The sequence below is a fragment of the Corvus moneduloides genome, chromosome 10, assembly GCF_009650955.1.
Source record: "Corvus moneduloides isolate bCorMon1 chromosome 10, bCorMon1.pri, whole genome shotgun sequence".
NCBI classification, from domain to species: Eukaryota; Metazoa; Chordata; class Aves; order Passeriformes; family Corvidae; genus Corvus; species Corvus moneduloides.
In genome coordinates, this window is record NC_045485.1 from 6,402,007 (window position 1) to 6,473,354 (window position 71,348).

General features: G+C 39.8%; 3 protein-coding genes and 1 long non-coding RNA gene across 5 annotated transcripts in view; 1 reads left to right on the forward strand and 3 right to left on the reverse strand.

Moving 5' to 3' along the window:
- Positions 1 to 10,510: 10,510 nt before the first annotated feature.
- On the reverse strand, positions 10,511 to 13,237 carry LOC116448488. Its single transcript, XR_004241972.1, has 3 exons — positions 13,119 to 13,237; positions 12,105 to 12,230; positions 10,511 to 10,660 (listed from the first exon to the last, which is right to left on the reverse strand). It is a non-coding gene; the product is annotated as an uncharacterized LOC116448488 (long non-coding RNA).
- An 11,607-nt stretch (positions 13,238 to 24,844) lies between these two features.
- Positions 24,845 to 30,964, forward strand: MRPS22 (mitochondrial ribosomal protein S22). The gene is made up of 8 exons (XM_032119666.1): positions 24,845 to 24,960; positions 25,215 to 25,375; positions 26,124 to 26,288; positions 27,440 to 27,583; positions 28,059 to 28,142; positions 29,086 to 29,231; positions 30,397 to 30,505; positions 30,783 to 30,964. The coding sequence occupies exons 1-8, from the start codon at positions 24,861 to 24,863 to the stop codon at positions 30,873 to 30,875; spliced, it is 1,002 nt and encodes a 333-aa protein (XP_031975557.1). The 5' UTR covers positions 24,845 to 24,860; the 3' UTR covers positions 30,876 to 30,964.
- A 502-nt stretch (positions 30,965 to 31,466) lies between these two features.
- COPB2 (COPI coat complex subunit beta 2) lies at positions 31,467 to 46,213 on the reverse strand. Of its 2 annotated transcripts, none has more exons than XM_032119665.1 (22): positions 46,107 to 46,213; positions 44,784 to 44,921; positions 44,445 to 44,531; positions 43,445 to 43,571; positions 42,291 to 42,439; positions 41,032 to 41,178; positions 39,879 to 39,978; positions 39,602 to 39,744; positions 39,181 to 39,380; positions 38,781 to 38,891; positions 38,427 to 38,515; positions 38,244 to 38,350; positions 37,820 to 37,963; positions 37,026 to 37,156; positions 36,518 to 36,725; positions 36,172 to 36,282; positions 35,144 to 35,358; positions 34,771 to 34,863; positions 34,511 to 34,691; positions 34,336 to 34,404; positions 32,610 to 32,702; positions 31,467 to 31,826 (listed from the first exon to the last, which is right to left on the reverse strand). In XM_032119665.1, the coding sequence occupies exons 1-22, from the start codon at positions 46,107 to 46,109 to the stop codon at positions 31,731 to 31,733; spliced, it is 2,742 nt and encodes a 913-aa protein (XP_031975556.1). In that variant the 5' UTR covers positions 46,110 to 46,213; the 3' UTR covers positions 31,467 to 31,730. The 2 variants fall into 2 exon arrangements, with proteins under 2 accessions (XP_031975556.1, XP_031975555.1); XM_032119664.1 differs by having other exon boundaries at positions 32,610 to 32,699; positions 46,107 to 46,189.
- Positions 46,214 to 62,712: 16,499 nt separating this feature from the next.
- The window catches only part of RBP2 (retinol binding protein 2), a 15,597-nt gene continuing 6,961 nt past the window's right edge, over positions 62,713 to 71,348 (reverse strand). The window contains exons 2-4 of the mRNA XM_032119801.1: positions 68,865 to 69,043; positions 65,851 to 65,952; positions 62,713 to 64,103 (exon numbers count right to left, since the gene is read on the reverse strand). Coding sequence (XP_031975692.1) covers positions 64,050 to 64,103; positions 65,851 to 65,952; positions 68,865 to 69,043 — 335 coding nt within the window. The 3' untranslated portion in view covers positions 62,713 to 64,049. The remainder of the gene's footprint in view (positions 64,104 to 65,850; positions 65,953 to 68,864; positions 69,044 to 71,348) is intronic.

Sequence of the window (71,348 nt, forward strand, 5' to 3'; positions counted from 1 at the left end):
CTGTATCCAGACTAGAAGTGTGGAAGTCAGTTATTTAACTTAATTGCTTTGTAAGGTCTTCCTTGTTTAATCCCTCTTACCAGTTGCTAAACTAAGTAAAACTACACATAATGAAAATAGAAATCTGGATCAAGTAGTACTAACAAATCCAGTTACTAAATACTTAAGTACTTAAGGAACTTAAGGGAATGTTATAGGGAGTAAATATTAGGCAGGATTTCACTCTTCTCAGTTATCTGCTAAGGACTGTTCTCAGTACATTTGGTTCTCCAGTTGGCTCCTCTGCAGCCACAGAGATAGCAGTTAATTGCTTCACTTGATTAGAATTCACAGCTGCATCTGCAGCAAGAAGGCTCCTTCTGAAATTAACTGAGCTATCAATCAACGGAATAATTTGCTGGAGTGAAAAGCAACTAGTCAGCTGTGCACTTATCAACAAAAACAGCAAAGTTTCTCTGGGAAAACTCCTAATGTTTGATAAAACAATCATATGCTTCTCTCCAGCCTTAAACATCAATATAAATCATTGCCTTCTGCACTTTTAACGGTTCTCAACACTTTTGCCAGCTTTCTTTTCTGTGTGCTACTGTGTTTACACAAGAAATCTTTACAGGTTTCTCTAATACATTTTAACATGCAGCATCAATCACATGAAAGGCATACAGGGGCTCATGAAACTTTCTGATTCCATTTCTAAATGACCTGTTCAATAGAACTTCACCCATGCTGATGTCCTCTTCGGAAATTCGGCAAACATGAAGTTAACAAGGACCTTGCTACATGTCTTACAGTAACTACTAATAAAGGGCAGGTTCCAAAGAAAGCAAGCATAAAAAATTACCTGCTCTGAATATTTTGGAAGAAAAAGTTACATGAAACAACTTACTACACTAATTGCTTTAGCCATTACAGCCCATGGTGTATTTTGAGATTTTGGTATCTCCTGCCAGACAGCACACGTAGTCATTGAGGCCAAAGTCATTTTTTAAGAGGAAACTCAAGCTTTTTCCTGCTATAGGAAGCCTTGGATCTAGCTATATAGGCTGTGGTAACTCCTTCAGTTCAAATCACAACCTTCAAATATATATTCATCAATTTTGCCTGATTTCTTCATTCTGAACTAAGCTTGTTGATGCTTAATTATGATCACTGACAGGCTCTTCTCCCCCCTTAACTTGTGCATAGAAAAAATGAGTAAAACTCTTTCCTATAGAAAACTAGGCACTCGTTGCCTCCTATGTAACTTTCTGACCCTGGGGCCATAAGAGCAATTGCAATAACATTTGTCATGCTTGTGTTTCTGCTCATTTCCTAAAACCCATGCTTGCAGTGGCTGCTATTCTCTGGACTATGCCCAGCAAGTAATACTTGTATAGGCTCTATTTCTGTGGTACTTGCATATAGAGGATCAGCTGACCTGTGCACTAAGAGCTTTGGAAAGTGATGTCTGAAGCCAGTTTAGTGGAATGGTTTATCAAGCTCACAAACCTGACAGAACACTTGCAACACAGAATCCACGCTGAAAGCTCTTCCCTCACATCCCACAGTCTCACATTTAGAGCTTTACTATGAATTTAAACGTTAAACTGGTACTATTCAAACACTGGTAAGTATTAAACTATTAGATTTATCAGTAAAAGAGCAAATACTTACATATTTGCAAATGCTTTTGTCTAGTTTTATTTGATGACTTAGTGAGATTACTAATGTTTTCTGTTTATGCACTGTGAAGGTATCCAGGACTTTGCACAAGAAAAAATACTGATACTCAAGCATCTTAAAAGGACTGAATTGTGCCATTCAATAATATGTCAATAATTTCTCCATGTCTAACTGCATAAATATTAGGCATGAGTTCAAGCTTTTGCAGCAGAGCAGGAGTTTGTCCAACATGATGTAGTGATTTTCTGGTGTCTAGTATGTTGGCAAGTGGACAGATGAAATCCCTGCAATAGAGACAGAATTTTCCCTATACCCCCTAAGTCTCAGGAGCTGCAGGTTCAGCCACAACTTACTCAGCAGGAACATTATTGCCCTTCAAATTCTGGGAAGGGGACACATTTTATTAACTGCAATTAGAAGAGATGAGCACATTATAAACCTCCCAAGTGTCTTTATGTAAATAACTTAGACATTTTTATGTACCAGTCATATTTTATACACTATTTCTTGAAGTTACAAAGCACTTCTTGCCACACAAATGAATGCTTACAATGCCATGGTGAGTATTCTTTTTACAAGTCATGACTGTTAATTAAGATTGAAAAATCAGTCATCAGATTAGTTTGTTTAGCAATTACAACTTTAAGTGTGTTAGAAGTCATTGTCTACAGCAGTGACCTCCTTCAGGGACTTCATGATGGAATTTAGAGTTCACAAAATAGACACTGCTAGAACACTGAAATGCTGAACTGCTTGTGCTTCGAGGAAATAGGAAAGTGGAAACGTAATTTTGTTTTTTAGTGAAAGATTAACACCAAATTTTCAGTAGCTGAGAAGTGGGGCATCCTATAGGCAAATTTCAGTATTATCAGCTCATTCCAAGACACAGCAATAAAACTGGATTACATTAAGTGGGTTTAAGGTGGAGAGCAAGGTCAGCCTCATAGTTAAGATTATCAAGAAGCAGAACCAATCCAAGGAAAAATGTCAGCTCAGTCTATTTTTTTACTAATATTTTTATGTTTCAAACAAGTTAATTCTTTCGAACAAAGTCATTGGGTGATGTTATGAAATACAAAGGTATTGTAAATTTTAGTTTTCTAATTTGCCTTCTGATCTGTCTTTCCTGCCATAGTGCAAAAGGCATTGGTGTTACTATTCTCAGAAATACTTCTGTATTCCAGTTAAAGCACACTTGGAATAACTGGATTCAAGGCAGATATTATAATTAGAAAGCTGCATGTGCATAAGCCTGCATGTTTTAGGACTGGAAATATATATCTCAACCCACTCAAATATATTTTCAGAGGTAACAGAACTGAAAGAAATAAATGTGCTCTTTACAGGGCAACTGTAGCAACAGTAAACTGATTTTATTGTTACTCCAAACTGTGTGTGCTGTACGTTTTAACATTCCCTCTAAAGCTGAAAGTATTTCCAAGAAGCTACCTGAATAGAGGGAAACACTGCAGCAGCTTTGAGCTGACAGGACAGGAATGACTTCAGAAAACATGCTGTGCTATGAATTCACTATGACCAGACAGCCCACCAGGCTCTTTATGTGCTTTGCTGCACTACCAATATAAATTTTATTCCATGGTATTTTTTAGAATCAGGAATTTTAACTAAAACCAATTAAAAAATACAGCATTGGATAAAACACTATGATTGTTGCCTACAGCTCTGTCTAGATATTCTTCAGGTTAAAAGCAGTTGTTTGGGGTTTTAACTCTCATGGATTTGATTTGCATTCATTTTATCCTCTGTTCCTTCACTAATTAAGGTTTTAGGAATGCTTTTTGGGAGCTCTGACCCAGCATCTCCGAGTGCAGTACAAGTAAGCTTCCTGTATGGGTACTGACCCATAACTGTGAACAGATGTGCTGCTTTGAGACAGACAGAGGTTACAGATGTTCTGCTGCCAGAAAAGAAATGCTGTTATTTCAGCGAAGCAAGAGGAACTCAGAGCACCTTGACCCATCCAAGGAACACCTTACCCTTTGCTTTACTGTTCTGCCAGGTTTTTCTTCTTTTCATATAATGTCGCTGATGAAGCTTTAATGTGTGGGAGACAAGGCTATTGCTGTTTATCAAGCCCTTTGAAATGTCCAAATGCATTGCCAGAACTGGGAAGCACAAGTTTTATTGAACTGACTCTGCAGTGAACTCTCTACACCAGGGTATTTTTACTTCCCCCTCTCCAGCCCCCCCCAGTTGGTTTTCTAATAAAGCAGCAGCTGACTCAGCAGATATGCCCTGCTCTTTTCATTATCATTTTGAGAAGCTTAGAGGACAGTGATGCTGTATAAAGCAGCTTTTTCAGTGAAGGAGAGTGATGATTTCAGGGGGAAGAACATCTTAAAAAATTACTTTTTTTTTTTGCATTGCTTCTTATCTAGTTCCTCCTTCACACTGAGGAGACAGCAATGACAACACAGAGGGGCAGAAGGAGGATTAAGGGGCAACCCTTTCTGTTACTCACAGCTACCATTCCCCTGGATATTCCTTGTGAATACTGATTTTTAAGCCCACATAAATTCTGAACTCAGTTCTAGACCAAGAAGGTTTCAGGAAGATTTTAAAGATGGGGTCAGTCTGCTAGAAACAACAAACCTTGCCAAGAGAAAACATCCACTGGAATGAAACTAAAAATGCTTTTTGTGATTCCAAAGCATCAAGTCAAGCACCACAGCATTGCTTTTAAAGCTGCAAATTAGAAATTAAAAAAAAAAAGCCACAACTTCTTTTCTTATCTATTTCAAATATGTGTAAGGGCTTCTATGTCTGTGAAGATTAGAAAGAGCTTAAGCTAAAAAGTTCTGCAAGAAAATTCATCTTCTGTTGTCTGTCTTAAGTATTTTGGGATACATCTGGTAACCTAAGCAGTTCTACTCCATTTTTTACAGTCAAGTTCTACATTTGTCTTTGCTAACTTTCTGAGAAAATAATTAAACTATGTTTACAAAGTGGCACAATAACAGATTATTCTAGAAGGAGAGTGATTCCCTTTCCAGAGAATACTGCACAATTGATTATCAGCCCACATTAAAGCACTGAATACAGGTGGTTTAATGATAAATCCTTATAAAGTCATTTAAGTGCTATGGTTAAAAATTCAACTTTAAAAATAATTATTAGACAAAATAAATAAAAATGATCAGCAACTAAGGGACATTAGTACATGTTAGCACTTAATTGAGTGAAACACTCATTTGAGGAAAAGCAATCGTGCTCACCAGCTTTGGATGGTTGCTTTACAGGGGTTGCAAAACAGCACGGATTATTTGGAGGGAAAAATATCTCTGCAAGTCCATGCCATTAAGAACATAAGGAATCTTAAACTGCAAGTGCTGACATATGAGCAACTTCACAAACTAGTAAGCCCAAGCAAGAGGTAGACTATCAAGCTTTCTGATAAAGCACTGCAGCTGCCTCCCCTGCTGCCACCACTATACCTTATCCATCAGCTCAGAGACTGCATCCACCTGCAGCCAACAGGAGCCTCACCTCGGGAACTGGTGTTCTTCCCTAAGAGCTCTGCACACAGGGACAGCGTGCTCTGACAAAGTGGAATGCACTTACTGGAGGTGGCTCTACAGCCCCCTGCTTCATTGTACAGCTCTGTAAGTTTGGTTACACAGCTCCTCGGGTGAGCACTTCATTCAACTTATGAATGGGTTTGTGTTTACTGGGGAAACTTGTTATAAACCAGCTCCATCTTGCCTGGCAGAATTAGATTTGTAAATCAGGAGGTCTGTCCTTAAAATAAGGGTCTGTCCTCAGCCCTGAAATAGGCACTGAATGCACACAAAGGACAAACAGGAATTAGGAGGAAAGAAAGAGCCATTTTAGCCAGTTAATTGAGACTGGCTGTTGTTGTTCATGGTGACCAGGTGGTGTGGTACTTCTACAGACAACTGTAATAAGAATTGAAGGTGTGTGTTCTTCACCACTCGCATAAAATTGAAATCCTGTACCTGTACCAAACATCACTGATTAAATTTTTATTGTTTTAATTGATACTATTTTATTATATGCATTATTAATGATTTATGCATATGCCTCAATATTTCCATATAAAGCAAATAAGATTTGAGTTTTTCTCAAATTTGCAAAGTGCATATAGCTACATGATGGTTGTATTTTTATCTTTAATCCTGGAAAGCATCACAATTAAGTTTCATTTGGGAAATTTAATTGAATTTTTAAAATTTATTTGCATCTCAGATCAATGTAGAAAGCAACAATAGAAACCAATGACTGTAATGAGGTGAAGAAAGAAACTATGGCTGCAGAACTCTCCAGATGCACCCAGCTGTTATTAGGGATATTCTAATCCTGCAATCAGTCCTTAGTCTCATAGAACAAAACAGCTTTCTGACTGCAGAACTATGAGGTTTGTTGATTATGTCTTTGAACTCAAGATAGTCCAAGTACATAACAGCTGTTTTTCACAGAGAAATCAGACTTACTAAAAACAGCAGCATAAAGAGACCTGATGGTTTCTGGTAACACCACTATTGAATGTAGCCTCATTAACCAGGCAGAACCATTGTAAGCAACTAGATTAAATAAAGAGTACGTTATGGGAAAGATAGATTATTCTAACTGCAGCTGGTTCAGATTCTCTTTAACTTGTCTTAATTGCAATCAAAATAATGACATAAATTGCTAATCACATCACTTTGGATTTATAAAGCATTACAGAAGTAAGAACAACTTTGCAGCTACAGAGACATGTAAGTATTTCTAAACTACAAAAATAAAAAGGAGTCTAAAAACAACTGTTAAATGAACATGGAGTAGTTCAACTCTGTGCTGTCAATGAAAGTCCTCTGTGTCTCTGAAATTTATTTATCCCTTTAAGGTGACCTGTGACCAATGTGTTACCCCCTGTTATTCCTGAGTACATGACAGGGTCCAATCAGAAGCTGGCACTAATATGTGAAGGAATGTACCAGTACAGTGTGAGGAAGAGTACTGCTTTGCTGATTATGAGTAAGGAGTGAAGCCATGAGATCTGAATTGACTATTATGGGTGAGAAAAATTTGTTGGTGTCATCTAACTCTCCAACCTTGAAAAAGCCATTTACTCAATCATATATAGAGTCAGCTTGTAAATACATTTCCATATTCAATGTCTAAGCTAAACACAAAGTGCTATGAGACCAAAAGTGTTTGTCATGTACATTCATGTATAATTAATTATTATTATGCTCCTTTTAATCTTGCTTGTTAATACATGATGATATCCTACAAATACAGTAATTTAGCGACTGTTCCATTCCTTGAATATAATTACTTGATTTAGAAAAATGAATGAAAATTTGGGTGTAGGTAAAGTTCAGGAGCTCAGTGCAAGCACAGAGCTCTGCTATCTTGGCTGCCCAGGCTCTCTGGGGCACTGGGCATCAGCAGCTAGGAGACAAACATCTGCTGTCATTCCAAGAGCTGTTACTGGCAAGACTGGCCTTGCAGTCCAAGGACTCATTTGTGCCATGTACAGAGGGCATCCTTCGGTGTCTGAACTAGATCAACTCCTCCCATGTACACAGAGCTTGTTTTGGGGACTGTTCTATACTCTCCTGGGGCTATTATTTTATACATAGTATATATAGACTATTTTATACATAATATAGTAAAAATGGTTATAAATCAAGGTGAGAGATGAAGGAAAGTAATTAGAAGTGGTAAGGGAAGCATCTTTCCCTCCAAGTACACAGTTTCTGAGTCAGCTAGCAGATATCATATTATCATATCCCTCACCCAGCTACACCCAGGACTGAAGCTGAAAGCTCCTCAGCAGAACCACACACACAGAATTGTAAACTCTGCCTCCTTTCAGGACTGACTTCCTAGATACCCTGGTAAGGGGAACTGAAAGACTAAGGTGGTTATTTCCACGCCCATTAGGATTTGGACTGGTAGCTCATATAGGCTGTCATCCCCAGCTCAGAAAATGGGGAAAAATGTTTCAGAGACTGGGTGCCAGTTCACACAAACATTATTTTAATTCCACTATGAGCTATTAGCCTCCTTTATACAACACGAGTATCAAATACTGAGATCAGTCTAAAGCTCTGTTTAGATGACAGGTAGGGTATCTACAGATTTCTCTTTTTTAAAAGACAAATTAATTAAGAACTACAGCATACTCTTTCTCAAAAGCATATTCAGACTGAAGTTTTACCTTTTGAGTGATAACTCTCTTAATGCTTTGTTACGGTCTAATAATTTGATAACCACCTGGGTTAAGACCCTTCTACTTCACACTGATTTAAGCTGGAGTTCAGTATCTGGATCTGTACCACGTTGCTCTCATGGTCATAAAAGGTCTGTGAGGGAGACATCATCCCCCTCACCATCATCCTCCAAATCTTCATCTTCATTATCCTTCTGCCTTGTAGTGGGGTCAAGTGAGCAGTGTCATTCCTTAATTTGATGTTTTCTGTTTTATTTTGCAGGGCAGTATGTTCAGAATCAGTACAGATGTTACCACCAGTGGTAGCGCCCACCCCAAAGAGGAACTCTTCTCACAACAAAAAGTAACCAGTCTTACATTAGACTAAGTGTAATACAGCTGACTCTCCATTATCCACTGAAATGGGAACTAGGACAAGTACAGGGAAAAACATGGCTGAAAGGGTTACCAGACTGCATGGTGCACAGAGAGCTGTGTGGAGCCAGGCAAGACCCACCGGGATAACGCTGAGTTGGAGGTAACTAATCCCTGCAGAGGAAAGGCTTTGTGCACCTCAGTGCTTACTGCTCTTGGTTGTAGAAGGAACCAGGGGCTGTGGCAAAGCACCAGCCCTCTTGTGGACCCGTGTCTGCCTCATGGAAAAAGCTTCCTGGACCCCAGAACGTTGCAGGGAGTGCACAGATGGCCAGGCAGCTCTCTTGGGGTGTCCCTCAGGCTCAGCACTGGTTGGGTTACACTCAGAGCAGCTCCCTGCAGAGTTGTGCATCAGTTTCTGTGCTGGGCTGGAAGTTATGCTTTATTTTTAAACATCTGTAAAGCACAAGCCTTCGGCTTCCTGCTTATGAAATTGCCCACTGAAGTCTACAAAGGTTTTGCATTCAAAACAATTACACCTTTAATAAGTGATCTAAATGTCATCCTATAAATTAAGAAGAGGGTGTTCAGCAAAGCTCATTTGTTCCCATGTTTCTGTTATTTAGCTACAGTTTTGCAACAAGAAGATAGAATGAAATTCCATAGCTGCACTGCATTAGAAATGCTGTCAAGACTGGCTGAAGATTACTGATTCTGCTTCAGTTGGAATTTGTACAAGTAATGTTATCTAAAGAAGAACCATATGAGGGCAAATTGAGAAGCACAGAATGAAAACTATTAAAGTTTAACCTAGCGGCAAAGTATCTTAAAAAAAAAAAAAGAGACATTCAGCAAACCATGTGAATACGTGAACATCTAAGATAGCCAATGAGCAAACCAAATTCCTCCACCATCTCTTTATCAAGCCCTAGTAAAATCATAGTATCTTCAGATCATCTCATTCAATTATAGATCCACAATGAGTTACTTTTCCTTGATAATGCTGCATCTATTAATTTATAATTCATTAAAGAGGACTGATGCTTGAGAACAACAGGATGCACCAATTTTCCAAAGTACAAAGTGGCATATGCAAAAAGGAAAATTACTCATTCAAATATTTAACTACCAAAATGTATTATTTTAGCACAGGCAGTTATTATTTGATATGTAGCAAACCTGCTTCTGTGAATGCTATTTAGATTAGAAGTATGAGCAGTTTAGTTTGAAGAGGGTCTCAGGCAATAAATTATCTTTACCTGCAAAGACTCACTTTTATTGAGTTTTGCTTGCTTGAATGCTGGATGGTAGTGGTACTCAGCATTAACACTGCTCACTGTACAACACTCATGCATGTTTCATAAAATACAAAAAAAAAAAAAAGAGACATAGGGATGAACGATCACAGTCTAACACATGGCAGCAACTCAAGCAATGAACTGAAGCAACAGTAAACCAGAAAAAGAAAGATAATATTGGACAGCACTTTCCTCAGCTAAGAAATTATGGGCCTTGTAGTTACAGCACAAATGAAGGAGACAGGAAATCTGGGATTTATTCTGGGATCTGTCACAGATTTCCTGCATGGCTTTAAGAAAGTCCTGTGGGGTTAACTTCAGCCATGGGGCTTTCATTCCTTTGAGAGCAGTCTGCACCCATACCTCAACCCTCCTGTACAGTGTGAGCTAATTAACACAAAGGGAAGATGTTACTGGTGCAACTTTTGTACATAAGAAACAGTCAGACCTAATGCAGGTAAAACTGTATGATCTAAAGCAGCCTGGGCAATAATAGTCCAAACACCAAGGCAGGCAACATCCCCCTCCCCAGGAGCTGGCAAGGAGGGAGTAAAAAGTATGGGCACTCCGGCCATTGAGTAGCGTGGTTGTTACACTGGTGGAAGCAGGAAACAGAAATTTATCTCCACTGGAAGCCAAGACTTCATTTCTCTATTTTCTTCCAAGCATAAAAACTAAAAAGAGGACATATAGGGCTTGTAATTTCTTGAACTACATTTCCTTTTCGGTTTTCACACACAGTACATTCTCATGAAATGCAGCTTCCAGTGGTAGGAAACCAAGACACTCATGCCTCTAAAAGACACCTTCACATACTCAACTAACTTACCACAGAGTTTTCACTTACAGAAAGTAGTATCATAATTTCAACAGGTCAGTTTTATTTCTCAGGCCTGCGTGGCTTAATGTCTCAAATTTGAGCAAAACAGAATAAGTCCCACATGTTCTTGTTGGGAGCACACACCCTTTGGGTTCTTCTGGCTGGAGAGATGGTTCCACTCATTCTCTGAGAACTACTCCAAAATTAAGATAATTAATCCACAATAAACTATTTCATATTTTAGGTCACTTACCTGGTGCTCTCAGATGATCCATTTTTATCCCCTGTGTTCTGAGCTATTTTGTTTCTACTCAGTGTTGCTACCTGCAAGGGAAATAAAACCTCCAGAAGATGGCTCAATGCTGCTTAATTTCAGTTAACAAGGATCTGGAACAAGGCATTACCCAATTGAATTTCCTACCCTCTAGCCAATAGGGCTATTAAGTCACAGCAGGTGTTTCTACTTGTTTCATGATGTTAATAGATGCTTGGATGCTAGCAGAGTTTGTAATGCATTTGCAGCTTTTGGTTATTTATGGAAAATGCAATCTAGAAAAGCCTTATTTTGAATTTAATCTGTGTGAAGAATTTATCAAACTTCTGTAGTGATTTATGTTCATCAAATCTTAAACAGAAGAATGACTTGTTCGAACTTTTGTTTTCAGAGAAAGGTAAGACTAGAATTGGACACTTGGGTCATAAAATAATATTGCATCCCAATACCTTAAATTATCCTCAAAAATGAAAGATGTGGCAACATAGAGATGCATCCATGTAGTCCTAAATCACAACTTCTGTTAACAAACTGTCTTTATAGACAGTTGTGTGATTAAATTTCTAGGAGACCTGAAACCACACTTAACCACTGAAAACGAGGCACCTGGTTTCTCAAAGATATCCAGCATTGCTCTCAATTGGATCAGCTGGGCAATTGTGAGAAACCAATCACTTCACTGAAATCCTAACTGGAAAAAAGTGACTAGTGATCCTATTCAGTCCCATAAGCAGCACAACTCTAGAAATAAAACAGGAAGCAGAATAACAGCTTGTGTCCTGAGCTTCAGGCTCAGCTTTGAAATCAGATTTGATTACAGATGTAAATGCAAACCTTAAAATCAATGCTTTATAATAACAAAACAAAAAGTTCAGAGCCACAGGTTGCTTTTGTCCACTATCAGTGTTCTCCTGGTATGGAGGCAAATCGCATCCCTACAAATTCTTGCACTCCACTGAAATGGTTGTATCTGTCTGCTCACACTCATCCTCTCTTCCTCCTCAGCCCCATATGCAAGCTCACCTTCCAACCAGCTTGCAGGAAGCAGAGTCACTGAGCAGACTCCAACATCATGTCAAACAAATGAACCTTCTCCCTATTTAGGGCCAGTTATCAGCCCTTTTCCTCTTTACTAGCTCCTACATTGACCTACAGGAATATTCCCAGTAACAGACAGGTCTAATTAGCCATCAGAAGACATTAAGCATTCCCCAGATCCTAAAGAGGTACAGCATTAAACCACACGAAAATAATTGACAATGAGCTTTTCCCTTGCTAAGAGCTCTAAGGACACTAGAACAAAAATATTGTGGACATAATTTTTCTGTTTAAGTCCACAGTGACTCTAAAGAGGTTGACAGTGAAAAGATTTCTGACCCAAGGTATAAAACCAACATCTTCCTAATGTCTACAGATTTAAGTTCTATCACTCTTGGACATAGCACAGACCATGCAAATATCTGTCCTAGTAAAATGCATCTGATTGCCACTTACTGTTCCAATTATTTTTTCCTCTGATGCTGTATCAGAATATTTGAGAATCTTCTCAGAAAGTTGAAAATTTAAGTTTATGGTAAAAATCTCTTCTATGGCGGAGTTTAAGATGGAAGACAGTCAAATCTGTAGAAAAAATTAAAGATTATGAAATATTTCTTCTGTATAAGATGCATTTTGTGTAAGTTTTTATTTTCTCTTTTCCAGAATTCATCTACCTACACAAACCTTGCTCACCTATATCCACATTTTCTAGCACGAGCTTTGCTACTTGTCCCTGTTCTTGAGTGTGTGTTAAATGAAGTTGTAAATTACCTGGGGCTGCTCTTAGTGGCCTGCAACAAGTGGAGTTCACACAGTCACACACCTTCGGGGCTTAGCTATGCCAGCTGATATGGGACACCACAGTGCTTCTCCTTCAGAGCAAACACTTCCTGCCCACATTCCACTGTTTCCCAGGAACATCAAAACCAGGTTCCAATTTGGAAACACAAAATGAGAGAGACTTTTCACATCTTCATCTGAGATTAGAAAAACAAAAAGTCTTTATGTTATTGTAGTTCTAGTAATGACTCAAAAATTTGAAACCAAACATTCAGTGCTGTTCTTTTATAGCCTTGGTCTGTCTAAAGCATCCTGGGAAGGCTTCTCTACACTGTGCTAATAGGAACAATAGAAAAGCCTCCCAGTTATGATTGTATCAAATTTGGGGCATGTCTTTTTTACTGTGTTTGTGTAACATACAGCACAATGGGGCTCTGATTCTGACACATTTCTGAGAATAGAGAACAACAAAAACACAAAAGAGAGAGGCCGAAGGTGACGCTGCAATTACAACTGGGTCATTCTAAGCATGGGTATGAAGTTCAGCTTTTCCAGAAGGGATTAGCAGACCAGATTGTTTACCATATAAGAGAAAAACGCAGAGAGTTTTTAATAAATACTTTTTCATGCTGTTAGTGCATTTTGACAACAATGTAATTTTGTTAAAATATCATAAGAATAGTTTATTACCTCAGAGCATTCCTTCAAAATCTAAACTGAGTTCCACAGAACTGTTCCAGATAATTGACATCAGAACAATATCCATCTGTTGTTCTTCCTAGAAAACTGGTACCTCAGAAATTAATCAAATTAAAATCACAAGCATTAAAAATAAAATTCTCCTCCAAAAGAGGAAAATGTGTGAGCTAAAGACAACACGAGCAATAATTGGGTAATATGCTTTACCACCAGTCCTGTCTAAATTACAGTATTGTAACTGTTTTCTTATATGTTACATTTCCAGATATTTTTATGTTATAGCAGACGGAACCTTTAAAATAGTTTTTAGGTTTTTTTCATTTACTATGTCTTTATTGCCATGAAACAGGCCCTCAGCCAGAGTAGATTCTTATATATCATAAACTTCAACAGGGGTTTGTCATTTTCACCAGCATCTTACACTATGCATTTAGGAAACTACCGAAAATCCTACATATCTCTTCTCGGAAGCAGAGGAAGCATAATTATCCCTTTCTAATTACGCACTTTGGCTTCCTTGAATTATTTGTTTAGCTTGAAGATTTGTTTATGTTCACTGATACTTTGGTTAAGTTTATTCTTCATTTATTTTAATTTTATGTTCCAAGGATATTTTACTGAACACTCCCTGTAAGTCCTTCAACTGTGGCCACCCACATCCTGAAATTTTCTCTCTACCTAATCCTACCTTATGTCATAACACAGTAAATATATATATATTTACAAAACAAATTTCTTTCAGCAAAATAGACCGAGTATTTTGTATGTTATTTTAAAAAGCTTGTGTAGCATTGCACAGTGTGTGTGTGTGTACATAAACATGTACACTTGCTAACACCCCCATGAACATGCACAGAGCCGTTGTTGAAAATTTTCATTAAAACTTTGTAAAGGAAGTCCATCTGCCACAGCTCAGGATGTCCTGTTTCTATGAGGGGCTTCAGCTATTGCTTGGCCATTTTCTCATTGAAAACATAAGTTGGAAACTTGAGGGCATTTAATCTACTATTAAAACAAACTGATTTGGAAAGGGTGTTTTGAAGAGCTTTTCCCCACCAGCTGGGAACTGTGAGGCATGGACACCACCTCAGACACAGCACACTTAGTTTTCTGTGTCCTCTGTACTGGTGTCATCAGTGGGAAGGGTGGGAGGAAAAATTCTTTCTATAAGGAGGGACTGTAATCTGGTCATTGAGATAATCCCAAAATACAGCTGTTGTTCCCAAGCAATATCTGTGCCCTGCTTGTCTTTCAAGGCAAACCATAGCAGGGCCCAGCCAGCCTTTGTGGGCTCCTGGCAGCGGGGTGGGCTGGAGTTCTGCCCTGCCCTGTCTGGCTTCTGAGTGCCCCGGTCCCTCAGCACAGGTGGCCTCCCTGGCAGAGGGAAGGAACAGACACCCTTGTCTTTTAAAGTACTGGGAACATAATTTGGGGTTAGTACGTGCTCATAGTATATAGCTGCTTGCTTTAAGAGACTGATTGCTTTGCAAGAGGATGGAGTCAACTCTGTGGCTAGTCTGGATTCCAATTTTATTTTGAAATATTGAAAGAAAACCCCAAAAGTTCAAACCTCAGGAAAATTCTTTCATGATTCATTTGGTGTATTTGTTTTACTTTAGCACTGCTCTCCAAAACGTTCGGCTTTAATTTTACAGTTGATCAGTCTGCAGGAAGTCCCAAATCTCATTCACTAAACAAGGGCCTTCCTTGTTTGTGTTCCTCATTGAGAAATAAAGGATTGTAGCCGTGAGAGGTTTACACTTACACACAGTAGTTATGAGTACCAAACCAAAATGTTTTCGGTGGGGACTGGTATCAGTCCCAACAAAAAACTAAATGTCACAGGGATACACACCAGGAAAAGAAGAGGAGGACAGAAAGAGACAATGGGTGGAAAAAAAGGAAGTACATGAGGAGTCAAAAATGTCAAAATAAAGCACCAGCGGGGAACATGGAGCAGAGAGGTCAACAGCAAAAAAGAAACTGGGGGCAGAGAAGGGTCATTAATAAAAGCTCTAAATATCTTAGTTTTCCCATACAAGCTTCCTTTCCCAATGGAATGACTGCTGGTGTTTGTCACAAGACTGTATTGGGTGCTGCACTAGGATGGAGAAGACAAGAGGGAGAAACTGGAAATAAAATGTCTGCTCTGGGCTCTGCCTCTCCTTTTGGGCATGGAAAGCAGCATTGCCTCTGAGAAGAGAAAGAATGAGACAGTGGTCCCTTCATCCTACAATCCAACAGGAACCACAAGCCATGGATGTCCCTTCAATTTCATCAGAGCACAGCATGAAACAGCCTTTTCATCCTCTTATCCCAAGAGGCAGACACAGCCTTCCTGCCCTACTGAGAGCACACCAGTGGCAGGAGTAACATAACATTCTGTGGTGTCTCAGGCATAATGCCCACCTCTAACAGTCTTGGCGGGCCCTCACCATTCCATATTTCCCTCTTATCTGAACAGCAATAATACACTACATACAAAATTTCTCTAAAAATTATTTCTGCCTACCTGTCTGCAAAGTGAGGCCATTAAGACTGACAAACATAGCGCAGCAGTTTATCTTGATAAAAAGTGACCCACACAGACTGGTTAAGAGAGAGACCTAAAGCAGTGGGACAGAGGTAGGCTATGACATGGAAAAGTGACAACACACCACAAGTGGTTTAGCTTCATTACCAAAACACACACAATTTTTTCTAAAGAGCCTGTGCAGGATCAGGCCCTTCAATAATATGGCAGTTGTGTAAGGTCAGTGGTTTTGAAGCCACTTCTTTTGAAGTCATCCAAAAGCATTCAAACACTGACAATGTAACAGCTGTTGCACTGGTTGTCTTTAGGATAACTCTTAAGCTCAAGATATGGGTATAAGGTTGCTATTGCTACCTAACACCTTTTGCTTTTACCTGAGTTCTAAAATGTCCATTCTCTTAATTGCCATGACAGCAAGTAAAAGGTTATTTGAGGAGAGAGAAGAGGGGAAAATCCTGTCATTCCTCCTTCCTTTTTCATGGTAAGGAACATGCTGATGATGCCAGGAACTGAAAATTCTCCCTTTTGATAGATTAATCGATTGAAGAGCTTTACAGTAGACCAGAAGAGTGGGTAAATGTACTCACCAGTCTAACTCATTAAGAAATGTTCCCCATGTAGTCATAATGCAGGAGAAAAAAAGTTTGTAAAGCTTTTAGACTTCAAAAATCGAGCATTTACACGTTATAATTGTTTTCATAATAAAAAGGCAATATTACAAATATTTTTGAAACATGAGGATTCTCTCATGTGTTGAGAGACTTTTGCTACTGACATTCCCGTGGATGTCACGCAGCCACGCATTGCCATCTAGCGTCCAAAACCACAACTGCACTGATGCCGAGAACTTGGGAAGGATATTCCAAATTAGTTCACAATAACAAGCACGGATTAGTTTTGTTTTTCATAAGTACAGTACTATATGATAAAACAATCACATCTAACAGATGACAAGGAAGATTTTTTTGGCGGTTTTTTTGAGTTGGACTGAGGAAATTATTAGGAGAGAGCAAAAGAATATCTGACTATAAAGTAAGCAATGTTGAACTATCATTAGTAGGAAATATAATAATATTTAGAGAATACAGCAAATAGCACGCACTGTACCAGCATTTAGAAGAAGTTTTATTGGGTCTACAATGAAAAAAAGAGAGAGGAAAGGAGCAGGAAAAGAGTGAACAACTAATTCAAATGATGCTCTGCTTTAAGGGCAAATATTCAGTCCTTCATGCAGAAATGTGCATAAAAATTGCACAGTAATTTTGGACTCTGTTACACAAAACTCTCCAAGCAATACCCTGCTAAATTGGTAAGTATCAATCAAAAATTCCACTGCCTCCTTACAAAGTAAATGGTACTTGGTTGGAAGCAATTCTGCAGCAGTGGAGCACCCAGGAAAAGTGAAATTATGTCAGTGCCGCCAAACTCTCCTGTAAAATACCATTGGATTGGCTGCATCTCAGTAATACCTTGTAAGGTTTAGGAGAGCTCCATGCTGTTGCGGAGACTCAAAAGGGACAGAAACCAGTTTGCTTTTCCATGCAATATTTAAGTTCCCTTTCAGAGTCAGATCCTGAGTTTCTGTGTCACAAACTAATGTGCTTTTAATCAAAATTCAGAAGAAAATTATTGACTCTGTCTAGTGACTGTTATGAAGAACAAAGTGTTTTTAGGAAGGGCTTGAACAGAGGGAACAGAAAAGTCTTAGATCAATTCTGGGCAGATATAAAACTGCATCTTGAGGCTGCAGTTACCTGAAATGCTGTGACAATCTGGCAGTTTGCTGCTAACGAACTGGGAAGATTCTGCTTCCATTTTTTCCTTCAGTGGGTCTGGAACTCAGTGGATCCCTCTGTGACTTGATTCGGCTCAATAACCAAAGGGAAAATTGATTCATTATTTCCACTTAGATAATATACTGATGTTAAAAAGATATAATGTGTGTATATGGAGTGGGTATAAGGGGAGGAATCAGGGACAGCCTGCCCAGAAATGGGTAAATAAAAGGGAAGACCAAGACATTCCCCTTTTCCTGTGCAGTTGTTAAAAAAAAAAAACAACCACCTAACTAGATACAAATACTTGAACTTCTCACACTTTACACTTTTTACTTCAATTTTCAGTCTACTTGCTTGCTGTAGGGCTGTTTATCATCCCCTTCCCCAACAATGAAAGAATTCCACGCTCTGTGTATCTGTCACACATGCATCCCTCTGACAACTGGGGACACACTGCACTGTGCACAGGCAGAGTCAGGCCTGTGTTTTATGTTTCTGTCACTAATATTTCCCCTGCCATGCTGGGCTGTCCGCTGGCTTTTTTCCCTTAAAGCATTTAATAAAACCACTACTAGATCCCTCCAGCTGCCCAGCTACATTATTTATTTATGAAATATGCGCCTTCACAAAATCCAAGCACTTGTTCTAGCCCAATGTACAAACCCTGACATCTGTTAGTGTCTTTACCATGCACTGCAGAATGCCATGGGGAAGCACACAGGTCATGCAAGAGAAGCACTGTGGAAATGCAGTGTACAGGGTTCTACCCATAAACACTCTCTGAAAGCCAACAGAAGCATAAATGCAACTGGTTGCTCAGTGCACAGGTTTAAAACAATTTATGAAGAACATACATATATATTTTGCCTTTTTTACCCTTCTGGAAATCATCTGGTGACATTTCGTTCTCCAGTCAGACAGTTTGTACAAAAATGGATGGGAGCCTTCCTATTAGCTCCAGTGAGCAACCTAATAAACGTCAAGAGGCTTACTTGAAAATAAATGGGGGATATAATCTGGTAACTATTTGACCAAATCGGTTATATTTCTATTTGGGTTTCTAGAATTTTCTTGCTTCCTTTCTACTTAACTAAATCAGCTAGAGCAAACATAACGGAACTGTTCTTGTGAGATTGGCTCTTTAGTGAAGAGCCAAACAACCATTTTTTCTTCGACCTAAAGACAACCTTCATATCAAACAGGTAAATAAAGCTGTTTGGTTAGCAAATGAGCATGTTTCTGCTTAAAATGAAAATGAAAAAATGTTGAATTTTACAAGTCTAACAGGAATGGCTAAGATTTTAACTGACACTAAATTCTTTTAGCTCTGCTTCTGTGAGATAAAAATATCTTTTACTTTCTGAGGCTTTTCTTTCACTTACTTGATCCTGAAGAGAAGACACTGTAGATTTATGTGTTGTTCATCCTGGAGAGCACAGCTGGTTTAGCTTTTCTGTCACACCCCCAGGATCCTATCTTTAAAATGACTTTTTAAAATGCATGGTGGGTTTGCCTAAGCAAATTTAATTTGTATTACAGCCCGGATCCAAAGGAAAGAATAAGAAAAAAACAGAAGGTAAAAACCAAGCACACAAACACATCTCCAGTGCCACCTTTAAAAGAGAGGGGATTCTGTTTTAAACAGTGTGAGATTGGTATGAAATAGGTTTAAAATGTTGGCCCTATCATGTAGGCTATTTATATATACAATAGCAAGCCAAAGGTACACATTGCCCTTATCAACAACAACAAATTAAATTAAAAAGTGCAGATTATTTAATAGCAAACTACAAGAGTTATTTCCACAAGAAATTAATTTGGGGAAAGACAAAAGAGGAATCAAGGTGACAAAACAAATCCTAATAAATCCAGATGAATTCAAAGTAATATGAAAACAGGAAGGCTTAGGGGTAGTATGAAGAAAATTAGGAGGCTTAAAGCAAAATAATTGCATAAACCTGGAGAAGTGAAATTGTAAAAGAATCCCAGACAGATGAGTCTCAGAGGGAAAAAGAACTTGAGAAGGGAATGGCATGCAGATAAGAGTGATTTCTTGGCATCACTAAGCAACAAGATGGCTGGTGTGAAGTAACTGCTCTTTAAACTGGAAAAAATAAAATTATAAAAACTGAACCAGTTTTGGGGAAAAAAAATTAATGTATTTAACTGTAACAAGTCATGAAAAGACAAATATATTCACCTACTTCTGAGGCAACTGAAGAGTGATTTCCTGTTAATAAAATCAACTCCTAGGAGAACAGGCTGGAAGAAACAAAACTTGGCAGTTATCATTGAGTGGTATTAGAATAGTTTATAACTAGGAGGATGTGCTTCTTTGTCAGGTAAATTCAGTGATAAAATAATTAAATTAAAAACCATAAAATGATACGATAGCCTGGATGAAACTTGGATTTTAAAAAGCAGGAAAACCAGACCTCCAGGCTTCTTTGTGAGGATGACAAAACATGACAAAGTGGAACCAGTAGACATGTGATTTAGATTTTTATGAAACCTTTGACAACAGGCCAGGCAATACACACAACACACATCTAGGTTTAATTTGGACAGTTTTGGTTTCAGAAGATTCTCTCAGGTGTCAGGTTTCAGTGAAAAACAGATAAAAGTACAATTATGAGAACAAGGTATTGACTACTTGTGCTAACAACAGGAGAGAAGGAAAATATTATAATTGACCTTTGAATTGGAGAGTGCCATCTTCTCTTAATTTTCCTGTCCCCAAAGAACAACACAAATCAACAAATCTGCCAGGATCATTGCTATGCCCTTCTATTATGGAAACAAAGGGATCAGATACCTCCCACCTGCCCACATGTAACAGTTTGTGTTGGACACCAGATTTAGTTCACAGTGCCCTGGCAAGAGCTTGGATTCAGAAGGACAGGACTTGAAATGATGGAATGTAGAGGGAGGTTAAAAAACTATTAAGAATGGGAAAAACAACAATTAATCAAACCATACCTTACTTTGAATAATACTGAATATGTACTATTATTTTTTTCCTTGATAACTGTTTTTGAAAGATAAGTATTACAAGAGGAGAAAGGAATAATAAAATTAATTTGAAAAATAGGGACTCCTAATTCAGAGCCTGCTGAAGTTAGGAAAGGACTTTAATGGGCTTTGGCTCAAGACCTTATAGTGTAGCAAAGAAAACAATGTAAACTGAAGTGGGATTTATATCCCTACTATAAATAATGTATGTAATCTCAACTACTGGAGACAGTCTTTGTATATATCTAATTTATCATTATTAAAGTGAGATTATGGCAGCTTTATGCGAGACAGAGGCAAATCTGGGTCATTAATGAAAACAGTTTATTTACATTATCCGCTGTAGCTCCTCAGGCATTTCCATTGCTCACGTTTAAGACCTCACTCCTGCCCCGCCGTGGCCCACAGGAATACAGCACACGTGCTCAGGGCAAGCGTGACTGAAACAGGACTGAAAACTGAAAATAAAGAGCATGTTTAATCCTTCTTGCTTTGTCATTTTCCTTTGCATTGGAAACACAAATGCCAAATAGTCAAGGCACAGATAGAACTTCGAGGGGCATTTGGTCTTCAACCTATGCTGACTATTAGCACTTGCTAAAAGTGACAGCACCAAAGAAACAACTTTGGAAGCCTTTGGCATAATGTTTCCTCAGTCCCTCTTGCTAAGGATGTTTGCATCAGCAGCAGAAGGCAGCTGGTACAAAGGGTGATAACGCTGCAGCTGAGCTCCATCACTTGAGTTTCAGTGGGCAGCTCAGGGATGTTTTGTAAAAATGGGCTTTGCCCAGCAGAACTGCCCACAGCTCTGCCCTTGGAGGAAGGTTTGGCCCAGCAGAGTCCTACAGCCAACCTGGTCTGTCCCTGCTGTCAAAGACAAAACCAGAATTTGAAAATAAAACAGCTTCAGATATCTATATGGGTTTTAAGACAGAAAATAGCCACTCTGATGTATTAGCAAAGGTTCATGCATCATCATCATCACCACCATCACCAAAATAGCCATGCAGGGCTTGGGATAGCAATACAAATCCCAGGCCACCGACCTTAAAAAACAATTCTGGATAAAATAATAGTTTCTTCCCTAAACAAAAGAAACTGGCAAATAAGCTACTTGCAGGCAATATGCCTGAAAATAGGCAATCATATTGAAAATGAGAAGTCCAATAATTTTAGCAAAAAATACCCACTTCCTCAATGTGTGAGGAATGGTGAAACCAAACCAGCCATGTGTAATATTTTATTCCTTTAAAAACTAATTTGATGATATAATAAGGTTTGTGTCATCTCTCTTATGTCAGCACTCTATGCCTTCTCTGGAAAAAATAATTTACCTTCAGACTAATCCATGCAGGTTTAGTAAAAACAGCTTCCAAACTGGTTCATTTTGTCCTTCAGAAAAATGTTCCACAGGATTGCCAGATTGTTTCTTATCAGGAACAAGAGAACCAACCATTAATTTTAAAAAGGTCACATCATCAACTGTGGACACGTACACAGCCTGACTGGGTTCACTCTGTGTTCTTCATATAACAATTGGATGCACAGTTACCAAACCTGACATTTTGTATTTTTCTCTGTATTTTTTCCAAGAAAGAATTCTTCCTTCCAAACAACTTCTCACTACTAATTTGACATATTTATGACTCAGAAAGATTAGTAAATGACAGTCCCTTATTTTATCAATTACATAGGCAAAGCAACAACACAAGCTCCTAAGCTCCTCATTTGCCTCCTCTTTCCCTGAGATGTCAACCAACTGGTGCACTCTCAGCAGCCATCTGATCCTTTTGCTCTCCTGAAACTGTCAACAAAAAGAAAATTAATGCCAACTGTGCAGGTGATTTTGTATTGACACTTTTCCAATAGAATCCGGACTTGGACCACCAATGTATTTCACTGGGGACATACACCCATCATCAGATGGTTGTAATTTTCCAACACCAACTGTCCTGGGATGCTTTCAAAATAACAAAAACTAAGAAAGATTCTTTATTTCTTTATCAATTTTTCAGCACCGATTCTTCAAGCTGGTGTTATGTTCTTAACTATACCAATATAAAATATCCTACTTAAAGCTGTTACTTCAGTACAAATATAAACCACAATAAAATATAACCAACCTACCCAATATAAGTGATCCTACTTTATAAATTATGTTAACCTGCTGTACTTCCATCTACAGTATAGTTAGTTAATACTTCTTTTCATCCCACCAGCCAAAAAGGTTAATCCTCACAGCAGCTGTTACTACTCCAGTACAGACTGAATGTGAATTTAACCTCTCCTGGATATAGCCCAATAAATTCTGTTGTTTTTCTAAGCACTTCTGTGAATTAAAATGGACGTTGGCTTGCCATCCAAACTCATGAGCAGGTCTGAAGTGGCTTTTAGGCACGTTGCCAAATAACTTCCCAATTCCCTTATAGGGTATAGCTCTCACTCCAGAGATCTTCCATGCAAGAATTGAAAAACAACACCTTCTCCATTTCATCAAAATTATTTTTCATTTTCTTAGTATTATTTAAATAAATTCCGCACAAAATTACATTAAAATAATATTAAGGGTTCATTTGCCCTCTCAATACCCAATAATTTCAAGTTAGTTGTAGCAATTCAAATATGAGAAGAACATATCCTCCTGTAACCTTCCTGACAAGGCCAGGATATTGAAAAGCCTGGATATTAAATTCAGCCCAGAGCATGTGTTTGGATATAAGGCAGAGAAGAACAGGAATACTCCCCAGTACAAAAAAGGGCAAGTATAAGAAATAAATATATTTTCCCCAGCTGATGCTTAACTTTATTGTAACTAAAACAAATATATGCTTTGAAATCTTCATTTTCTCTCAGACTTCAATCACCATTTTCAAAAGTAGTATAATTTAAACTTTGATTTGGCAAAGCAATGAACAACCTACTAAAATTTAAAACAATTGGAGATCTACAGAACATAAGCACATTACTTGTATCGCCCCTCCCGAAAAAAATGAAAATGGGGACTTGAAATCTTTCCTGTTTCAAGGGGAAGTCATGAGCCAGCTTGCATTGATGAGTGGCTTTGAACATTCTAGAACTTGAAGCATTCCGGGCTCTTGGACAGAGACTTGCCTGCTGATAAGAGAATCATGGAATAATCAAGATTGGAAGAGTCCTTTAAGATCAAATTCTTTCTGTTTCACACACCCCTAAGCACAGTCTGTAAGACTGAAATACACAATGGACGATACAGACTAGCTAGAATAAATAAACTTCAAGTCATAATAAACTTTCAACCCCCTGAAACAGACTTAGTTATAAAAAGTCACTACCCTCTCTTCACAGCCATAATTATTGAATATAAAGTTAATTTTGGTTTTATGCTTAATACAGTTATATATTTTCCTTCCTTTATAAAAGCGTTAAAGCTCCCTGAACATGAAGAAAACAATTCCTCACTACCCGTGGCAGTGAAGCCGTGCCCGGGCTGATGAGGCCAGTGCCCCGCACAGCACAGGTGCCTCCAGGCACCACGCAGGTGCCGAAGCAGCACAGAGAGAGCCGGGGGGGTTAATGTACGAATTCCCACCGTGTTCCTCCCTCTCGGGCAGCCTGCCCGGGACGCGGGGCCGGGAGCTGCCCGCCCGCCCCTCACACCGGGCAGCTGCCCGTGCAGCGCACCCACTGCCGCCCGCACCTCTCCTGACTCGCGGCAGCCGCAGGTTACCAGCGGTTTGATCGCTCACGGCGGCCTCAGTTCCACCTTTTTTCCTGCTGCTGAGAGTTCCCGCGAAAGAAGGAAACCCGCCAGCCCGCAGCCCTGCTCCGTGCCCCGGGCGGCTGAGGGAGCCGGCCGCCCCCCGCTCCTGCTGGCGTTGTCCCACAACAGCGGAGCGGGATCCCCGCCCGCACCAGCCGCTCACCTTCCCCTCAGCAGCGCTTTAATGGCACAAACGCGCTGGGAGCACTTGGGAACAACGCTCTTGCCCTTTCCCTCGGGGAAAATGCCGGGGAACCCCGCGTCTCCCTCACGCCGGGAGGAGACTCAGGGGAGACCTTATAGCAATCTACAGCTTCCTCATGGGGGAAAACGGAGGGGCAGGCACTGATCTCTGCTCTGTGGTGACCGTTTACAGGACCCGAGGGAACGGCCTGAAGCTGCGTCAGGGGAGGTTTAGGTTTGATATCAGGAAAAGGTTTTTCACCCAGAATGGCTGGGCACTGGAACAGGCTCTACAGGGCAGCCTGCAGCAAGCCTGCCTGAATTCAAGAAGCGTTTGGACAACGCTTTAAAGCACATGGTGTGACTGCCGTGCAGGGCCGGGAGTTGGACTCGCCGATCCCGGCGCGTCGCTGCCACCTCGGGCTATTCCGTGACTCTGTGACTCCGTTTCCCGGCGCGCCGCGGGGCGGGAAGGGGCGTGAGCAAAGATGGCGGCGCTGGGGGCGCGGGGCTCGGCGGCGCTGCCCGCGCGGCTGCGGGCGCTGTGGGGCCTCCCAGCGCGGCGGGCGCTGGCGGCGGACGCGGGCGGTACGTGAGGGGACCCGGAGGCACCCCCAGAGCGCTCCCGGCTGCCCCAGGCTCGGGTTTCAGCTGCCCGCGCCCCGCGTGGCGGTGGTAGTGGGCGGCTGCGGTCGCCCTGAGGAGGGATGCGGGTCGGGGCGGGTGTGGGGCTGCGGAGGTCCCGGCAGGGGCGGGAGGAGCCGTGAGGGCAGGGGGTGACTGTGACCTTGGCCGTGGCCGTCCCCTCAGCCCCCTGGTAACAGCGTGTGCCCCTCCCGCAGAGGGAAAGGCCGCCAAGCCCAAGCCCGCCTTCACGGACGAAGCGGTCCAGACGCTGCTTTACAAAATGACGGGACTCGACCTGCACAAGGTATTCCGGCCTGTGAAGAAGGGCCTCAAGCCGCCCAACTACAAGCTGATGACCGAAGCTCAGCTGGAAGAGGTAGGCTGCTCTGCTTCCTTCGGAAGTAAGTGTTGGTTTTAGTAAAATGCCTATATTTCTGCCTTCTTTACCGCCGCATTTGAAAACTTTCTGGTTTCTTTATTTCAGGTTATTCCCTAAATTAGTGTAAATCAGTGTGTCTTCGCTTGAAATAGCTTGGTTTGTCCAATTTTGTGTGATTTTGATGGGATATGGAAGGAAATCGGATCTGTTTTTCTTGAGTGACAGTTTCTCTTTATTAACCTGTTATGCTTCCTAACTCTGTTAAATCTCTTCATATTATACTTAAGTTATAGCCCTGGAAATCCTTTGACTACATTTTTTTCCTCTTCCCTCTGTTCTGAATTCATTCAGGATGACAAAGGGACCTGACTTAAGCCGGTTCTGCTGTAGCCATAATTAAAGCTATATACAAACTGCTGGTTGTGGTTTATGCTTTGGGGAAATTTACCCTGGAAAAACACATGAAATAAACTTGGTGTTTGAAATAAACTTGATGTTCGCAATAGGTTGTCCATTGTAGTTTTGGAACGTCCTCCAGCATTTTGTCCCCGTTTCAGTAGTAGTAAATTGTTCATATGAAATTCACCTACCTAGAGGAGGAATTAGTGCCTCATTTTTTCTCAACTGCAGAAGAAAAAAACAAGCTTCTCTAAATGAAAATATTGATCCCCAAATTGTATGTTATCTTTCCAATAGGATGATATTTTTAGTTGTAAAATTAAGCTATTTTTTTTCCCCCTACAAGGCCACAAGAAAAGCCATTGAGGAAGCTAAAGTAAAACTAATCATGCCCCCTGTTTTGAATGAACGAGAGCCAATTGATGATGTCTTAGCAGAAGACAAAGTCCTTGAAGGAACTGAAACTGCAAAATATGTGTTTACAGATTTAAGTTATTCCATTCCACATCGTGTAAGTAATGCGATTAACAGTATTAATTTGTTTTCTAAATAAGCTTTAATGAAAATGTAGATAGATCAGTTTGCAAAAAGGCTGAGGAGTTGAAAATTTAGTCCGGTACAAGGCAGTAGAGAAAAATGTATTTCTAAGTACTTGCTTCTAACTGATAATGGTAAATGACATTCTACTGCTCAAAAGCAGGCATGGGGGAAAGCTGTGTGGTAGGTAGTTAATTATTTTACAAGCAGATGCTTGTGATACGCTAGGAGTGCGGAGTTCTTCCATACTCTTAGAAGCTTTCTGTAGAAGTGGATTACTTTGTAAGATGGAGCTACTCCACACTTGCAAAGATCTGGTGGAAAGCTGTGGAAACGATGAACAAATTCACAGGAAAGCTGTAAAGAAATAGCTGTCTAATGGAATTGGGGAGTATAGGGATAGTTTCCTTTGTGTAATGAAACATCTCGATCGTCTTAAGTACCAGTAATAAGAGGCCGGAAAAATTCTTAACAAAGCTATGATTCTAAGAAGTCTTCATGGTTCAAATGTGCAGATAGTGATGATCCTGTGAAATGAACTGCCCAGTCTTCCATCTATTATTCTGAGAGCTTTCTCCAGAAAGCTGGTATTTATTCTCCTGCTGCACTGTATTGAAAACCTGTCAAACAAACTTTCCCATTTGCCACCCTAAATCAATTATGCTTGTGAACAGATCTGAGTATGTTGTTTAATTTGTTGTACTTTTGCCTTGCACTTGCCCTTATTTGATTCTAGCACCTACCTCTGGAAAAAAGGTACTAAAGTGTGTGACACTTGCATTCCTAATTTTATATGGATTATCAAATGATAGAATCAGGCTAACTCCCTGTCTGGGTATGAGTTATGTTATCTCTAAACTTCCCAGAGCTGTAGCTTTTAGTGTTGGCACACGCACAGCTGTCGTACAGTAAAACTGAGGTGTAAAGGCAGCACTTAAATTAGCAGGTAGCAAGGCAGAAGTGATGAATCTAGCACATGGCCACAGTCAGTTAGAAACTGGTGTCAGTAGGGTGAGTTTAGGTATAGAAGGACTTTGACAAATGAGATTGTTTTTTTTAGAATGGTTCTGGCTATGAAGAGAGAAGGCTTTGGGAGATAATGTGGGGTTTTTACCTCATTTCCAGGAACGTTTCATTGTGGTTAGAGAACCCAGTGGGGTGTTACGCAAAGCGACCTGGGAGGAACGAGACAGAATGATACAGATATTCTTCCCAAAGGAAGGGCGCAGAGTGATTCCCCCCACGTTATTCAAGGATGAGAACCTTGGGGTAAGCTCCTCCTGGCTTTGAAACTGATCACTTTTACTTCATTGCAGTCTGATAGTGAAATTGTGCTCTTTGGGCATAGTAACTCTGAAGAGGCCATTCTGCATGTGTGTGTTTAGCTGCTTGAATTCTGTTTTGAAAAATTGCCTTTCATTGTAACTTGGTTAAAATACTTGAAACAAAGTTCCAGGTTAGGGCCAGGTAAATCCCAGGTAGGTGTAAGTACTGTGTCATACTAGGAACAATTGTACAGTTGATCTGAAAACGTGAACTGGTGTTTTAGAATCAAAAATCAAGAAACATTATATTAAATGTCATCAAGGCAGTTACTGTACTTCTATCCATTTTGTCTTTTGATGAAGGGGTTACTCACTGTAAGTGTTACCCAGAGCAGAGTGTTGTGGCTGCTGTTTTGATTTTGCAGAGTTGGGATGGTGGGATTACATAATCTACTCCTGAATTTCAACTGTTGTTTCAGACGGTATTCCAGCAAGACCATCATGAAGATGTCCTTAACATGTGCATTGCTCAGTTTGAGCCAGATTCACCTGACTATATCAGAGTGAGTTCACTTTTCATTTTTCTAGCAAAAAAATAATACTAGTGGAGAATTGTAGGGTTTATTTTGTAAACAAAAATATTATTTGGGGATCAGAGGTGTTGGTCATATGTTTTTTTTCCCCATATAGATTATGCTCGTGATGAGTTTTGGGGTTTATTTTTATGCAGAAAAGTAAAACAGGATTTTGCACAAGTAATTTTCACCAGCTTAGAAAGGTACTGCACATGCAAAAAAAGTCTTCATACAGGTACTTTTGGTATCAAACCAGAATTGATGATAAAACCTGTCACAGGCTCCGAGCAGAGTTGTGCTGCTGAAGTCACACTAACTGCTGGCTTAGGAGCTGGGAGGACCAGGTAGGGAACTGACAAAGTGCATTTTGAGAGAGAGCACTGTGCACAAAGTGTTATTTTTGACAAAGACCAGCTACAAAAATGTAGTTCTAGTAGAATAAAATTAGTAGCTATAGCTGCTGGTAAATGTTAGTCTACACTTGCTTTTAAAATGTTTAGTTCTCTTTAAACTGTAATATTCTTAGTGATTTGAGAAATGGTAACATCTATTACGTGATTTTTCAAGTAACTTTTTTTTTCAAAGTAAAGTTTCGCCTCTTTGCTCTAGCATTTTTCTCCTGAAAGAATAGATGCAACTTGACAGCAGTGCAGTGAAAGTTCAGAGCTTATGTCTCTCCCTCCCCAAACGTTCAGGGATAGGATTTAGTTTCCTTTTACTGTAAGGATGTCTATGCCTAAGTACTAAAGACTGGGCTAGCCCAGTGTTACCCTGAATTAAAACATGCCTAACACTTTAGCATGGTTCAGCATGTGGCTTACTGCTGCACCTTGGGAAATGAAAAATATTAAAAACTCTGTGAGAGGTACAGGGGGAAAACTGTTGTCAGGCTCCAGTTCTGCAAATGAAACAAAACCTTGTGTGTGTGCAGGTTCATCACCGCACTTACGAGGACATTGACAAACACGCCAAGTATGACCTGCTCCGCTCAACGAGGCACTTTGGGGGCATGGTGTGGTATCTGGTCAACAGAAAGAAGACAGATGGCTTACTCATAGATATGATCAACAGAGACTTGTAAGTACAGTTTGTCACTTAGTAATCCTACTTAGACTTAGAACAAGTACTGCTGTTTGAAAATAAAAACAGTATTTCTGTCAGATGTAGAAAAGTTCTCATTTGCATGACATTTTAGGCCAGCTCTAGCTGTTAGCTGTATAGGTACTGTGAGCTATACAGGAGCACCGGTAACAGTCCATGAAGTTGTAGGTATTAAACTAGGTTTCTGCAGAAATATCCTTTTGTAGTTTTTGGGTTTTTATTTTTGTTTCCCATGTAACTGTCAGAACACTTCCCGCTCTGAGCACTGCTGATCTTAAAGCCTAACACTTCTGTACTGAGCTCAGTTTTGGCTTATAAGGTTGGTACGTTTGGGTTTTAGAGCAATTCCTAAGTAGCTTAGGAACACATGGATAAGGTTTCATTTTATATGGATGGATTTCTATAAAACATGGTGCTAAATTTATTCGAAGTTCCCAGAAGTGAACAATATTTAATTGTTCAAAATGTCACTATAGCTGGGAGAAATCTGTACAATCAGAACTTCAAGTTGCAGTGATGATGGCATTTATTTCGTGCTGTTTCAGTTAGAAACTTAGAACAGGTGGTCAGATCTTGCTTTTAAACCTGAGCATATGGAGAAATCAGGAAGGTTCCTGTTTTAGAATCAAATTGTTAAAGGGAAAATTGATGTATCTGGACAACTGAAATGAGCAGAGTTTGGAATGTCTGTCCCTGCCACACACTTCAGTAGTTTTAAATTCAGCTGAGAGCTCAGTGTCACAGGATTTCTAATGCTACTTCTGTAAAACATACTGGTCATTGCAGTCTGTATAAGAAAGGTCCCCTCTGGTGGAAGTTGTTCCACTAAACACTCATTATTGGGTAATTAATTGTGTTTTCAGAGAGATGTCAGCTGTATTACTGCTGAACAGCAGGGATAGATTTAGGTCCCTTGCCTGGTGCACCATGGTGTTCAGGGGCTTCTGGCCCTCCTTCTCGTGAAGGGGCTGCCATTGCAACAGGGGCTGGTGGGATGCCTGGTCACCTGTGTATTCCAGGGACTGGATACTCAGTAGAAGCAGCAGTTTGACAGCCTGTGCTGTGCAAAGTACATTACAAAATACACTTTCTCTAAATACTCTGAAGATAGAATTGCTAAAATGAGCCTTTATTTGTTTAGGCTGGAGGATGCTACAAGTTTAATTACACTGTATCATATGCTTCATCCTGAATGTCAGTCAGCAAAAGAAGCTAAAGAAGGGAAACTTCAAGGAGGTGATCTGATCAAGGTAAGATTTTCTGCTTTAAACTACTTAACCTACAGAAGAGAGCTTTTAACCAGCAGAACCCCATTTAGTAGTCTAAATTTCTTCTTACCTTAAGCAGCAGATATTTAACCAGGACTGTTGTACATGCCATGCTGGGGTTTTTGTTAAACTAATATATAAAGTATCGCTGCACGAGGATTTCAGTTGTAGGTGACTGATCTGCCACTGGCATGATGAAATTTCATTATGCAACTCTGCTGTTAACTGTACATTTACCTCTCTCCTGCCACTGTTGCAGGTATTTGCAAAAACTGAATCTCAGAAAGAAGGTTATATCCAGCTGGCCCTGCAGGCTTATGAAGAAGCAATGGCTACTTCTTCAGCTTCATGAAGTAAACATCAGCTCATCATAAGTTTTAAGTCTGTTTATAAATATTTTCTGTACAGGATTCCACAATAAATACTTGAAATTGACTGCTATAGAATGTATTTTTCTTTACTAAAATACATGTGAATCACTACAGCAGTTTATTTTGAAAAGTTCTGTAAGTGAGTGTAGAGCAGCCTATCATGACTTTTGTTTTCATTGACACTGAACCCCGAGTTTAATATTTTTACTGTTACATCTTGAATCTAAGGAATTGCCCACAATTCATTTTACTTATTGAGGTAAGTGCAGGGTTCATTTAGGAAAGGGTGTAACAAACACTACTTCTAACCTTTAACCCGTATCACTGCTCAATTGGAACTTTTAGCTAGAAGTGGTGTCTGAAAGAGTAACCGAGCTGATACTGATGGTTACCAGTGGCAGATGGTAGCACAGTGACCAAACACCTCAGTGTATATGCTGAGAAAAGTCAGGTTAAAGTACTAATGTTCAGCTACTATGCTCCTGTTTCACAGATCTGTAATATACACTATAGAATTCTTAACAATTATACTATTCTTAGCAAATATTACTAGTAAATGGAGAACTGAGGAGTAGAATGTTTAAAAGGATTTATTGACTTGCTTGATAAATGAAAACATTTTTTAGTATGTTCTGGAGTAGGCCTACATCTTGAATTTCAACATACTGGAAGCTGATTCTCTTTGTACAGTTTCTGGGTCTGTACTTCCTTCTACATGTATATGGTCCACTTGTGATATAAAAATCAAAATAACTTGGAGCACATAGTCCACAGAACTTCATTCCTCTGGGTTTTGACCAAACTGTTTCCCGATTTGGTCATCTAAAAAAAGATGTTCACTCATCTAAGATCTCTTCATCCAGATTGATATCTGTGGTATCAATATCCTCCAAATCCAAGTTATCTAAGTCATCTTCCAAGTCCAGCAGTGTCTAGGGAGAGAAAAGACTGGATGAAGGGGATATTGCTATGGTTACATGTTAGGCAGCTTATGGGATGAATGGCTCTGTGGGATGTATCTGCACACTCTGCAAACCCCAGCTAAGGCAGTTGTGTGGAACACAAGTGCTAAAAGAAGCTGGAGAGAGCAGCTGTTTGCTTGGTAAGGAAGCATCTTCCACCATTGCAGCTTTTTACCATGTTCTGAGCAGCTGTGTTTGAACTTCACCCTTGTAACCCCCCACACCTGCTGAACTGGTCTCTGTTACTGTGTATAGTGTCTGCGTACGGGGTGTGGATACAAAAATGCTGTTAGCAAGAAATTTTCCTGCTTCTTTCTAAACCCGTGAGATACTTTTCTCTCTCACGAAGATATTAGCAGAGTTCTATGAACTATGAACACCTGTGATCTTGCAAAGCCTTGTTTATGGTACAGCAGGAAAACATTCTGACAATGGATGTTTTAGGATTTTAGCCAATCACCCCAGAGGGGTGGCTGATCCTTTGTCCAATTAGACTGTGAAGAAAAGGTCTATAAAAAAGTTTGTAAAATAATTCAATCAATCAATCTTGCTGCACAATTCCTGCCTGCTGGATCTCTCTCCTCTCCTTCCTACAGCTGCAGGATACAGTAATAATGGGGCACGGTTCTGAACACTGTTCTGGGACTGTTGGAGTGATGTTTTCCAGTAGCTTTGTTAAATCACACTAATTAAAGTCTTTAAAGTAAAATTAATTGGGTGCTTATACTTCCCCTCATAAAACCATTTTGGTACCTTTTGATCTCTTGCTGGAAAGTTATCAGAATTCTGCACAACTGTCTTCATCACTTCTTGTTTAGGAGAGGGAACTGGTTCTTCAGCCTTCTTCTAAGGGCAAAGAAATTCCTTTAGTTTTTTTCAATTTAAATTCTTTCAACAAAACCAGGTAAACAACAGCAGACCTATAATGCCCCTTTCCCAGTGGTTCTCTTTCAGTTTCCCTCAGTTATTCTCGAGCCACATCTTCACTGTCACAAAGGATTCTAGTCCTCACTCCACTGGAGACTATTTCCCTCCCCAATTTATTTGAAGTAGTTGATGATGGGACTGATAAAATGAGAACAACCTTCAGAAAGTACCAGTACATTTCAAATACTGAAGTGCTGTCAGTGATTTTCAATGTCCTCAGCAGGAGAAATTCAGTTAGTTGAGACTGTGACAGCAAATTTTAGTAGTTGCTGGGCTTTAAAGTTCCATATCCTATAATGATTTAACACTTCATCTTCTCGCTTCACTGCTGCACAAGTTTTATATTAAGATAATTCATCAGTTAGTACTATTACTGAAGCAATGGTACTATTCAATTAACTGTATTTAATTATAGAATTAATCTGTCTCCTACAAAATGTCTCATATTCAGCTGTAAGAGACAGCTGGGGTTTAGGGCTTCTATACAATCATGAGCTGAATGCAAAGATACACTGAGGTGCTGTTCTCAGCTTCTAATGCAAGCTAGTTCTCATATGTTTCAGGTAGCCCTGACAATGTTACCATTTTTAACAAATGTGCAGACAAGTTTGATTTTGCTTTAATGTTATTTCCTTCGATACACAAGAGGCAAAGAGTCACTACAGAGGCTTAAAAGTAACCTAACTTTTCTGGTCTGTCAGAAGTGTTCAAAACTATGCTTCGTAGTGCATCTCCTATGAGGAAAAACAGACAATGGAGAGTTGTAGCTTTTCTGTTTCTCCCTCAGTTTCCAGCGCAGTTTTGGTTTTAGATGTTTATAGCCTCAAAGAGCTGTGCCAACATCACTGCCTTTATAAAGCCTTGCATTATGATTTTCATATACAAATGTAAAGTGTATTTGAGCAAAATTAGAGGTTGTCATCTTCTGTTAAGGCTCTGAAAAGCTTTAAGTGCTTGTTTCAATCTGTATGCTTATACCTTATACTTGTCCTATTTTCTGCATAATAATTGGACAACTGAGGTGGTAAAAAAAATGAGTTTGTTACTTCAGATATTGATTAGAACCTGTGTTCAAGTACCCGAGCAGGATTCCTGGTCAGTTAGTTATGGGGCAGTGTTATTCCATAACCACGCAGCACCCTAGCCAAGAACGCAAAGAATTTTTCATTGCTGTAATATGCAAGAGTTTCCATTTCCAGCTACTGAGCTTTTACAAAACCAGCTGCAGTCGAGGCAGTGATTGTAAACGCAATTGGAGTTATTTTTCTGTAAGATGAATTCAATGGTAAGACTCTACAATTACTCACACTACAAAGGGTGACCCAAGGTAAGGAAGCACAGAAATAATTTCACAGTCAAGAATCTGTTAGCAGGTACAGATGCAGATTAAGAAGAATCTGAGGCAAAAGAACATGAAACCAACTGCAGCACTTACAGTCAAGGTAATAAAAGCAACAATTTGTCCATTACTGGTGAAATATTCTCCAGAGTAGATGTTACTGTAAGATAGCAAAGTTCTCCCTTACATTCATCACTCAGTAGAAACACTGACCTGAGATGTCATTATTCCAGAAGGCTCAAATCCTTTTGCTTCTTCAAGTAAGTTTCTTTCTTCATTTGGCTAGAAGTCAAAAAACCCCATTTAAGTGTTGCACTGAGTTGCTTAGAGCTGATTTTACACAGCACCAATTGTTTTTCTTCTAGAGACAGTAAAACTTTCTACTTACAGTGACAAGGGGGTATTCCCTGGCTGGCCTCAAGTCAGCAAGACTTTGCTTGACATACTCTTCAGCAACAAAAGCTTCCTTTAATCCAGGGAAAAGATTTTCATATTCTGTAGGATCAGCAAGGGACTCAGCAGCTTTTTGATTGACTTTGGAGAGGTTCTCCCGCCAGAGTTTAACAACCCTGGAGATGCAAACCAGATTTGTTACAGACAGCTCATTCTGACAACATAATTCACGCTCTGCATATGCTTAGAAATTACCTTGAAACTTGGCTTGGCAAATACGTCCGTGCAAGAAAAGCGGCTTCAGGGAGACGCCCAGTTTTAATCAGGAGTTCCAAACATGAATCAAGCCTAAAAGATTTTAAAATGTGATTTTAACCAGTAAATCTAATAAAGACAAATTATTGTATTAGTTTAGCTGTTTATTCTATTACATTAACTTAAAGTGCTTTCATTTCAGATTTTAAATCTAGCAGTCATCATAAAATAGAATGAGCTTTTCTGAGAAGGACCAATGACCATCTTTCTCCATAGAGTTTAAATGCAGCTGTAGTTAACCACTAGAAGAACCTGAGGGCCTTGGCACTTGGGAAAGCAGAACAGAACAATCAGAATCTCGTTTGCTACTTACTTTCCCTGCAGGAAGTAGCTCATAAACGCCACATTATTCTTGCCATCTTTTTCTGCACCTTCGGCTAACTTGTTCACCATGTTGGCATTTCCTGAAGCTGTGGCCAGGAGCAGCAGTCCTCCATAGTCTTGTGCATGGTGCAGACACTCCTGGGCTAAGCCAAACTGGCATTTACTAATGGCAAGCTCTGCAAGTTGCTTCCACTTCTGTTCTGACTGATTGTACAAAAAGGGGAGAGGGAGGGAAAGAGAAAAGTAAACCACTCACATTTCTGAACAGCATGTAAAGGTTTTCAGAGTGCTCAGCAGGAAAATACAAATTTACTTGTGAAGGTGCTGTATCCCATGACTATACTTGTCTTCCCTTTGAGGTACTGTGACTACTGTAACTTCCCAGCATGACACAGTGACTGTTAAAAGAGATCCCTACACAGCTATAGTATTACATAAAATAAACAGCTCAGTAAACATGGAGGGGGGATGTAGGCATAACTTGGGAAATTTAACTATAACAATCTCTCAAAGCTCCCAAGTTAACTTTCAGAATGCTGAAAGGCATTTGTGTCTACAACTAAGTTAACATTCCTTATAAATGACTTCATTATTTTACAGCAGGAACAATGAGATCGATTCTCTGCATAATAATGATGGGACAAATCACTGTCTGTCAGTTTTTCTAGTGCAAGCAGTGTAAGTTTGCCAAGGCTGGAACAAAGGTCTGAAGGCTTCAGCCCTGTCTTTCCTCCTCTCACTGTTAAGTATTGGAGATAAAGGCTTGGTTCTCGGCTCAAGTTTTGTGTTCTCCAGGAGTTTGTAGTTTTCTGAGCAGACAACATTCTTTGTCCCCATCCCACAAGATTCCTTTGGATTACAGGCAGAACAACTTCATCAAAGGAGCTGGGAGGCATTTCAGCTGTGTTTAGAGAGTTGTAGTGCATCCCCATATACCACTGTCTTTTCTTACAGGGCCTCTCAGATTCATGCTCATACTCAGAATCCAGGATGAATCACCCAAATTTATATAATTACCTCTGCTTCCACTGCAAGCTGATAGGCTATTTTTAATTCTCCAAGTTGAAGAGCAAGTTCAAAACGATGCTCTGGATCTGTAGATACTGCAAGAGCTTGTTGTTTGAAGCCCTAAAATAAAAATCCGACAGTGAAGCTGGGACCTGTCAGGTCAAAATAATCCTAAATGCTAACCTAATCCTAAAACCACTCTGAACAGAAGGTTACAGTGTTCTCAAACAAATAGGGATAATTAACAAGAGTTAATGCTCACAGGTAATATGACTGAGTTTTGCTTAGCAAACTCAATTAAGAATGTGAATAAACTGATATATTTAGTTTGATAACTAAGAAGTAGTTTTCTTGCCTGTTTTTCAAGAAAATGTGCGACTCTGATTCTCTGTTCTTTTGGAATTGTGGGAAGAACTTTGTCAGCCATGCCGAAATCTCTTCTCATCACAGCAGTTTGATATTCAAGCACTGAGACCAGCAAAGAGTAACTGACAATGTTTAGCTCTTTATCGCCCAAATACAGTCTGTTGTCCTTAGGAATATACCCCAAGAGATACATTGTTCTGAAACAAAACAAAGAACACTCAGCTTCAATAGATCCACTACACAACAGTCTGTGAAAAAGATTCCAGTAGTTCTTATTGTAGCAAGAATACTCCCATAAAGTATTCTACTTTTACTGGATGTGCACTTTCACACAGCACTGTTCATCCCTCCACAACTGCACTGCTGCCTCAGAACATCCAACTTGTTCCTACCTATCATGCTAAAGCAAGGCACAGCAAGCAGCTGACAGGGTTAACCTTGAACTCCCTTCTCTGAGAGAATCTTTTAACACTTCAACTGTGGAAGCAACAGCTCACCTGTCTAAGTGGGCAATGGTGACAATCTCTCCTCCAACATAGTAGTTGAGTCTGTTCACAGAACTGGTGTAAATAAAGCAGTCACCAACCCACAAGCCTGTTTTCACAATCTCCTGAATCTCACCAAGAACCTGCAAAGCAAATTTTGGTTAATTAGATACATAAAAAGATACTTCTAGGTAACAGAAAGACTATTACAATTTAAAATTTAATTCCATATTCTATAATAAGTAAATAGTTGGGCGAGTTGCAAATATAAGTTTAGATATAGATTAGAAGTACATAAATGATCATTTAGTTTTACATAACTGCTAACCTAATTCTTAACTAAGCCAATTATAAATCTAGGAAACAAGCACCAAACTAAGCATTAAGCAAGACAATCAAAGATAACTTTTTCCTTCTGAAATTTTGATTTCTGACATTTCACAGCATGAGGTTTTCTCACTTCTCAAACTTGAATAACATTTCAAAACTTGAAAATTGTAGGAAAAAAATTAAGCTATGACCCAAAAGTGTGTTTTAAAAACAATCTCTGTAACACTCTGACAGTAGTGAACAGATGAAGAGAAATGCAGGCATCAAGGTCTATTATTATTCTGGGATTCAGACAGGGATACACTCCCCAGGAATTCCAAGAAAATGATTAAGTGTTCCTCAGGCAGACGAACAATGTGTGATACTAAATGGTCTGGAAACTAAAATTTAAATTGGACTATGTTAAGGACTAAGTTTGCTGCACTCTCTTGCTTCTACCATCTCTAATCTTACTCCGCTTTTTGAATAGAAGGTACCTCAAAGGCATCTTCAATTCCATCTTCAGTGACACCTTCATGTGTTTCTTGGGCTGCTGCAACTTTTTCTGACAGGTATTTGAGAATGAAGAAGGACTCTTCTGTAGCAATGCACACAAGCTCACCCGAGTCAGACCAGAAAATCTGTATCATCAGAATCAACAGTGGCACAGTGTTAGACACCCCAGGCTAAGAAGGATGATGTGGACATTAAGGGTAAAACAACCTAACTCTAGAAGCTTAGGACTGAGAAGCCAACAAATACAGGAATTTTTTTTCTCTTTCTGCTACATGACTGAGATAAACTTAAGTTATTACTTTATTATTGACAGCTTGGCTTCATGCAAGACAATCAGTTTATTAAAAAAATATAAATCAGTAAACACAGACAGGTAAATAACTTCAGTTCCACGTAGAAACTTACATGTTTGGGCTGGATTTCAATTCTGCGAATCAGTTCTGTGTTCTCCCAATCATAGAAAGCCAAGCCATTAACAGATCTGACTCCCAACAGAAAGCCACCATAGATGCCTGCAAGAAAATAAAGGTGGAAGAGATCCTCACTGTGCAAAAACCACACCAATATATCTATTTCTAAAGTACTTACCTTCTGCTCCAAAATCAGGTTTGAATGACTTCTTCTCTTTGAAATTTTTAAATATCTTTACAACACTGTTGCTCTCCCTGATTGCATATCTAAATAAAGATTAAATTGGAGAAAAACCAAAACAATTATTCAGTTTCTAAAGTAGTAAATGACTAAATCATAAGCTGCTACAAAACAACTGCATTTCAGTTATCTTCTAAAACTAGCAGAGTGCTAAAAATTCAAACTTTTAAAGCAGGACAATTAATTATTAGAAGTTCATTTTACATGCATCTTTTGGTCTTCATGGCCTGAAAACTAAACTAAAGTAACAGCAGTAAATGTAATACAAAGGAAAAAATGTGCAAGACTTACTCTGAAGAGTCATGTGCCCACACAAACTCCTGTGCAGAACCAAAGCTCTTGTTCCTCAGAGCCATGGCTGTGTAGATGATGTATTCACCATCACCACACACCACAACGAACCTGGGGCAGGAGAAAGAGGCATTTGTCAGTTTTCTCTGTTCAGTTCGATAGGCAGGAGCAAGAAGGCAAATTATCTGTAAAGGTAAAGGCTCCCATGGCCAATGTAATCACTGCAAACAGAGCATAAGCTTTATATACTCCTAAAACATCATGGAACTGGATTTCCTTCCTGCATCGTGTTCCCTCTGCTCTCCACTGAGCAGCTCTTGTACCTTGTATCCCTTTTAGTTTAGCCTGTTAACAAAAGCCCCCCAGCCAATTCAAGAGAAGTGATAAAAGAATGTATTACCGTCCATTAGGGTTGTGCTGAATTGTCTGAGGATAGATTTCACAGCTGCCCATATCCTTCACAGCCAGTGGCAACCTCTCTCCATCTTTGATTTCAGCATCTCCCATAGCTTTCAAGTTAGCCTGTTGGACTTCGGAATGTTTAGCCCAAATAATTTTTCCATTTGCATCCATGGACATGGCAGGTTCTTCACGACCAAGCTAGAAAGTAAATAAGAAGTTAGGCTATGAAAAAAATACATTGATGGTTTTCTTTTCAGTTGAAAATATCAAGTGAAATAGTCAGTCTCTATAAAAAAAATGCCAATTAAAACGCCAGTATTTCAGTATTCTACACATTATCCCAGAATGAGAAATCAGTTGTTCTGCACATAGAAGACAGTGATGAATCACAATTTCTCATTTCAAACCATTAATTGTACCTTAACAATAATGCTGCCTTCATCATATCCCAAAGCTACGTTATTGGAGCCTCTCAAGCTGGCCACACACCACACCCTCTCCATGCCATAGTTCAGGGTGCTCTCCAGGCGGTAAGTGCTGGAGTGCCAAATGCGCACCGTTCCTAGGGAAAAACAAAGGGATGGATCCTTTAATCTCTCCTCAGTGTGAGGGCAGCAGGTTTGCAGCCACACCACAGGAAGAGTTCTCCCCTAAGTTCTTTTCCTGTCCTTTATACATCAGAAAACACAAAATTACCGTCTTCGGAGCCAGTGATGATGATGGGCAGCTCTGGATGGAAGCTGACGCATGACACATTCTGAGCATGTCCTTCCAGTGTTTGGACACAGGTTTTATTCTGAAAGAAAGAGAGAACACAGTGCTACATTTTAACCTTTATTTCTTAAAACAAATCTCCCCCAAATCCAAAATGTATCTGAAAACTCTCTAGATTTCTTACATTTCCAAGGCGTTCAAACAACAGCACTAAGCTATTGAAAACTGTGATTGTATTCAGTTGTACCTCCTGCCCAGAAGAAAATATTTATTTCTCTTGACAGAGGCCTTTTCCTCTATTTTCAGATATGTTAATGCCTAGAAAATATGCTTTCTCAGAGCTGCATAGCACAACTGATTAAAGCAAGATAGCAAGCTGAATTCACTGCAAAAAAAATCGTAACAAAGCATTGCATTGCAGGTGAAAACACATCTAATTTAGGTCTTTGGTAAGAATGTTCATTCACAAAGTTATGAAAGAGAGGTTTACTCTGCTTGAGATAACTAGGATTGGAGCATGTATCTGGAGTCTCCAGCTGTACATGGTGGCAAAATTTCAAGCACTGTTGTGTATTATTCATTACTGCAGTGAATGCTTAAATTAACAATGCCAGCTTTAACTTCTGGGCTTGCATTTACTCTGAGGCAGTTAAGTTTTAGCAACCAGAAAGTACCACCTAACAACTTTTGTCTTGCCCTTCTGGCCATTCAGATACTTATACACAGGAGGAACTTTTGAGTTCTAGGGTCCAGCAACAGAATTGAACCCCTGGATTAGATCTCTCTTTCCTGTAGAGCATTCAAACAGGGCACCTCATGACTCCTGCCAAGGAGAAGCACACCACATGTGTGTGCATGCAACACATGAGACTGTGCCAATGTGCACAGGATGAAAAAGGAGGGGGGGACGCAATAAAGAATGAAAAAAAGAAAAAAGAGAAGTGGAAGGATGGAAAGAGTTGATACAGGAGCAATATTTACACTTGAACACAGAAGAGGAACAGCTTAATCCACAAACATGAAGCCTAAAAGGGAGGGATCAATTTTGTCACAAGGAAAAAGTCTAATGCTAACAACAGAAACTTGATACCAAATGCGGCAGCCTGCAAAGGCTCCTGAGGAGTTGAGCACTCACCTGGTAGTCCCAGATCTTCACCAGCCGGTCATCTGCCCCAGAAATGAGGTATGGCTTGTCCCCACCACTGTAATAGTCAATGCAGTTGACTCCTTTCTCGTGGCCTTCCAAGGTGAAGTTGGGAGATGATGATCCGAGCTGCCACACCTTGCCAGAAAAGACCCAACAAAACACAACCATGTGTACTTAGTGACCCTTCGTGTTCAGGTCACCCTTGGCAAACACGGCAGGTATCCAGAGGTACTTTACAAGTCCAAAGAGAAATAATACAGAATTCCAAAGACACAGTTGTCACCTCAACAACTGCTCAATCAACTACCAGTCCCTCCCCCAATAAACACAAATAACACGCTGAATTGCCCATGTTCTGCTCATACCTCTAAACAATGAAATTGGTTTCTTTAAACTTTTTTTTAAGGACATGAAACCATATAAAGCACTGCTTTTAAGAAGTAGTATATGTTTATAAAATTAACTAGTAACTAATTATTATCATACATGAGTTTCATCCAAATGTCTTGAATTTTAATTTTTCCAGTTACGTTAAAGAATATAAAATCTCATGTTAAATGAAGATACAAAATGAACCAAGTCAAGTGTAGCTATACTACTGTTTTCTCATCATTGTTTATCACATCAAATAAACACCTCAACATCTGTGGACATGTGAAATCAGTGGTGGCTTTGTACAGCCAATATACTGATAATGAACAGGAAATGTGAGGAAGTGTCACTGCTCAGTGGCTGCAAACCTGTAGTCACAGATATTTAGTTATAGCTGCACAGCAAATGAGACTCATCAGGGTCTGCCATGAGAAGGCTGAAGGCATCTTTGGAAACAATTCAATGCATTGGCTAAGGACATGATAGTAATGGGAGAGACACCTTTACCAGGGTTTAGTTTTTTCTTTTAATGCACAGTTAAAGTCTTTATTCACTATATAGTTTCAATATGCCCAAACCACTCACTGACAGTATAACCATTACTCCTCTCCAATATTTCTGTGTAGTCCAAATGGAGATATAGCACTTAAAAGAGTTTTAAGAACTACTTTTCAGTGATTAGAGGCAACAGGTAAACTGATAAATTTACTGAATTACTAAGCAGGTGCCTGGACCAATGTCCAGGTCTTTGTTCAGTCAAAATTCTATTACTGCATCTGCTTTTAAGAATACTGACCCATCATCCATACAGGATTATTGGTTTGTGTACGCTGATACCACTTAATGACTAAAAAACCCAAATATAGTTTCTCTACCTTAATTGTCCTATCCAAAGAGGCACTGGCAAACTGATTGTTGTCTTTTGGGTTTATGACAATCTGCATGACGTAATGGGTGTGTCCTTCAAAGACCTGAGAACAAGACCATTTTTTATCCCAGTCCCAGAGTTTAATCAGCATGTCATCTGAAAAAAACCACAAACAACAAACAACCAAGCTTGAGTGAGTGATAGCTACCTTCTTAAACTGCATAATTCTCCATCACTTCATGTTAAAGGCTGGAATAATCTGCTAATAATCTATTTTCATCTGTAGGACTACCAGTCCTGGCAGAAGGACTACAGGGAGTAAGAGTTTCTCAAAAAGGTTGTCCAGTACTGGTGATAAAACTAAAAAGAAATACCTCTGTCTTTAAAAAGGAGGTTAAGAATCAAGGTATTGAATTGTTAATCTTAAAATAGTGGGCAGACATTAAGCAATTGGCCCTTTGCTTTGTTCTGCAGCACCTGCTCTGGGGAGTGCTAAGGATGAAGCAGAGACAGCGAATCTGGGTCCTTAAGTACCTTCAACAGCAAAACACAGAAATACACAGTGCCTGTGACTCACAGAGCTCTCTGCAGTCCTGCAGAGACTACATTAGTGTAAGGTTTCCAGGAAGGAAAAGGACTCAGCAGCACAATCTAAGTGTTCTTGGGCAAGGTCTGATGGGACACTGGGGTCCTCCTCAGTAACACAGATCACCTCAAAGAACAGAGAATTCAGTGGTATTTTGGGAAAAAAAGATGAAAGTTATCTGTTGCTTTCAAGTCAGATTCCCAGCTAAAAACTTACTCCAAACTACTATGAAATCTTTTAAAAAACACAACTTGAGCTGTTATTAGAGAGTTTGCCACACTGATTAGCACATATATGAATGCTTCTTCTGGCAGATATTAAGAGAGAAGGCTCTTTGCTCTTCTCTGACAAGAACATAAGCCATCATATTTTAAATTGTAAGTGCAGTTGATATTCCACTAAAGAAACATGAATGCATCTAGCAAAGAAACAACAAAATGACAACTGTCACACTGGCTACTTGCTCAAGGAATCCTGAGTCTTCCCAAGAAGACTTGCAATCCTTCACTGCACAGAAAACAGGAGCCTGAAAATAGCTGGTTATTGAACATGAAAATATCCCAAAGGACTCTCACCACTGCTTGTCAGGATGAAGGGCTGTGTGGGGTGCACAGCAATGCACCGGATGTAGTCGGAATGGGCTTCAAACATGTGAACTCTTTCCAGGGTGTTGTAATTAAAAACTCTGATCTGCATGTCATCCTAGGAAAGGGAAGAAAAGCCACATGAAAGTAAGTCTCTTGTGCAGTGCACCTTCTACGCAATGCAGGGGAGGTAGGTAAAAACATTCCACCATTGAAGACAACAAAAAGTTTAAAAATTTTTGTTTGCTAATGATACAAACTATACTTGGATTCAGGCGGCTATAAATTACACATTGCTGTTCCAAGTCATTTATGAAATGGAAAAAACTTCAACCAAACTTTCGTTTCACAAGTAACTCGGTCATGGCAGCATAAGATAACAAAATGAAATGTCTACTCTGTGTACAGGGCAGAAGATTAGGAAATGAAAGTTGAGACAAAAGTATTTCAGCATTACCTTAATTTAGCCAAAAAATATTCACTCCATAAAGAAAAATGTGTTACCAAGACTAGAATACAACTATTCCTCCCAAGGTAGATTCACTGACTAAAAGCAGAGATTTTTTTCTACAAGTGAGCAAAATGAAAAAATTTATTTTTAATATATCCAAGAAGAAAAGTAGAAAGCAATTTCTAATTCATCTTATCTAGGATTGTCAATAGTTTCATTTTAGTTAAATTAGCACCAACAATATTGAGTCAGAACTGTGTGCTGAGTATGTTCCAGTTAGCAGGAAAAGCTGAACTACATCTACCCGGCATTACCTGCAGAGTTAGTCACCTTAGCAGCTTGCTCTCTTTTGAAATGAAAAGTTTAAGCTTCTAAGTTTCCTTAAAGGAGAAAATTTCTGGGAAACTGTAGTGAAGTATTCCCTTCTCCTCCACAAATTCATATCAGGTCAGATTATTACGGGGTGCACAAAGTAACAGCACGACAATAAATTAGAGAAAGCGCAGCTGCATAAGAAACCACAAGTGGAGAACAGCTTACAGCTCCAGTGACAACCCAGTTCTTCCTCGCCACGAATTTGGCAGCTCTCACGGGCAGGTCACACACTTCAAAATTCTTCACCAGAGTCTAAAAATAAAAATAGTTAAGTTTATAGCACTGGAGAAAATACCAATTTTGAAATCAGCTCTGTATACTTTCTTAACAGTGTCCAATATGTCACTTGTCTACTGATACAGTGACTTTTGTACTCAGACAGAGGAGAGCACAGTCAGTTAGTGGGAGTGATTGAAGATTCTTGTATAAATTCAATTTTTCAACACCAGATACACATCTGTCAGTTCTGAATATTTCATAATAAGGGACAACTAACGCCATCACCTGTGTTTCATGGTTCCAAACACAAACACTGCCATTGTAAAGGCTGGCCAGCATCCATGGCTCCGTGGGATGCAGGTCCACGCTCTTCACCCGGTCAGACCGGGCTGTCAGCTTCCGCTTGATATCGAGTCGGAGAGGCTGGGGGGGAAAGAATTGGGAATACCAGGTTTTTTAACAGGAAACTGGCACAGAACAGGGAAAAGGAGAGCTGAAGTTTACTCTTAGAATAAAAAGAGCCAATCCTGCTTTTCAGGCAGACAGAAGGTTACTACTCTTTCCTACGCAGCTGCGTATTTATTTTTGTAGGAAGCATCACATCCCCACCAATGGCTATGGGTCTGTTTAATTTAATTCTGCGAAATTCAGAATTTCTTCATACTGTAAAAAGTATCTCCAGTAGAGTCAAAAAAAAAAAAAAAAGATGCACTGCACATCTTCCTGGTGTCCCCGAACTATGAAAGCAAAGCAAAGAGAACTTGCTCCTAACATAAATGTTAGAAAATTAATCTTCCTGCTACTTCGCCTGACAAATCAGGAAGGAAAGTCAGTTATGACAATAGAGCACAACAACATTTGCCCATTATAAATTTGCTTGCATTCGCAATTCCCAAATTACATTCTAGAATGGAACACTATGTTGTAGAAACTGAGAGGAGGGAAAATTTAAGTCTTTCCCTTACAAAAAAGGCTCTGACCTTCCACTTTCATCATTGGTAATGTAAAGCCAGAGTATTTAAAAGGCAAGGTGATTTTCTAAAATATTCGAGGCATTACAGATTCATTTAGACAGTCATTTGAGATCACTTAACGCTGCTTTTATCTCAGAGAACTTAGTGGATAATAGCTGATCAAAGAACACTGCATGTATTAATAAAACCTGCACTTACATATGTTAGACATTGCCAGGAGATAAAGCCACCTAGTTATCATGTAGTGCCTGTATTACAGACATGACATCTGACGGTAGAGATCAATCTGGGGTTCATTCTCCTGCTACAAACATTGGGAAGGCAAGCACAACTACACTTGATTCTTTGCTTATCCTTGGAACTGCTGGGATCTGCGGCTCCCAAGGGCCGGGAACGGCCGATCCGAGGGCTGAGTGCGACACGCACTCCGAACTCCGGCACAACTGCTCGGTCGGTCTGAGGAGCACCCCGCGGGCAGCACTGCGCTGCCGCTCCGGCCCCGGCCCCCTCCTGCCCCTCGGCTCCGCCGATCGCGGGGCTGCGCTGCCTCGCTGGGGCCGGGGTGGGACGGTCACCCTCCCGCAGCGGGGGCGAGGGCACCCCCCGGACACCGTCCGTCGCTGCCCGCGCTCACCATGGCCCCGCTGCGCCGCTCCGGTGCCGCCGCCCGGGCAGGATCCGACCTCCGACGTGGAGCTTCCGGGCCCGCCGCTCTCGCGACAGCGCCGCCGGGGCGTCCCGGCGTCTCGCGAGAACGAGGCGCCCCAGTGGGATGCCGGGATATGTAGTCGGCTGCGGCGGGCCGCGCGGCGCGGGGCAGGTTGGGAGTTGTAGCTCCGCGCGCTGCCTCAGGAGCGGAGGGGGGCGCTGGGAGCTACGGAATCACAGACTTGGAAGGGAGCCGCGAGGATCCTCGAACCCAGCTCCTGACCCTGCAGGCGACACCCCGTGGAGGGTCACACCATGTGTCTGAGAGCGTTTTCCAAACAATTCTTGAATTCTGTCAGGCTTGGTGCTGTGACCACTGCCCTGGGGAGCCTGTTCAGTGCCCAACCTCTGTGTGAACAACTTCTTCCTGATATCCAGTCTCAGCCTCCCCTAACCCAGCTCTCTGTCGTTGCCTCGGGTCCTGTAACTGGTCACCACAGAGCAGAGATCGGTACCGGCCCCTCCGCTTCCCCTCATGAGGATGCTGTAGATTGCTGTGAGGTCTCCCCTCAGCCTCCTCCGGGCGAAACAGACCAAGTGTCCTAACCCACTCATACGGCTTCCCCTCCCTCACCATCCTCGTGGCCCTCCTTTGGACACTCTCAAGTAGCTGAATGTCTTTTTTATGTTGTGGTGCCCAAAACTGTGTCCCCGCAGTGTCCCCTCAGAGTCCCTTGTGCAGTCCCCCCGTGTGACCTTGGACTTCTCAGTCAGAGGATGGTGGTGAAGAGCTCCCGGGCAGTGCCCAGGTGTGACTGGTCCCGTCCCCCTCAGTGCAGTCTCAGTGTGCACCATGGTGACACTGGGTGAGGGGATAAGTCCTTGGTGACAGTGCTATGGAGTGACCCTGGCAAGGAGCCCAGCATGCCCATCTGTCTCAAAGACAAAGACATGAGCCTAGTCAATCCTGCAGACCTTGAGACAGGCAATGTGACACATTTCTTAATCATTTTGCTGGCTAAAGTTGCTGCAACTCCAAAGAGCGTCTAATAGAAACATGGGGAATATGAGGGTTTGGGAAGCACCAGAGCACAAGGAACCACTGTTGGGGGAATTTGTCCTATCCCTGCTGCCAGATTGAAGTTCCATCTCTAAAAATTGCATCTCCCACATTTTGTTGTATAAAGGAGAGGAATGACGGAATGACACAGATGATATTTATATTCGTTGGGATTCAGTTAAAGAAAATTCTCCTTTTGATACAAGTGTTCAGCTGGGGATTAGGAACCCTGTGTCTTGTATCCCACAACACTGCAAGAAGGATTACACTGGCCTGGAGTGTTTGCAGTCTGAAGGACATAAACAAAAGGGAGAGAGACAGAACAGTTACTGCAATTCTTGTCACTTTCACTCCAAGGGAGAAAAGACAGATAATTAAAACTTAAAAAAACCGCTACAAGTCTGATGAAAAGTGAGAAGATAAATGCCTGAAGCAAGAAAAGGGGCGCAATATTGTCAACTGCTATGGGTGAGTTTAGACTTTCAGCTTTCTTCAAGTCTTGCTTTCCACTTTGAATTCATGACAGTGATGATTCTACAATGTAATGAATAATACTTAAAATGTTTGAGTACAGAATTTGAGGATGCAGAATCTGGATAACCTTGCCTAAAAGGAATGATTTGAGTAAAATTTATGAATTTTGAGTGTAGTGCATGACTTTTAGATGACTGAGGTGGAATACTGAAAGAAGAGATGTAGAGGAAAGTGACCATAATAGAGAATGTAGGTGGGGGGGATATACGGCACACACGGTATGTTTTTCCTTGAAAAAGTCAATGAAGTCCTGTCCAGAGAGAGATGAGACTATTACAGGGCAATTAAAGATGATCAGCAAGGTAAGGGAAAGATGAAGGTGTAGAGCGTGTTAGTCAAGAAAATAACAGCAGAGAAAGGAAGAAATTATTTTGCTGTTAGCTTCTCCTGGGAAGTTGTAATAATAGAAAAGCTGAGGGGGAGAGAAAAAGCACAGGGTATATGCCAAGACTGACCTTATAGTAGGAAAGAAGAAATGAAAAAAAGCCATTAAATTCAAAATAAGAAATATCCCTCACAGCTGTTACAGGCAAGTTTACCAGTTGGGTACCAGTTTTGAGTCAAAACTGTGATCCATTGTGGAAATTAAATATGTACACAGAGAAAATATATTATGTATTTGTTTGCCTTTCACATTCTTTCCTGTGTACCCTTTACTGGCCACTGTTTCACCAGGGGCTGTATACAAAACAGCTGGAGCCGTGGGATGTCTCTAAAAAGTCTTTTAGTACAGAGATTACATGAGAGCAAAATCTCTGCTTCAGGTTCTTTTGTGTGACTCGACAGCTATTCTTATGCTTGTTTACTGAAAGATATTATTCAGGTAAAAAAACCCTAACACAGTGTTTTATTCCAGAACAGTGAAACAGAGGTGACTTTGTTCCTTGTGGGCGTTGCCCTGAAGTTCCTCAGTGCTGCCCCTTTCTTACCTCTCCCTGCTTGGCTCTGCAGTAGCACTTGCTGCAGCTTCCCTGGAGCAGCACACTGTGCTGGGCATTTGGCTTTTTCCTCCCGGGCCTGAAAGAAATCTGGCATTTTCTTTACTTTGGAGGAAGGGCACAAACCTGAGTTTGCCTGTCTGCTGTAGCTACTTGATATCTTTAAGACCACAGACAGGGAAAGGGGAGAGAAGAAAATGATGTAGGGAAATGATGTGAGATGGCAGATAAGAAGAGTGCAACTACAGGCCTGGCTTCCTTCAAAAACCAGAATAAAGCTGTACAGAATATTTACAATGCAGTGTGAAGGGCCATTCCACAACCGCCTTCTTGTTAGGAGCACAACCAGCATTTCTGTAAAGTGTGGATATAGGTGTGTATACAAGTGTATAATAAAGGAACTGGTAATAGGGTGTTGCAGGACACATTTCCTGTAGGTGCAAAGCTACTTTTAAATCTCTTGAAAGTTCTCAATGCAAAGCACTAAAAAGGACCTTTTCATTACCCAAATAATTGTCTCTCAGGAGAGCCAATCCACTCAACCTTACATTTCTGAGATTTTGGCTTAGATTCTTTTGGCTATAAAATTATTGGCAGGTTTTGCATTCGTTTGGCAATAAAAAGTTTTTTTGGAAGTAAGATATAGCATTATAAGATTAAAAAAAAAAGTACAATATCATTATTTCAGATAAAAATATTAAAGCAATTTGGGATACCGATCACAAGCATCTATAGTTTATCCTTAGTGTACCAAATGAATTTTAACTGGTGTTTTAACAATAAAATACCAGTCCACTTTCTTTTTTTCTCAAGTAAAGACTAGAGATCTGGAAATAAGAGCCATATCTATGTGGCTCATCCCATATGTGTGAAAATTCATATCCAGCTATGGAATGCTGTCATTACCTGGTGTAATAAATATAATGTGTGCTGCTGCTTGCTGCAGTAGGCAGCTCAGTTCTGGGGTCCAATGTTTCTTTGCCTTGATTGATCTACCCAGGATGCAAATTCTTTCTCCAGACTTCAGCCACTGCTGATTTTCCTCACAAGTGGCACCTCCTGGGATTGCTGCATTTCACTTTGGGGCTCAGCTCCCCAGTGCCTCGGGGCTTGACTAACTGAGCTGGTATTGAGGGCTTACTAATTCCCTAAGTGGTTTGTGAGCTACCTTGTGACCTCAAGTACTGTATTATTCTCATAAGGTCCTTTCTTTTATAAGAAAAAGAGACACTTACATCTTTAGGTCAGCTCTACAGTATTGTGAAGTGCTTATTTCATATGTGAAATTAATGTGCTGTGCTGCTGATTGCCAGGAGTTAATACTTGCAGTGCAGTGAACTGAAGCAAAACTCATTGCAGCCTTAACTTGGAAGATAGTAAAGATTGATGGAACATGGTGGGTTTAAAGGAAAGGTGTTATTAACATGTAGGTGGCAGAGCTGTGAGACAAACCCCACTGTAAATCTGAATTAAAGCCTCCCTTGTTACGATGGCATTTCACTTTGTGGTAGCTCAGGGACACAGCAGTGTTGCGGAATGCACTTTGTCTCTTTTAGTCTGAGATGCCCAGCCTCTCTCTTACTCTCCTGGAAACATCCTAGCCTTGGATACAATCCTGACTCATGTACCAAGCATTAAACAGACTAGGATAATGAGGAAGAATTAAAATGCTGGTAAAGAAATAACAACTGTCAAAATTCTAGAGTTCAGATTATAAAAAATATAATCCCATCCCCTCCAAAACCTGCAACCTGCCAGTAGCAGCCTGATGGTGCATAAACTGATAGTTTCAAAAAATGGTTGTTCCTTCAAATACAATCATATATGTCGTGCATACAGAGAAACTAGATACTGCAGTAAGTAAAGAAGGGATTGGAAGTTTTGTATTTGATGTCATCTAAAATAATATTGCCTGACACTTTCATTACAGACCTGCCTTTTCAACTTACAATTCTGCCAAATTCAGCCACGTGGGTTTGGATTTTTTGTACTGGATATCTTCACCTCAACAAGATAACCTATTTCAGACTGTCTTTTCAAATTTCAGTAGAAGGGTCTACTATTTTTTAGAGAGTCTTAAGGGAGCGCAAATACCACCTTCTTTAAAATCAGCAACAGGATAATCAGCAATACTTTTAGCAGCATCTGATATGGACCTAATTTAAAGAGAAAATATAAAGTATTAATTGTGGTAGTACACTAGTATGTGATACCCACATGCTACTAACAAGGAGAGAGATGTCTTTAAACAGACAACTGATAAAAAAAGATTGTCAGTGAGAGAGACCAAAGTGTTGTACATAATATAAAGACTCCAGTTTTTGACCTCTTGTGCTACAGCTTCATTGGGCACATTTGATTCATTAGATAAGTTCTATCTTTATGTCATTCATGTAATCACTTAGCAAGAACCGTCTTGATTGACCTGTTAGTGCTCCTGATTTATTAACGCTTCTTGTTTTATTTCCTGGAGGCCACAGTTCCAATTTTGGCATGATTCTATTTCCACTAAGATTGGTGGCAAAAGGGCAGGCCTTGAAACCACAGAAGTGGTTCAGAAGACAGCAGTTTCTCTTGTCCCAGGTATTCCAAGTTTGGAGCTTATAATTTCTTTCTTTATCAGATTTACAATGCCTTCCACTATAGTTGAATGTTGGTGCTAATGTTCCTTTATTGAGTTTTGAGGCTTCAGATAAACTTACTCCATTTTCTCTGCTCATCTTCAAACCTGCCAAACTGTTCCTAAGATCTGATTCAGTGAGCAGTTTAGTTTGCCCTGAATATAGTCTTGCGATAACATGAACTAGAAAACTTATAAAATGATTTCTTCTTGTCTGAGGAGTATCAGTCCAGTAGCTACCTAAAAAATTCTGCAATGACATTGATTTCAGGACAGAAAGACTCTGTGACTTCCATTTTTATTCGCTATTTTGTATTACTGCCTTATCACTGCTGACTACGGAGTCGGAGCATTCTTGGGAAATGATTCAGCATCAGGTTTTCCATAAGCTTGCAAAAATTGTTTATTGAATAGTATGGGTTGCCAGCACCCTGGAAAACTGAAAACCCTGTGTTTGTTTTCTATTAAAGTTAGACAATATTGACATAGAGTTATTTTTTATCCAGATACAAAGTGGTAATAAAAGGAAATTTAAGAGCATCACTTATGGACACTTAGTCAGCATGAAAGGTTTGTGGCCAGACTTTGATAATTGACTGTAGCTTGTGAAGGAAGGAAGTTGGTTGTTTTCTCTCGATCTGGCAGTTTTGTGTTTTCCAGATGCAGAGGTGACGCTTCAGCTCCTACTGCAACACTTACACAATGTACAGAACATTGTACAGAACCCACGTATCTAAATATCCTATCCAAATAGCCTACACTAGTGTCTGTTTCAAAGGAACAGTAATGATGTTAAAACTACTTTTGTGGCAGTGCAGTGATACCAGACAGTATCTTCCACTTGTGCATTTTCTCAACAAACAAAGGGAAGGGGATTGGGTTTAAAGCACAGATGTCATTGTTGTCACTAAGATCCTACTGCTTAGGCACTCACCGCACAAGGCCCACTGCTCTGCTGTGGGCAGTCTTTTGTTTTTATAATTTGATAGCAGTTTTTTCCCCACGGGCTCAAATGCAGGTCAGGCTTGTGGTGTGCTAGGCACAGAAAACTAAACCTTGCTAACCATGTTTTGGTTCCAGGGCAGGCTAATTTACACAGGGTTTTAGAAGAATCTTTTAGAAATCCCAAATGTGACCATAATTAAACACTATTCTCTCAAGATATGCCTGTCAAATGGAAGGTGGCTTTGTCAATAGGTTGGGAGCTTTTTTTTTTAATCTATTATTATTTTACAATTTGTTTACAGTAGTGTAATATGTAGGTGTTTTCTAGGAAAGGTTAAAACCCCTCTGTATATGTGATTGGAGCTGCATAGTTACATGGTTTATGGGTTTGCACTGTGTTCAGAAAATCAGCAGCACACAGACTTCTGTGGCATTTCTGCAGCACTGAATGTGTGTCTTTGTATGGCAAGCTTTTTCTTCACAATAATGCATTAACAAGTTGTTTGTGTAAAAGAGCAGGCAGTGATGAAAGCTATATTAAATTTTATCTTTGCTCTTTAACAATAATCACACATAAATAACATACTGCCAGAGGCAAATAACAATATATTTGTATGTACAAGTCTTATACAAGCACTGTTTCTTTTGTTTTCCCATTTCTAGTAGAACCCGAATCATTAATTTTTTCAGAGATGCAGTCCTATATTTATATAATTCAATAATTTTAGTGTGTGCTGTGTACCTTCTTCGTGTAATCTGAAGACTGCAAGTTATTTCAACTATCTCTGTCTATTGTACGGATTTTTAAACTCAGACTGTAGCAATTAATTATTTTAGCTTTGAATCCTCTTTTTCAGTCCTTGGTCAATATATGATATAAATGGAACCTGACACAGGATTTGCAGCGTTCAGATCTTCTGGACAAATTAATTCTCAAAGATGGAGTATAAAATCTATTGATGAGTGAGGATCAGTATAAAGTCTCAGTTTAGACTAAAAAAGTTTAGGCTTTTAATCCTAAAGGTTTCTGGTTCAACTCTTATGCTGCTGTTCTTGCCAGCGCTACCATTCTGTAATACAGTCAGCTTCCCCCTCCCTCCCAGTAGTGATCATAACTATTACCCACACATAGTTTTATATCCTTTATGAATTCTTCCATCAACAAGAGAGATGGATTATTTTTTATATGGCTTTCCAAATTAAAACGGATGAATTTTAATAATATGTAGCCAATATGTTGTTGGAATTTCATCCCCCCAAAGTAAAAGTACTTGGAAAGTTGTGATGTGGCTATGAGTACACAAATTATCTTAACAGTTCTGTTCTTAGAAAGAAATGACAAGAATGTTATTCAATTTACCACAGAGATATAAAATGACAATAATGACTATCTTTTGGTTTGAGGGAAGAGGGCAGTGTGATTACAAGATTCGCCACTCGATGTCGCCTTGATTCTGTTCATCTCTATTTTTTTTTTCCTTTCTGATGTCTGGACACAAAATCCCAAAACTGGTTTTGTAGTAAATCTGTCTGGGGAAGAATGTTTATCACATATTTCTAAATGATAATTTTTAATGTCCTCTGCAAAAGTAAATAAAATTATTTGAATTTTCACTGATTCCTTTTAACTCCAGTCTTTCAGTGAAAAGTGGTGAATTCCCTCAGTTTTGGTTAAGCATTTCTTCAATGTAAATATTTGTGGGTGGACAGTGGCATGGGAACGGTTCCTGGCATCAAACTGACCAACAAGGCTTATTTCCTTTGTGATACTTTTTTGTGTGTCAAGGCTGCGCTACATCCATTACAAAACCCCTTAACATAACAGTGTTGATATTTTAGGACTTTGCTCTGTTCTGTGCATACTTGTCTGTTTCTCTGACAAAATCCAGGCTCATTGGATAGGTTTGTAACTGGAAGAGACATCATCCACTGTTTGAAACTTTTTAAAATTAGTTACAAAATTACTTGAACAAAAATGCTTTCTGACTTTCGAGGTGAACTATTTCATGACAACTGACGAATATTGTTACATTCAATGTATTAGTGATGGAGTTGTTTGAAAGGCTCCTCTGAGATTGGATTCAGAAGATTGACTGCAAATAGAGGCTGGAGACAATGTCATTCTGTCAGCAGTATCTTTGGTGATTGTATGTTGGCTAAGAGAATTCTCTTGTTTGGGAAAGTAGATTTGATTTAGACAAGACAAAAACTGGGCTTTGCTGGCTGTCATCAGGTTTGTGTGTATAGCTTTTGTGACAAAAGGAGGTTTCTGGCAATCAACCTTTGCCATGTCGACCGGACTTTGAAGAAACCAATGCTGAAGGTAGTAGTATAGAAAAAAATGCTTATTGTACTACTCTTATATAAATTCTCTTAAAAAAACACGTATCACTAAGTTAAAGCATTTATCTCCAGAGAAGTTGCTGCAAATTCTTCTGTGGCTTCAAGTAACCTCTGAAAGGACCATGGAGTGTTTTAGTGTTGGGTGTTGCAGAAAGGCTCTCCATACCCTGCAGTAGATGGGATGGCTGTGCTGTACTGTGGAGCTCATTTCACCATGCAGTGACGTGGTTACAATCTCACACATTACAGGGAACTACAGAAAACAAGATTTATTGCTTTTGCTCTCTAAATACTGCCAGATAAAAAGACCTGACACTGAACTGGATATAGAAGTTGTCACATGAAATCTTCTCCTACCTAAAGATGTTCTCTGGTGCCCCTTTTTTTTTTTCTTTTTGGTGATATAATCATTATAATGCAGGGGAAAAATGGTGATAAAAGCACCTTTATGCTCCTCAGTCAGTGGAGATTAATTACTGCTGAGGCAGCTGGCAGGGAAGGATAGGAATAGTAATGGTTGCATTACCAAAACCTAATGGAGTGGTCAGGGAAGAAGAATAAGTTATAACCTTTTAACAAAGTGAGATAAATTGATTAAAATATTTTCATATTTTGGTCCTTAACTCCAAGTGGAATCCAGAAAACAAACAAAACATGTCCTTCAAATGCGCTAGCACTGATCTAATATTTGAGAAAATTATTTGGCCTGTTAACTGCTTAAGGGGAAACTGACTGCTGGGTGTCAGGCTGTGAGCACCCTTGGCTGCAAAATTATATCTGGAGTGGATGTACTGAGAGTCTTGGTCGTTACTACTGTTGGTCATCAAGGCAGAGGACTGCATATATTTGGAATAAATTGCAGGCCCAGATTATTAGATAAATTGTTGCACTGTTGTTATATCCATAGTGATACTGATTTATTCTATCAAAAATTTTAATCCCTGTCTAATTCCATTAGGAAAAAAATTTGCAGTGTGAGGTGAATTATTTGGGCCTTTTTTAACCTATTCCAAGGTGCTGAAATATGTTCTATTTTTCACTGGAAGATTCCAAATATGTTCTGGGTCTCTTTTTATTTAAATTACTTACAGTAGGACAGCTACAGAGTTCTGTTACCTACTTTATAAATAAAACCCGAGATCTGAGAAGCTATTATGGTGTTTTCACCCACAGCCTTGCTTATATTTGTTTATACTGAGATACACAGTAAGCAAATCAGATCTTTTTTCTTGTGACTTCGTGAAGGATTGACTTTCTTATTTGAAACAAATGACAAACACACACTGTATCAATAGCACACAGAGGTTTCTCCTTGTGAAAAAGCAAGTTATGAAAACCCGGAAACACAAGTCTGAGCTCAAGAGCCAGAATCTTCATTGCCTTGCATTCATGCTGCGTTAGTGGAACATTACAGAGGTTTAAACTGCTATACTAAAATATGTTCAGTAATTCCATTTTGTTATCTTGTTCCGTGGAAGGACTTCACCTAGTTGGTCTGAGATCATCTGGTAAATATTCCCCTCCGGCAGCACTGCATCACCTCTGCTGGTTCTCCCGGTGCAGGTGCAGTACAGGCTGAGCCAGCTGAGTCAGGCAGGGAGAGGTGCAACAAACAGGCAACAACCATATGGCTGTAAGCAGATGTTGGAGCTGGAAGGCCAAGCGCAGGCAAAGGCTGGAGATGCCTAGACTTCCACTAGGGACCACACTGGATCCTGCAGTCCACTGGCCAAGAGTTCATTTACTCCTGCCACTGTCATTTAGTCACAGTCTCTGTCCATTCTGCTCTGCTGCAGAATGACTGTGCAATCAGCATGGCCATAGAAAACCTGGTGCTGCTTCTTGTTTTAAGTGTCAGAAGTTCCCTAAACCAGAAATCGTTCAGTTATGATCATACAAAGCCTTTCTCTGGAAAACAGTTATTTTCCTTTAGTGACTCTGGATGTGCTAACATTTTAACTAAGTGCTCATGTTTTCTGTGTATTCAGTTTATGCCATCAAGGAAACCAATTTGCTGTAATGCTACACAAGGCACCCATTAGTAGCAAACAGCAATCTGTGTTTTTAGAGAACCAAGGCTGTTATTTCACAAAGGGAGCAATTCAGCTCTGCCTTAATCCTCTAACCAGTATAGCTCATCTTCCAGGTGTTTTTTCTGACTATCTGACTGCTTTTTGGCTTCTCAAAAGTATTTAGAAAATGAAAGTCTAATTTATATTAAGTTGTAGGTGATTTATTAAAAAAGGACAATATATGTCTATATAAATAAATGTAAATTCTCTTTTTTTTTAAATGACAGAAAAAATGCCATATGTCACATGCCTTTATTTTTAGTTGCTTGTTTTCAACATCTAAGCAAAAAAGAAAAATGTTTAACTTAAAACCCTGTCTCTAAACATTCAGGAACTTTATTGCATTCATTTATTGTATCAACAATAGTGAATAGCAATACACATTTTTCCGACCCTGATACTTTGAATGCATTAAATTCTGCAGCTTCACAGTCTACAGTCTGTGTTATCAGTAGAGGTGCATGGTCTCATCAGGATCTGATCTGGCTGAAATGAATAAATGACTCCCTGGAAGTGCTCTGACTTAAGTAGAACTACTTGCAAGACAAACTCCAATATCTAGTTTGACACCCTTATAATTATTTCAAAAGCTGGAAATTAATTAAAACCATGAAAAGAAAAGATAAAATTATATATTTTGAGAATCTACTGTTTTCTCGCTTGTTACACCAACTGACTGGTACGAGTTCACTCACTTTTGTGCCAAAGCTCAATAACCTTTCTCTGCTTAAGCATGACCATGAAGCGGGGTAATTTTCAGGTAGCGATTCAATGTGTTGACAAGGCACACTACACTCTTCAGTTGGCTTTTACGACTGCTCCCCTGTTGGAAAGGCATTGCTTTAGTGTGATCATTAGAAAATTTAAGCAATCTTTGGATTTTGTCACCTCCAAGAAAAAACATATACTTCATTATTAAAGTTCTTTTCCCCTACACGTGTAGGAAAAGATGAGAAAATCTTGGAAAAAAAAGTCAGTTACTACAGAGACAGCCAGAAAAAGAAAAATCAGGTAATTTAGTAAGTAGAAAAAATATTAAACATTGTAAAGTAGACCATGAAACAAGTACTGCTGTGAGCAGCAGAACCACCAAAGCTCAGTTTCTAGTGGATTTTGTCTCATGGTTGAATTTGTTGGCATCCAGATGAAGGTTTTCCATGGTTACAGGCATTTATCCTAAATGATTTTCTGGGACTTGATAAACATGAGTTCTCCCTGTAGCCTTTCTTTTACTGGAGGCATTCTATCAGGCTATTGATTTTCATATAATATTGTAGAACTATTATATCTTAGAGACTTTATCTTTTACAGTCAGGTTTGGTTGGCCAGTCTACACTGGGCAACTGGTTCAAAAGCTGCAGAGGTGTGGGCAAACAAATATCGTGGGCACCTATGAACCCTTCTACCCCTGAATGTAAATATATGTGTGTGTAAAGATGCATAAATATATATATATCCATGGATATGGTGCATGTGTATATCCAAAAGTGAATGAAATAGAGGTGACAGGGAAAGACAATTAAGTAATTACAGGAAAACAACTTTGGGTGCAGTGACAAAGGCAGCAAAGGGTACTTATACACATTAAAAAGCAGTTCAAAGGATGCCTGTTGCAGCTTTCACAGAAAGACATCCTGTTTAACTTTCATGCCATGGTTTAATTATGAAGTCATAACTAAGTTTACAGCAAAAGCCTTTGTGAAGGGTTTATCAGATTTTCAGGAAGCCTTTCTTTGAAAGATTGTAACATAAACCAAACCCAGCAGAAATCCAAAGTACAGTAGAATGAAAACAGGTAAAGAGATCTGCCAGTGGTTCTCAAGGCTTGTTTCTGGGTCTTGCTAAACATTAGTAGTTTTTCTCTTAATCCAGGGACCCTTTTTTTGGGTCTATTTGACTCTTTTCTCCACATAAAACCAGTTAGAATTATAACATCTTTGGGATCTTCTTGCCAGTCTTTTTGCCAGCTATTACTGCAGGTACAATGATAGGTTTGCTGATGGAAGAAAGTGGATTCTGTGGTGGGACCACAGAGACTCCACGAGCTCATCTGCCGGTCTCTTCCACTCCTTCACCTCTTTGGAGAGCAGAGGTGTTGGAGCAAACCTGCAGCTTCCCTGCTGCAGTTCCAGGCTGTTCCTTCTGGTCCTGTCGATCTTTTCCTGTGTTGGAGTATGGATGAGACTGGGCCCCTATTCCTTCAGCAGCAACCTTTCATTTTTATATTCTTTCTCCCAGTGAAGTCATGTTTGCTCTCACATAAGACAAAGCTCCTCATCTTTCCATGGATTCCTTCACCTCAAAGAACTCTGGAATATTTACTGTCATCTATTGCATTCCCATTTCTATTTAATGGTGACTGAAGCACTGCAGTGTGAGATATAATTAAAGCAAATGTGATATTTAGAGAATAACTGACAAAATTTTGCAGCTATTGAAAAGCTTGTCTCATTAATATTATTTTAAATCTCGTGTTCACAAAATGATTTCTTCTAATCCTCACAATCTGCATAAGAACTGTAACCAGCAAGCTGAAATTAAAGTATCTGCAACCTCTGCCCTCTAAATCAGTCACAAATTAAAGAAAAGAATGTCTTCTAGTGGGAAAAAAATTTCTAAAGAAATCCTTTCTATCAATCTCTCCCCACTATAGCAAAATATATACCCTTGCTTAAAAGAATACAAATAAATCTTATTAAGCAACTTTTTTTTTTTTTTGGTTAAATTTTGCCATCAGATCTTGAAGTAAATGCTGATTTAAAAACCTCAGACTTCTTGCCAGATGGCAGTGGAGTATCTTTCACAAGCAGCAGAGCATCCAGGATATCCATGGCAAATTTGAAAGGCATTCTGTGCATATCTGGGTGACCCTCCAGAACTCCATGGAAATACAGCACTGTAGGGCCTGGCCATAGAACAGAATTGGTAGGAGTAATAACAGCATTATTCTACAGCCTCTGCCTGCAGGGTTGCTCTCTTCTTTTAGCAGTCAGCAATAAAATGCTTAAGTTTTTGGAAGAAAAATTGGCTCAATGCAGAGATTTTTAGAAATTCCACTATAAACATTTGTTGCACACAGCTTTGTCATTGTCATTTGAAAAGTCCAGTAACAGGTAGTGGTACTGATTCTTTCCCCAGTACTGTACTCACTAGGAAGTGCTTTTGTGTTGTTCAGGCTTTTCTGTTCTGGATGTATTGGGTTTGCATGGCCAAGCTTTGGTAGCAGGGGGGCTACAGGGGTGGCCTCTGTGGGCAGCTGCTGGAAGTTTCCTCCATGTTCGGCAGAGCCAATCCCTGGCAGCTCCAAAGACAGACGTGCCTCTGGCCAAGGCCCGGTCAGTTAGAAATGGTGGTAACACCTCTGGGATAGCAGATTTGAGAAGAAAGAAAAAAGTTATTGTACAGTTGTAATTGTGGCCAGAGAAGAGTGGGGTGAGAACACGTGAGAGGAACAGCTCTGCAGACACCAAGGACAGGGGAGAAGGGGGCAGGAGGTGCTCCAAGCACCAGAGCTGGGTTTCCTCTGCAGCCCGAAGTGCAGCCCATGGTGAGGCAGCTGTGCCCCTGCAGCCCATGGAGGTCCACAGGGATGCAGAGATCCACCCATAGCCCATGGAGATCCTCAGGGATGCAGAGATCCATGGTGATGCAGAAATCCACCTGCAGCCCATGGGGATCCTCAGGGATGCAGAGATCCACCTGCAGCCCATGGGGATCCTCAGGGATGCAGAGATCCACCTGCAGCCTGTGTAGGAGCCCACGCTGGAGCAGGGGATGCCTGGAGGAGGCTGTGACCCCGTGGGAGGCCTGTGGCAAGAGGGGCCCGGCTCCCAGGCTGGAGCAGCCTGTCCTTGGAGGGCTGAGCCTGTGGAAGAGTGACCCACACTGCAGCAGTTTTGGGAGGACTGTTGCCCATGGGATGGACTCATGTTGCAGCAGTTTCTAGGGAACTGTTGCTCATGAGATGGACTCACGTTGGAGAAGTTCATGGAGAGCTGTCTCCAGTGGGAGGGACCCCATGGTGCAGCAGGAGAGGGACTCCTCTCCCTCAGCAGTGGGAGAAGCCACATGTGATGAACTGACCATAACCCCCATTCCCTGTCTCCTTGCACCACTGGGGGCAAAAGGTAGGGAAGGAGAGAGGGGTGGGAGGATGGTGTTTTCAAGATCTCATTTTATTTCTCATTATCCTGCTCTGTTTTGTTAGTAATAAAGTCAATTAATATTAGAAATTTAAGCCTGTTTTGCCCCTGAGGGTATCTGGTGAGTGATCTCTCTCTCACAATCCTCATCTCAACCCATCAACCCTTTGTTGTTTTTTCTCTCCCCTGTCCAGCTGCAGAGGGGAGTGAGGGAGAGGCTTTGGTGGGTTCCTAGAATTCATCCAGGGTCAACCCACTACACTGGATCAGAAGGTTGCTGATAAATTCCCTACCTGGGGCTGTATTTGAGCAATATTCTCTGTGAGGAAAAGAATCCATGCAAATGGTAATCCTTCAAAACAGCTGAGACAGCACTGCGTGCCAGAGGGCTGAAAAAATGTGAATGAATATTCTTTAATTTACCAGCAAGGTCCGTTCCTCCAGCGCAAGTATTTAATCTGCTGACAAGGAGATAAGGGACTTTGAACAGCTTAGAGACCAATCTAACATCACAAATATGATACAAACAAGGATACCTTTAGAAGTAATTATAATGCAGCATAACGAATATCTCCTCTGTCTCCAGCACTGGGCGTACAGTTGTAAAGGAGGATGCAAGTTCTTGCATATCAGTACATGTAAAAACAAAACGTTGTTTTGGAGACTAAAAAAAGCTTGCATATTTTCTCACTTCCTGTTAAAAAGTCTGAAATTTTCATTTCCAAGATAGGTAAAAAATAGGGTCGGATCCAGTTTTCTCCTAATCAAAGTCTACTTGTGCTCAATCACCTACTTCCTTTACTTCTGAGCCATAACCATTAGTAGAACTAGTGAGCATAATAAGAAACCAATTGAAGAATGTTTGCTTTCCCTCTTCAAACTCATCATTTGTGAATTGATGATAGTTGCTTGTGATGTATGAAACATTTTCTTTGGATTTATGATTTGGTGTGAATTTACAAATCCCTGCATTTTGCAGACTTACGCCTGCCAAGAATCAACTAGGAGAAATGTCACTGATTAAAACATGCACATTTTGTTTCCTAGTGATTATGTTCTTCTGATAATATTTTGAAAGCTTAATGAACTGTGGTACTTCTTGTCCTTGTAACTAGCTGAGACTTAGAAATATGAATTAAATACATATCTACTGAAAAGTCCAGGTCAGGGCTGAATAAGACAAAATAAGGAGTTTACTAACTCCAAGTGCAGTTTCTTCTGCACAAACTAATATGAAAGCATTGCTCAGGCAAAGGACACAGGAAGTTTGATACAAAGTCAACTTTTATCAGGAGAAGCAAAGTCCAATTAATAAAAATATCCTTACATATGCACTTCTATGCCTGTCATGATTTAACTCTGGCAACTAAGCACCACACAGCCATTCCCTGAGAAAACTCCTGGGCTGAGCTAAAGACAGTTTAATGGGAAAAGAAAAAGTGGCATGCACAAGCAAAGAAGAACAAGGAGGTCATTCACCACTTCCCATGGGCAGGTGTTCAGCAGGGTCCATCACGTGTAACAGTTCCTTGGGAAGACCAAGCAATTACTGGGGAATTCTATCCCAAACACAACAGTTTTCCCTCTTCCTTCTTGCAGCTTTATATGCTAAGCACGATTCCTATGGTGTGGAATGTCCCTTTGGCCAGTTTGGGTCAGCTGTCCTGGTTCTGCTCCCTCCCAGCTTCTTGTGCACTCCTCACAGGCAGAACATGGAACCTGGAGTCCTTGACTGAGAGGAAGCACTAGTTAGCGACTACTCAACTATTATCAACATTATTCTCATACAAAATCCAAAACACAGTGCAGTACTAGCTACTAAAATGAAAATCAGCTCAATTGCAGCTGGAACCAGGATAATGTCCATGGCCATATAAGTATTGGTGATACATTAATCAGATTTTTGCAGCTGTAACCTGGTTGTCAGCTGGGAGACTCCTTTCCTATCCTGAGCTATTGACATTGAGCGGGCTAAGGAGCAGGTGGAGATGAAGAGAAAGCATATGTTCTTCCATTTCTGCAAAAGTTTTTAAACATATTTTCCATACTTCCCTACCACTGATCTGTTTAGCGGATTTTCACTCCTCCCATACTAAACAGAGGGTGGGGGCCTATGGACATGAGGGAACTTACCAGTGCCAAAGCTGATGTGAAAGTTTTTATATCTGAAAGGCAAGGTTGTAGGAAAGACAGTGTATTTTATTAAAATAATTCATGTAGTTGGGAAAAAGCAGATGAGCTTTTGGGCATACAAGCTCTTCTGGGAAAGGTGTGCACACATTTTGTTGAATAATACAAGTTTCTATCTACTGAAGTAGTGTTCATCATCCATAACTTAACTTAGTGTTCAACGTCCATAACTTAAACTTGCCTTTAGCAAAGAACATGAATTCTTTTGAAAAATCCTGAATAAAACTGAGAAGAGTTGCATGGAAAAGACTTTTCTTTTTACAGTCTCTGAAAGGTGGCACAAGGTGAAGATTACAGCATGCTGGGTACTCTTTATGCACAGAGTACATGCAGACTGTGTATACTCTGCAGTTTTCCTCTTACAGTCCTATGTGTGCCTTAGTTTTCACACCACGGAACAACTCTTCAATGTAGAGTTTGCTTCAGACAGCAGATTTATCCACTGGGATGATTATTAGGGTGCCAGTTCTAACTGGAAGTTACAGCATTGTCATTGATCCATGTTAGGATCATACTGAGGAGCTGCAGCATTTCACAAGGGCCATGAGATATTTATGGTGATAACCAGTAGCAGCTTTAGACCTGGGACATTCAAGGGAACAATCCAGATGTGAAAGGACATGTATTGTGCTCAGTGAGGCATTCTGTTGCCTGAAACTGTGGACTTAGTGATCCAGGACTAAATTAAATAGAAACTGTCCAATGATTATCCAGTATTACTCAGTCATCCGAAGAGATCATGATAATACAGCACTATGGAGAGATAGACTGTGATTGAAATAATTGTGGCTGTTAATTTTCAGCCTTGTTGCTAACGGACATTCCTCTGGAAATGATTATAAAGATGTAGGGAAGCATTATTTGAAAGACAATTACTTTTATTTAACTCCAGATTGAAAGGCAAAGGAATTTATGAGGTTTGTAACTGATGTTATTTCTATAAAGTGTGCTTTTTCCATAAACAGGCACATAATATATTCACATAGCAGTGTCAAAGGAATGAAAATCTGGCTTCATTCTTCTTTTTAGACAAAACATAATGGCATAACATTGTGATGAAGATCTGGGAGGATTTCTGCTCAATTTTAGTTCTTCTTCTTAAATGTCTGATGGCACACCTGGTCTTCACATGTCAGTTCCTGCAGTATTAAAACAAATAGTAAGTATGTAGTGGTAGAAGTTTTATTTTGCATATATATCAGATCCCACCAGAAATTGCTACAACTGAGCCACTACATTAAAAACTTATGAAAAATTGAACAGTAAGAATAGTGTATTATATGTAACCAAACAGCAGGTATGCACCTCATGTTGCAGTAATTAGTTTTTGATACATGAATTGAACTCTAAGAAGAATAAACATGAAAAATGCATAAAAATTGTGCTTTAATTCAAGGCTTTTTCATGCTCTGTTGTTAAGACAATATACTGTACGAGTTTATAATTCATGTTACCTCAAAATTCACGAGAAGCACTGAAACAAGGAAATAAAAAAAAAAAGAGGAATGCTTTAAAAAGATGATTTGCTTCAGAGGTGTGCCCAGCCATTTCTCAGGGGCCAGAACAATGCACCATTGCTGCCCAGTGCTGCCGCTGACCTCTTAAAGGCTGGCACAGCTGCACATTGCAATGCAGTCAGTTTGGTTGGTGTCACTAGCCAGCATTCCTGTGCCAAACAGGACTTTGAAGGGAGCTGAAGCTGGCTTTGTGGCCAGCAATGGGCCAAACCTGGAGTCCAGTTTCTGAAGACTGCTGTAAGGATCTGCTTGGCTTCTTTGTTTCCACCAGTCTCAGCCTAAATCTTGGTACCAGCATGTAGAACCTTTTAGATCAGCTTTTGAATATGTGTTCAGATGGAGCTGGAGAAGTGCACTGGACAGGTGACTTTTAGTTGGGTGGCACATTGTGGGCTTTAATTCCTATCTTTGACCTTTCAGGCACAGAGATGTGAGCCACTGGGATTGCCCACACCAAGTATGTGTAAAGTAAACTTGTGAAGGAGCAGATGTCTTGGTGCAAAGCATGGGATAGAACAATGGGCTCTTCTCAGGAATCTCTCTCCGTCCACCTCTTGTGCCATCCAATATTATCATACCCATTTCTTGATTGCTTTCCCAGGAAACTCTGGAATCATTATCATTATGTGAAATGTTCAAAAAATGAGTAGATGTGGCACTTTGTGATATGGTTTAATGGACATGGTGGTGTTCAGTCAAAGCTGGGACTTCATGATCTTGGAGGTCTTTTCCAACCTTCATGATTCTATGATTCTAGTATACTGTTATTTTGAAATCTTTCTGCACATCACTGATTGCTTGTTTCCTGCACAGGCTTTTCTGGCCTCTCTTGGACTCACTACATCTATCTTTGGGCTACAGTTTACTACTTTAGATGTTTGAATTCGTTATTGAACTAGGAAAAAATAATTGCAGTATGGGTTGTTTGTGGGATCCTCTTGAGTATCCAGGGGTTTCTGATCTGTACTACAGCACAGTCTGCTAAAATTTCATATTGCTTCATTCAGAACAAAGAATAACATTTTTCTTGCAATCTGATTGATTTTTTTTCCTTCTCTTTTTCCCTACTAGTGATTATATAAGAATGAGATTATGTTAGAGGCGCAATGTAACAGGAAGGGTTAACAGCTGGAGGGCAGTGGACTGGAGCAAAAAAACCACTGCAGGGTTACGACTTAATTTGGAGCAGGTGGAAAGAAATTGAGCATTCCTGAGTTGAAGCAGAGGGGAAATTTCCTTAGAGTTCAGAGATCAGAACTGTCTAAAGACTTTTCTAACCAGAAAAAAATAACAAATCCTTTGAAATGGAAAACCTGAGCCTATGTTGCAGCCTAAGTGATGTGCTGTGTATCTGTAGAGCAGCCCTTACCAGATGCAGGATGTCTCCTTCAATCCAGTGCTTCCAGCCCCTGTTATTCTTTTCACCTTTCTGAACACAGACCAATTTGTCACCATCCCAAGTCACCAGGCTCTGCATGAATCAGATAATTAACTCAGTTACATTAATGAGAAGTTTATGAACGTATAAAAATAATTTCAAACAATGTGAATACACAATTACAGTTGCTTCCTATCATTCTCCATCTTCCTCATTAAAAAACCCCAAAAGCATTTAAACAAAACCCAAATGCATTCAAGATGACAACAGTGTGATGATGGAAAGCTTTTGCAGTGCTTTTTTGTCATTTCCATGTGTTTCTCCACATACATGAGTATCAACTGTTCATACTAGCTAGTGAATTGTTGAGTGTGTTTACAACTACTTGTGCAATATATGCAAATTGTATTATTTTTCTTGCTGTTTAAAGCCATTAATGGAAAAATTATAGGGTTTCATGGGTGAAGACTTGAGGGCTCATAATGGCAAGTGCAGGGCTAACACCTTTTCTAGCTCTGCATAAAGTAATAAGAGGTATGTTAATATCATCTCATACACTAAATTTATTTGTATAATTTCATGTACTTTCACAAAGAAATTTAAAGGGATGTGATCATAAGCTGGACAATGTGCTGTAGCTGACCCTGCTTGAGCAGAGAGGTTGGACTAGGTGTTCTCAGGATACCCCTTCCATCCTCAACCATTTCCTGATCTGGTGTGATTCAGAGTCTATCAGCAGCACACGAGGTACTGGGTATGCTGATTCTTGTCCAGGAGCAGGATAAACCTCACTAAGGGAAAGTTCTCTTTACAGGCTAAATTGTCTATCTATAGATGTGCCAGGGTACATTCAAAGCAACTTTGTTGGAATTGTTCTACATTTGAACCCTTGTCCTTTAGGGACGTACTTAGCCATGTATCAGACAAATCCTTATTAGAGACCAGTTACAGCCCATGAAAGCTCAGTTATTATAAAGCTCCAAGTGTATTGGGAGCTTAATTCATTTTTAGTTCAGCACTGGATGATTTATTTCTCTTACGAGGGAGCTTTCCATTAATAATGAGACAAAACTCATTCCATTTCAGTTAATTTCTTTCTTATTTGCGGAATTTTCAACCTACATGCTCTTTAAATTATCCATGCCCTCTTTACATTTAAATGTTGCCTACCAATTTTTTTACCTTCATCTAACCTTAATGTGTTTGAGGCATTTTGTTAATAAAGTGACCAGAAAATAATTTTAGAGCAATTCAGAGAATAATAGCATGACATGCTTCCTTTTTCCTTCTCCTCTCTAGAAACAAATAATATGATTTGTTTAGAAATTAATATTAGGCAAAAGTAATTAAATTAGATAGGATTATAAATGCACAATTCCTTCCTTCCTTCCTTCCTTCCTTCCTTCCTTCCTTCCTTCCTTGAGTCTGCAAGTGAAAAGGTTTTTCAGAGAAAGCCAATGGCTTTGGAAGTGGTGATGAGCACTAGAGGAGCAGAAATTGATGGATTTAAGGAGTGATGAAACTAATGAGTCCTTAGATCCTTACTAATACCTTCAACTGATCTGAAGAGATGTGGGAGCAGTGTTTTAAAGCATAGACTTTGTCACAGGAATTTCTTCCACCCAGTGCCCACTGGAGGAGACAGAAAGAAAATTTAGAGATAGGGATATTCAGGATAGGTGAAAGAAATGGGTCTTACTCTTTGATGGCTTGCAGTGCAGTGAATGAGAAATAATTTGGAAGAAATCATAGGAATGACACTGCACAAAGTTAGTTTGAGAATTAAAAGTGATCCATGGTGTACAAACAATGTCTGCAGTTAAATTTGTGCCACTTCAGTGAAGGATGATGTGAGTTCAAATGCAAACATGTCCTTTATGCTGCCACTTTTCCTGTGGGAATTACCAAAACAAAACAGTTGACAGTGAGTTTTGATCTCAGCTTCTCAGAGTTTGGCAACTGCAAGCTGAGTGGCAGAATACAGGTGTGGTAATTAGCAGAGTTGATAACAGGTATATTTGGTGAATGATAAGCAAAGGAGGAAGGGGATGCTGGATTAGCACGACTCCAAAGGGGACAGTCAATGGAAATTTAAGATCTGACCTTTCTACATCTGAAAGTGTTGCTTAAGCATTTTAGGGGTGAGAAGAAAGTAAAACAGAAGCAGTATTGATACAGAAACATGAAACTGAATTCAGTAAGTGAATCAGTGCTCGTGTGTATTCTTTTCCTCCCTGACTTCTCTGAGAGAGTCTTGTTTGAATCCCCCCAGGAACTGACTCTGCCATAGGAGGTAGGGCATGGGCTACAACATGGCCCTTAATCCAAGTGTTGTCCACATATCTCCCTGAAGGGTGTCTGAACAAATGGCTACAGATTCCTGGGGAAATTCTGAGCTCTGGTTACTCTATAATCCCAAAGATAGTGAAGCATCCACTGCTGGGCCTGCTTGCCCGCTGCCTCTGCACCTACCCTGCCACCTGATCACTCCAAGCTTTGGCTCACATTTTTTCTTGTCCCTTCCTAAAGCTCCCCTAACATTAAAAGCTAAGTGCAAGTTTATTTTTAACAATGTCCAACTGTTAAACTGCCCAACTGAGACTGATCAGTGTAAACCCAGCCATCTCAAAATGAAATTTTATATTGACACAGTCCTAAATTCACAGGGATGAATCCGCAGTTTCATTAAGGAGGATATATATGTAAAAACAGACTTTTGCTAATTTCTAGATGTATCATGGAAAAGCTGGAAAAATCCCCTACTAGAAAAACATAATTAGTGATTGTCCTCACGTATCTCAGTAGCCATCCTGATTTGCATTTCTAATAAATGCTTATAGCAGGAAAGAAAACTGTCTCAGGATGCAAATTATTTCTGTTTTATAAAAATCCTCTGATGGCTGTAAAATATTGGGGTGTTACTTAACGTATTCAGCTGATTTTTGGAACTGCTGGCTCCTGGTGCGGACTGTAGTATAAACAGATATCAGATACCAGATTTTTACCTTCACCACTCGGTTATCCAGTCCCTTGGTGTGTTCTTCAAACTCCACTCCCACAGTGTAATCCAGATCATAGTTTCTGAAAGTACTGAGTGTTTTTGTTTTAAAATTGTCTCCATTTTGAACAATCTCCTTTGTTTGTTTCAAGTGTTTTGCAATCTTACGAGTTGCAAAATCAATACCTATCAAAAACCAGAAAATCAAGTGAAAATTCCAGTATTTACTAACAAAAATAAAAACCCACAGCGTTTATATTTACACATTAAAAAAAAAAATGAAGTGAAACATAGTTCCACAAATGGTGCTTTTTCCTACAACATTTTCTAGAGAAAAAGATAATTTCAAATAAAAATTACCTTGTGTTTGCAAGTATACTTTCAACTCGAGGATCTTCCACTGATAATACATTTATTTATTAACAGGGTATCTGTGGGAATTTTGTGAGCATTCAACATACAACCAATAGAGAGTAGATGCTGGTGTGTTAAATCACCCGAATTTCCAGAGCTTTTTGAGAATGTGAAACAACAGGGGCTATTAAGACTGACAGTGCCCTTTTGGCCTCACTCATACATGAAGCTATGGCATGCAGGAGTGCTACTCTCATCTTAGGCTCAGCAGCCATTCCCTTTCCTAAGCACGCAGTGGAACTCATGGAGTCTTAGGCACGTGAGGGTGCTGCTGTGTGTCCTGCAGGGTTACAGATGCTTTAGGCCACCCCTAAAGAAGGATCTCAGAATAATATATTCCTTATCAGAAATTTAGCATGTTAGAATGGGTATGTAATCAAGGGAGAATGAGTATGTAATCAAGAGGACTTGGGCATGTTACTTGTATGATGAACCTATAGTCTGTGAGAGTATACAAGAGGTTAATTAATTAACTTAAAAGAATGAAACTTATATTAATGAAAAAAGAAGCAATCAAATAAAAGCCTGAAATCCATTATTGTTTGATAGCAGGCACACAAATAAATTGCAGTTTAAGAGGAGACACATTCAAAGTCAAAAGTCAAAAAAGTATCCATGTAGAGCATTTGACAGGTCCTGTTTAATATTCTGTCAACATTTTCTGCTGTACTGATCTCCTTAACATCCTTATTTTGTTCATGATTATAAAATTATAATGTAAACAACTGCTTGGGACTGAATGCATTGCAAGTTACCAAAGGGAGCATATACATGACCATGATCCCAGTTTGCTCAGCCAACCCCCCTAATGCCAGCAGCATTACCATCTGCAGTAAATATTTCTGACCAGCTGGCAGGGAATCTTATTATGGTGCTGTATGCAAATGAAATAATCTCCCATGCTTCTGCAAGAGATTGAAAAATGGGTTTGGTTTGCTGGCCATCCTTTAGTGGTTTCATGTGTGTGTTAATCATTGTCAGCTCGGCAATGCCACTTGCTAATGGAGCCCTTTTTCTTTTGCTGGATTCATTATCCTACTTGTGAAGTACTAATCGAATTGACTAAGAGGATAGGCTTGAAAAAAATGTGACTTTTTAACATGGGGAATAATGATCTTGTTCAGTATTTATATTCAAGACTTCTTGGGTATATTTTATCTGCTGTGGTGGATTAAAGGTATCTCTGGGTCTGATTTATAGCCAGGCAACATAAAATTTAGTTCTCTCTCAGGGAAAAAAATGTCTAGACCTCTAAAGAAATGCTATTTCTGACTAATATATTAGTCTTGTAGCTCCTGGAGAAAAATCAGGGAGGTTTTATTAAAGCATGGTTTTCATAACTGCATTTTGAACAATATAAGCAATAAAAATGATATGCAGTTCTATTATAGTAGATTTAAATACTTTGTAACATGTTTATGATAAAATCAAAGTTTCTGACTTAAAGGGCAAAACTAATCTTTAATTAAAGTATAGAAATGTGTGTGAATTAATTAAAAGGACAGATGAATTAAAAAAAACCCCTCAAAACCTCAGTGTCCTTTGAATCCAAGCACATTAATACTTAAAATATCAACAAAATGTAAAATTGTGGGAAAAAGAGCAGAAGAATATCTTTTCACCCTTTCCCTGCAATTTCTTTCTGAGAATCACCTATAGCATATGCATCTTTGCAGTGTTTTTGGTGTTGAGTTTTTTTGCTTATTCATTGGCAGTTTTAAATTACTATAACTTATAGTGTATCTATAACTTTAGGTTTATATATGCAAGTATGCACAAAAATCACTTCAATTAATGTGTATCTTTCTCCTGAAATTCAAAACACTGTCCTAATCATTCTCGTTGTCCTAACCATTCTCATTTTTAATCACTCTCTCTTTTTGTGCCTCGCAGGTGTATATGCATATTATTTACAGATGCCCCTGAAGTTACTGAGTTTTTTTCCATAAATGCAGAAGCTAAAACCTATGAATAGTGAGACTTGCCTTTCTGTCTTACAAGAGCTTTGGGGAAACTGCAACTATTTTCAATTGTTGATGAATAATGATGAGAGTTTATTTTAATGTATTTATGTATT

Excerpts from the sequence above, each read along its gene's own strand:
- MRPS22 (XM_032119666.1), top strand. The coding sequence starts at position 24,861 with ATGGCGGCGCTGGGGGCGCGGGGCTCGGCGGCGCTGCCCGCGCGGCTG. Across the intron at positions 24,961-25,214 it reads GCTGGCGGCGGACGCGGGCG|AGGGAAAGGCCGCCAAGCCC; the intron begins GTACGTGAGGGG and ends CCCCTCCCGCAG. Across the intron at positions 25,376-26,123 it reads CCGAAGCTCAGCTGGAAGAG|GCCACAAGAAAAGCCATTGA; the intron begins GTAGGCTGCTCT and ends TCCCCCTACAAG.
- COPB2 (XM_032119665.1), bottom strand. Across the intron at positions 35,359-36,171 it reads AGCTTGCAGTGGAAGCAGAG|TCAGAACAGAAGTGGAAGCA; the intron begins GTAATTATATAA and ends TTGTACAATCAG. Across the intron at positions 34,405-34,510 it reads GGGAATACCCCCTTGTCACT|CCAAATGAAGAAAGAAACTT; the intron begins GTAAGTAGAAAG and ends TTTGACTTCTAG.